This window comes from Genypterus blacodes, unplaced genomic scaffold, assembly GCF_046128005.1.
Source record: "Genypterus blacodes isolate CSIRO-AG114 ecotype Tasmania unplaced genomic scaffold, CSIRO-AGI_Gbla_v1 ptg000021l_1, whole genome shotgun sequence".
NCBI classification, from domain to species: domain Eukaryota; kingdom Metazoa; phylum Chordata; class Actinopteri; order Ophidiiformes; family Ophidiidae; genus Genypterus; species Genypterus blacodes.
The window spans coordinates 3,403,646-3,459,045 of record NW_027466834.1 but is presented as its reverse complement, the minus strand read 5'-3'; the positions used below and the strand labels follow the sequence as shown (position 1 = coordinate 3,459,045).

The following is a 55,400-nucleotide window of genomic DNA, read 5'->3' as shown; positions in this document are numbered from 1 at the left end:
CATGATTTCTACTGTCGACACTGGTGTGCAGATGTGGGCTGAACCAGGTCTTTAAATTGTAAATGTATGTGAATGTACACCACATACAGTACGTGTGTGTGTGTGTCTGTGTGTCAGCTCATTGCAGACACACCCTGTCCCGGCTAAACCCTCAGTATAAAGGCTATGCCCTCACTAAGCACTCTGTTCTCTATATTCCCCTCACCACACACACACACATTTCCCGTGGTGAATAGAGGATGACAACCTATACATAATTACATAGAGGCCCTTGGGGTGAGCTCAGCAGACATGCCAGCCACTTCAGTTGGCAGTACACACCCACACACAACTTGCAGTCCTTCATGGGTTAAGCTTAGGTGTGGCTCCAACAGGAGGACGGACCCCTAAAGCAGAGAGGATTCATTCATCCAAGATGACTTTAAAGCTCAGATAGCACATTTGGTATAGTGCCAGATTTTGGATGAAGTTAACATTGATAAATGATGGGTTATGATCTATAATCACACTGTAATAAAAGTTTGGACATCTCTGCACACATCTGCATAAAATGACGTTATTGTTTAGTCTCAGTCTTGGTGAGATTGTGAACACAGGCTGCACTCGTGTGGATGCTGAAGCTTGGTGTTGTGTGTTCCTATCGGACCCAGCAGGCTGCCCTACATCACAAGCCCTACTTCACACTGATGACATCCTGGGAGGCAGAAAAAAGGCAGCACATAGGACTGGACAATATCATTGCAGGGGAAATTAGGGACAGATTCTACCAACATTAAGATCTCCAGTGCATCTTGTAATGACAGCAGCTCACTAACACTAATTCAGTAGGTGCAGCCTCTTAAGCATGTGTCGGATAAGTGCCATCTTTGCCACCGTTTAGCTAATAGATTAACGCACAGAGCACTGACTTTGTTTGTCTGCTTACTGGTGTTTCTTTGAAGTTGGCAAGCGACTGAAATCTGATTCATGTTTAACTGGCAGTGTTTTTGTTGCAGTTCCTCCATTCACAATTCTCCTGGCTGAGATTCAAATGTTATGTTTATAAGCACACAATACTATTTTTTGCCTGTGGTGCAATTTGTGGAGAAATTGCAACTTCTAAGCATGTACGGACACAATGAATATGATGATGCAAGTTAGAGCATTTGTGAGCTATTAAGCATCGATGTCGCCAGTCATTGCAATGGACCCGTACGAAACCAACCAATCCATGTTAAAGCCTCTAAAAGCTCCTGTACCTGAACCTGGTATGGAGCCGAGATGCATGTAGCGATACGAGAGCGTTTAAGGTCAGACATGCGGCGAGAACAAGGCTCTGCTGTACACAAAAAAGCAAAGATAAAAGTGGCACCAGGTATGAAAAAGATAGATTTATTTAATGACAAATTAAAACAGAAAACGTCAAGGAGTTGAGGGGAAAGCAGCAACATTACTGAAGAGAAAGGGAGAGATGATTGGCTTGACCTCCCTCCCTCCTCATTAACAAAAAAAGAAGACTTACCACACAAACAGGACAGAAAGACAGGAGAGAAAAAACAATCCAACTCAGAAACAAAAACCTTCTCAAGAGCGACTACAAACACTGAAGTTTAGCCACAACGTTTTTACAATTGCCTTTTCATTTTGTTTTTAAAAGTCATTACAAAAAAGATAATCATAACAACAACATTGTAACAGTATAAACTGTCCCTCGTTCCTGGTTGGGTGATCAGTCAATCAGTGGTTGAGGCTGACACTGGCAGACAGAGCGAGAAATGGGAGGCAACATCCAATATGAGGAGGGAGAAAGTGAGCAGGCATCGTGCCAAATGTCCATCTCTCTCTCCGTCTCTCTCTCTCTGTTCCCGTCTCTTGTCATACAAAAAAGGGGGGCAACTTAAAAGAATTTAAAAAAAAAAAAACAAAAAAAAAAACAGATGTGAGGAATTTAGCCCCAAATGCAAAGCTCTAGCTTCACCTCAACTGAAATGCAGTGTCTTCCTGTAAAAACAAACTCTTTCCTCTGTCCAAATGCACCAACTCAACCCACCTGCTGCTAAATGAGGAACAGGTGCTTGTGTGTGTGTGTGTGTATGTGTGTACGTACATGTCCGTACTGTTGCCTTAAAATAAAAAAAAAACAAAAAAACTCCAAGGCTCATTTAGCTACGGGGCGTTCTTACATCCATGTCCACGAGAGAAGAGTCTGTCCTCATGAGCATCAACGTCAGTCCACTATGAAGGAACATCCAACACGCAACTCATTGTACTGTGTGTACTTCAGTCTGGACCATAAAGCAGCTGTAAGGATCCAAGATGAGCCAGTTTGGGCTAAACTGGTGTTTCAGGGTCTTCGTCACGGCTACACGTGTAGACATCCACAGCTTCACTAATGTAAAATTCAAGCTTCTGGACATTCCTGGGTGCCTTTACTTCTGTGTGTGCTACAGTCAGCAATGATCTATGGGTGAAGGAGAAAGCCCGAGCACGGTTACCTACGGATACAGGCTCCGGTCCCGGCCAGCAGCATCTGCGTCCACCAAGGGCAAAGATACATACATACCTACGGTCCAGGACGCCAGACTCTGTGATAGGGAACTTAGGAATTCATTCATTGCTGTCCCAGTCTTCACTAAGCGTAGGTGCAGAATGGATGGGACAGCCATGTCCCATAGCTTTGACAGAACAGCAATAGTCCTGGTGTGATTTCATACAAATTCCCATGGAGGTCTGGTGGGTAATGAGATGGATTACAAACAGAAGGTAGAAAGCTCGATAGCTGGCAGGCTACCCAGCACTGCCTGGGAGTCCATGTTGAAATGTTAATGGAACCTCTCTAGTATACGCAGAGTAAAAGGCTGCTCGGGGGGAAGAGAGCTGAAATGTCTGAGGAAAGGAGTGTGAGTGAGAGAGAAAGGGAGAGAGAGATGACAGCGGGGGAGTAGAGGTGTGGGTGTTGGTGGTGACATCGCCGCTCCGAAGAGAAACAGTGATGAAGAGCCAGAAACACGAGTGTGACGAGCAAGTTTGACTCGACAGCTTTTCAGTTTGTCCACATTTATTACCAAGAGAGGAGAGACTGCACGACTCTCACATGTGTGTGTGTTTATAAGTCTATAGCCACTAAACAGTTATGTCCATGTGTTCATCCATATTCCCATCCATCCGTCCGTCCATTCGTCCATCCGTCCACCCCACCCCTGGGCCTCAAAGCTGCCCAATCAGACATCAGTTCGACATGTCTGTGTCAAGGGGTGAGGCAGAGAGGGGGGTCACGTGGAGTCCACTCACTTGACCCCTAAAAATGCCCCTGAACAACTTTGCAATTTTTTTTAGCCCCCTTCTCCGAAGTTCTTAGCACATGGATATAGTGACGTTGATGCCCAAGTTGCCGTTCTCGGCGAACAGCTGTGCGATGGAAGTGTCAAATACCAGGCAGTCGCTGTTCATGATGGCCGTGGCGATGCCCTCGTGGATGGAGCGCGGCGTGGCCTCCCAGGTCAGCCGGCGCCGGTGCCCGTTGAGCTCCAACCGGTATGCAAAGTTCTCCGCCTGCTTGCGAGTTCCGATAAGCTGCACGATGGCAAAGAACTGCTGGTGGCCGTCGTACTTCTCCTGCTTCTCCAGCACCAGCATGAAGTGGAAGCCGAAGCAGGACTGCATCATTACCCAGTCCACCGCGCCGGGCAGGTTGATGTCTGTGGCCAGGAACACAATGTCCTCCCCCTGGAAAGAGAGAGAGAGAGAGAGAGAGAGAGAGAGAGACAAGCCAATCAAGATGAGTTGGTCACCAAGATTCAAACCTATTTTATTGGATTAAATATTTACATACAACTGAAGCATGTGTGTGTTTGTGTGTGTTCTGGGGGCAAACCTGCAGCGTGGTGATGGACTTGTGCTGGTGCATCAGGTGGGGCATGACGGCGTCCAGCGAGCCCTGCCACTTGCAGGAGGCGCCGGGACACGGGCAGGAGTACGGCCTGAACTCGCACAGCTCCTCGTGCTCCGTCTTGTCGGTGTGGGGCAGAGTGACTTCGCAGCCGGAGGAGGCGTACTTGCAGGGGAAGAGGACCGAGTTGGCCACCTTCTCCATGGCCAGGTTCCTGATGGAACCCAGGGGACCTCTGCAGGTGGGGCAGCAGGTGAGTTTGGGCCGGCAGTTGGAGCACACCTAGGTGGGGATCGGGGCAGAGGGAAGTTAGATCACACTGCAAACCAATTATGTAACGCACATGGAAACTCAAAATGACCTCAGATAATTCTAAAAGGACAATTCTCAATGACTTAGTTCTTTTCTAGGTCGGACCGCATACCAGGTGTCCGGACTGGCACTGCAGGATGGGGGGCAGGACATAGTCGAAGCAGACGGGGCACTCGAACAGGCTGGCCAGGTCGCTGTTGGAGGCCGTGGTGCCCGACAGCGTGGGGACGCGCTGGGAGGGGGGGCACTTGGAGGTTCCTGTGGGCAGCGCGGTGGCGGTCTGGCGACTCATTTCTGTAAAGATAAGATAAGATCAACGTTTATTAGCCCGAGGGAAATGACAATGTGCAACAGTTACAGAACGGCGCAGAATGAAAACCAGAACCAGAAATCACCGAAACTAGAGCAATAAAGAAAGATAAGAAGGGAAAGCAAGTGGTGTGTGTGTGTGTGCCAGAGGGTTTGCAGAGCAGAACTGTAACTGCTGGTCTACAGTGGCCATTTCTTTCTCGCTGGTTTCTGACAATTAAGCCAATGAGGGTGATTCAAACTCTTCTGCCACCTTTTCATGTGCAACACAGGCAGACACTGCATCTTCCATTTGCACTTCATTCGTACAGATGACACACACACACACACACACACACACACACACACACACACACACACACACACACACACACACACACACAGAGGTCATGAGGCGATCAGGTGAGTGAGGCTGCGTCATCATCAGGTTAGACTTTTGTTTGCTTGTGGCTCCATTGACCTGAATTTGGCTCGCGGCAAACTAAATGCTGCACTGTGGGAAAAGGCGACTTCCCTCTACACAACTTCACTCACTCCTCCCGCCTCTAGCCAGTCTCCGCTAATCCAGTGTCTGTCACATATTTGGCCGTCGAACACACAAACACACAAACACTTCAGAATCCCAGAGTGGCGTGTGATAATCAGCAGTGTTGATAGTGACACATCTTCAGTCTGCCGCTGTGACTAAGTGAACACAGTCATCATAGATACAGGTGTTATCAATAAAACACTGATTAGCATACAACAGCCAATGGTTCTTGCTGAACAGGCACTCGGCGTGGTTAGACACATGTCTCAAACCTCTCCAGGCCAGCTATGACTCACTCAGCAGTATCTGTTGGCTCATCGCTCTTATCAGACTTCATTATTTGTGCGATTTGCTGGAGGCTCCGTCACTTTTGCAACCTCATGATGTTTGCATTTCAAACCAATAGAACTTACAGCCGTCACCAGTTTTGTCATCAGTATCCAAACATTTGGGTCGAATTTGGGACATGGAGTAAACTAAAGCGGCGTGCTGGGTCTCTCTGAAGCATCAGACGGAACATTCCGGACACACACCCCTTACATGCAGTACCCATTATTGGCCCGGCAATAAATGACTGCCACAGGGGATTTCATGGCCACATATGTGAGAACACCAACAACCAGATAGTAAAGTGAACTCAGATGAGAGTGTGTGTGTGTGTGTTGTTTCCTTTCCTGCTATGAGGTTTCTATGGTAACAGATTTATGGTTAAGAATAGGATGGCCTGTGGAGCAGTGGAAAGGAGAGGGTAGAGAGAAATAAACACTTGGCACGAGAATAGGCAGATATTAAAGAGGGGAGTCAGCAGGCGGGGGAGGGGGGGAGGTACTGAAGATGACAGACTTATGAGATAAGGGGGAGATCGAAGGAATGAAGGAGAGATGATGCTTTTTAAGAAGAAAATTGTGACCATAGCAACCAAAAACAAATGCAGAAGCCAGAGAAAAGTATAGAAAGTTGACACCAAATGCTGGAATAGAGGAATTCCTGAAGAAGAAAGGAGACAAAAGAGAAGTGCGACATTCAAATGAGCAGCAGAAAGGCAGAGGAAGAAGAGTGAAGGAGGAGGACGTTTCCCAGGTCTTGTCGTTTGTGGGCAGTAAAAGGGTGTGTGTGTGTGTGTGTGTGGGGCGGGAGGAGGCTGTGCGTTGCTCTCCTACCTGGCAGAGTTCATCCTTTTTATAGCCTCCAGACAGGCAGAGCACAGGGACACACAGAGCAGGGACGAGAGGCAGAGCTAAGAGGACGCTGCCGTGTCTCTGGGTGTGGCTGTGCTGAGACGTGAGCAACTCTGCTCTTTAAACAAGACTTCAAATGTGCCACTCGCCGTTTGAGATTTCTTTGACCCCTTTTTGAATTTAATGAGTCCGTCAGTCTGAATCGTGACTTGGAAACATGGCTGTTGGTAGTTGGCAGCGCTGCTAGCAGACAGAGTACTTCCTCTCGTACGTCTGCATGTCTGCGCGCCCATGAGCCAAGTGCTGAGGTAAAGAGAGGAGCTCCTAGGAGACGATGCTGGCGAGCCGTGCCTCCGCCTGCCTCCAAACACATCTGCTGTGATGGAGATAATGCTTTCACAGCTATAAATAGCCTTCTTAGCCGGTTAGCACGCTAGCAGCGGCACTAAGAGCAGTGGAGATGAAATGAGTTCAGGACACTCAGCTGGGCCACAAACAGGGTCACAATCAGCCGGCATGCAAGGCTGAAGGACTCGGGACTGAAGGTACGGTACGACAAGAAAACAGGCGGCTAACTAACGGCCACTACAAATCACGTCCCCATCACAGTTTTCAGTTTTACGGGATGAGGTATGGCTGTTTGTCCTTAATAAAGTGTATTAAACTGTGTGGAATTGGGATAAAATCACTTTGAGGAGAAGTTTAAAGTTTATGTGTGGACAGCAAAGTGAAATCAAGCTCAGCCCAATCCTGGACCTCAGACTAATGACCTGTAAGCACGACCTCACGTGTCCATGTGAAGCCTCATCTGAAGTCAATTGGGCGAGCGAATGATCCCAGATGAAGTCTTGTGCTTGATATTTGCCAGCTGTGTGAGGGTGTTTGGTCTGGGTGTGGCTGATGGGTGCTGCTGTCAAACACACGCTGCCCTGCACTTAGGAAACACATGACAGCTGGAGACTCAAGTCAGTGGAAAGATCCTTTTAGATTCAAATAAGAGCAAAGATGGAGGATGACTAACCCCTGTGCCTCTACTGAGAAATAACTAGGCTAAAGTAATGGTGAACATAAAAAGTGATGCAACTGATGAATGACGGCGCCACTCTCAACTCTTTAGTGTTAAATTAAAGTGTTAGATTAGCGTTAAATTCACAAGGCCTTGAAGTGGTTCAGGGTAAACGCTACATTATCAGTTTATGATCTGAAGGTGGGCAGGAGAGCAACGTTTGCTGCTTCTCACTAATCCACTGCCATGTCAGCCAGCAGACATGATGTCATTAGCGCGATGCCTCTGACTCGCGGGGACGAAACACACTCCTGGGATTTGCATAAGCAAAAATGCCACCGACGTTGCAGGAACCTGCCATTTGCAATACCAGAGCGACGCTAAGGACAAACAGGCTCTGTGCATTTGAAAGGGAGTCGACTGTTACGCACTGTTGGGTGTGATGTGGGGTTTTGACATTATACAATAGCTGGTTGGCAGCATGTAAGGCTCCGACAAGTAGCTGCATGCCTAGCTAAAAAGAGCATGCGGCGGGATAAACATAGCATCACTTGTTCAGCCGGCACATGGGGGCTAAGCGGCGATATCACCGAGATAACAGTCAAGTACAGAAGAGCACTGCCCAGCGTCTTTGGTTGTAAGGTTAGATTAGCAACGGCTTTTAAAGTCCGTACAATTTATGGCTTGTACGGCTTCTGGGGTTTTAGTTTTACAGTGTGACAAGTGAAGAAGAATAGCAGCTCATTTAGGATGATACTTCCCAAGAGAAGCTTTATACATACACCAAATGCTATCAGTTCCCTTTAAATGGTTCACACACACTCAAGAAGGGAAGGAAACAGCACAAGAAACGGTAGGAGGAAAAACAAAAAAAACAAGACGGAAAAGGTGGTAAAGGTGCTGATCTGTGTCGAGGTGGGGGGCCGGTGGAAACAGAGTGAGTCAGTTAACCTGATAAATAGAGGCCAACAGGCACACACTGCTCTGTGTTCAGTAGGCAGGGGGGGTGGATGATGGAGAACACACAATGGGCAACAGGGCACACAGTGGTTGGTGCTCAGGAGGAGGAAACACCAGGACACATTATGCTGCCACCTGTGCGTGTTTTTACACTCAACACCAATGATACACTAGAAATGCATTTGCTGTGATTGCAATTGCTTAAAGGATTGGCCGAATGCTGAAGAGGTGCCTGAAAGATTGTGTGAAGTCCTGAGAAATGTTTGAACAGTTTCTGACCTGAAAGGGCCTGAAGGTGTGAAGGGCCTGACGGAAATATGAATGTACTTTAATAGTGAATGGCTTCAGATGGGAAGCATTTTAAACTCAAAAGCCATTACACATGTGAAAGAGAAGCCCCAAGTGCTGACCAATGTCTGAATGGTTTCTGTAGCTGAAAGTAGGAAGTAGTTTGAGTGACAGCTAAAGCTCAAATCATATGAAGCTGCCGTTAAAATGTTTCCATCAGCTAAAGACAGGACAATCCAAGCAACCCAAACAGACATTAGCATCTGGTTATTTCCACCACAATCACCATCATCATCATCATGGGGCAAAACTGCAGAGGTACATGGAGACCAACTGAAGAAGAGAAATACACACCTTCGTCCATAAGATTTCCAAATAAGGCCTTCTTCTCCTCTTGAAATGTGGGGACCTCTGAAAAACAAAGAACAGATTGGAGGTTAATGAGTTAATAAGCAGGACCAATGGTAATACATGAAAACATACCGGCCAGATGGTTTGGGGCAAACTGCCGTGACGGAACCCAACATGTTTCTTTAGTTTATATCAGCGCCAGTCTTCATTTTCTGATGAAACCTTAATTTTTAACCCTTCATTGTCTCGACAATAAGCATTGAGGTAAGGATCTGAATGAAATTGTACTGATTGGGATATAAGATCCTCCTTCCTGGCAAGATTAATGGTCTGCTTCTGCAACTTGTACAATGGTTAACTCGCTCGAGCCAGTTGGCATATGACACTGCACTGTCTGGTGACGGCCACGACAGCTGTGCCGGCGTGGGATCAAAGCTGATGACGGCAAACTACTGCAGCTGTATGGAGTGAAACTTGGATCAATGCATGTAAGGCACTTAGTGCACAGCTAATGGAACACACATTAGGCCGCACTTGTAAATTCCCACCGATTCCTGCATTGTCAGCATTCCCAGCACAGTTGATTGATATTTCATAGAGCCTCGTCCATGTTAGTCTGGTTTAGAGCTGTGTTAGGATCAGAATATATAATGTCAATCTCAAATGCACCTCAGCGTTTAGCTTTCAGGTCCAAGTAGGATTGACAGTTAGCCACTTAATCCTTTAGAACACGTTTCCCTGAGTTACACACGTCTGCCATTGAGATCACAGCATTGCACTTTTACAGACTCTCCCACCTGATGTTGTTCAATGCTATAGAAATAAACACCTGCAGAGTCCTTTATTTTTATATCATTAACCAAGGATGTTAACAAACCACCCTATAATCAAAAAATGATAAAAACAAATTAGATGAAACATACCAGTGTGTGTGATCTATAGAAGGAGACGAGGAGGACCACAACCTCAAGCATCATCAGTGCCCTCACTCCCATTTATAGTGGTTTCAAAAACTTGCTGAGTGAGTGTGTTTTAATGATTTCACGAGGTACGTATATTTGGAGTCCAGTCAGCCATGAGATTCATGACTCATTGACCTTAACTGGAAGCTTGGGTTTGAATGTCTGACCTTTCTTCTTAAGCAGTATTTCATCCAAAATGTCCCAAAGTCAACGCAATTCTGTGTTAAACCGTTCATTCTACGTTAATGACTCCATTCCATCCATGATTTCATCATTGGAGAAATCAGAGGGACCTACATTTAGGTCATGTGACCTTCTCTTAATGAAAATATTAGCTTAACAACAGCTACATGTAAATATACACAGGTCCCATCATGTGACCGATGTAGTCATGTGAGGAGAAGCTTGTGTAAACTCCACATAATGCTCTTAGAGGAGTAAGCATATCTACAACAAAGGTTGTTCCAATCCAAGAGCTTGTCATCTATATACAAACACTTTTATGAAACTAAAAGATCAGTTTTACACTATTTTGCGACAAACTAATGCCTTTGCATTTTTGATATGATCCACGTAAATAGGGACAAAGTCTAAACGTTGAGCTTCTGGAAGTGAAGATCGGTTTCAGAAGCGTCGTCTAACAGGTACAACTGTGAGTCGTGACAAGAGAAGTCACCCAGAAACAAGTGTAGCTGCTATTCAGGCTTGTGGAGACGGCAGCTGCTACCAAGAACAACGTAACAAGAAGACACAAATATCTTGCTGTCTGTCTGTCATTTAGAGTGATGGCAGACACTAATATTGTACTAAAATTGTGGCTCGCACTGAGTTACAGACTGGAAACAGAATGGTCCCGTATGATAACCTGCTACGGCTTTATTCAGACCTGTAGTGTTCGCCTTGTTCAGATTCAGTGAATAATGTTCACAGACCATCCTTGGCTGGCTTTCAATTCATGTGATCACATTTATCAGCGGCCCAAAACAAACAGCACAAGCTTGTGGTCTGTGACTGGTTGGTTTGGTCCAGACCCGAGTGCGATTACGGTGTTCACAGATACCCAAACCAACAGATCTAAGGGACGAAGGCTCTAGGTTAAGTGCTTCAAATGAGCTACAATAGGTCTGAATACAGCCTCTGAGTTACTGTACTGCATCAACAGTATATTCTCATCGAGTCATTAACTTGTTTGGTTTATCAATGAATTACCTTTGGTAATTATGGAAAATCCACACAAATGACAAATCAGAGTCAAAGGACATCTTGCCTTCCTAAAAGAAACTGTGCACATCACACCCACACACACGAAGGATCTGTACACACAAGACGACATACATAGACGCAAATACTGTAGGAGATGCTGGAAGGAGTGCTAGAAGCTGTGGATAATTGGAAAAGTACACAAAGCATGGAAGAAACACAGGGAGCTCCATGGCAAGATGGAGAGGATAACAGCAAGAAAGGGAGAAGATATAGAGAGAATATCACGAGACGCCTGAGACGGAGGCAGCACATGGACAGACACTGCCAAGGGGCCGGAAGACAAAAACACGCCATTCTTTGCCGACCTCAAGCCCCACGCATGTGCACACACACATTCAGTGGACATACACAGTGCAATGCATTATCTGCAACGCAGACACTGTGGCTTCTTTACACACCCATACACAACTACCTCAACATACTTTCTGTCCCAAGCGTTGACTCTTGCTAGCTGAGCTCGGTGTAGACAGAGGGGTTATTTATCTGCCTGCTGCGTACAGAGCTACAGCCGGTCTCAGCACGGGAATTTACAACACTGTGAAACAGACCGGCTGTAACCACAGGGACAGTTGACCACCCAAATTAAGCTATTGATACAGGATGAATGTGTCCAAATGTGAGTGTGCTTTGGTGTGTGTTGTTGTTATAATGGCCATTCACCTTCAGCCCTGTGCACGCTCCTGGTGGCTACACAGGAGAAGACTCTACACAAGGACTTCCAGGGCGGAGCTTGCACTGCTAGGCTAGCCGGCTTCGCTTTCACTTGGACCAAAGACATAGAGGTAGAGAACTCATCCAGCCCCTAATCGCCATATTCCTCTGGCCTTTTCCATGGAAACCAAACACTGTTGCTGCTGCAGCACTAAACATAACACAAAACAGAGAATAACATAACACTTTCCTCCCGCTGGTCCACCGGTAAGAGAGACGTGCTCGTGAGGGCTCAGAGCAAGCTGCAACGCAAGAATGTGGGGCTGGTTCACACAACAGCAACCAGGGAGCCAGAAACGTAACAGTCCGTGAGACACACACCAGATGAGAAGAATCTCAATGACAACACTCTCCTCTTCTGTTAGGAATGGAGGCAACTGTGAGACTAACCTCCTGAGCCAATGCACATCCAGCAAGTCGTTCTGGGTTTAGAAACGGGCAGCCGGGATGATTTCTCTCACACCCATCTACAGCCTGCAGACAGTCCATGTGGACCACCTGCCCCCCCTCTCCCCCCCTGGCCTCTTCAAATCAGCCACTAGAAAGACCTGAAGAAACTGTGAGGGGAGTTCAGCATGGCTTCCTATTTCTTCCTGGCTGAATAATTATCCTTTTGCAAGTTCCACTTTGGCTTTTCCAGATGTTAGATCTTCAGGGAAGGTAAGTTTAGCACTGCAGCTCTGTAACATCCCGCATAGATCCTCGTCCAAAAAACTTCTGCAGGGTTTGCGGCACAAAATCAGAACTCCACAGCTGAAGAAGGGCTGGTTTGAAGTTTCCAGAAAAATAAAAAAGGATGTTCGGCATCAAACAGTCGCTGGAATCACCCTTAGTAATTGGAAAACAAAGCCGTTGTCGTCTCTCTTGGTTGCCTTGGTGACACAACAGGAACAAAAGACACAGAGGAGCAACGAGGAGGCTGTAGCTCAAGGGAGAGGAGGGGAAGTCCCGGGTGAAGAAAGTTGACACGAGGAGGATCGATGACAGCTGGTCTCTCCCGCTGTGACGTTTTCTCCTGTCCGCTCTTTTATCCCGGCGTTCTCTTTGTCCCCTGGAGTGTGGTCGGTGTCACTGCTGCTGGCTGGGTGTGTGCATGTGTGCGAGAGCGCGTCTGGCATTCAATGTCAGCCCTCACAGAGCATGCTCACTCGCAACCAGCGTTTCCCCTTTCTCTCCCTCTCGACGCTCCCTGGTCGACCACATACTGTAATTTTTTTCTATCCGACTCCAAAACACATTAGTGCTTATAACGCAACCTGAACTCTATCTGTCTGTCTTTCCCTCTGTCTCTTCTCTCTAAACACAGATTCCTCCTTGCTTTGTCTCAACCCAAAGCCTGTATGTTTTGCTTCCTTTCTTCTTTGTGGACGTTCACCCTCTTTCCCTCTCTCTCTCTCCCAGTTGTACTTCTTTCTCTCTGCCCCCTCCCTCCCTCCCTCCCTGCCTCCACCCAGCTATGTGGTAGAGCAAGGATCAGGTTTCATCCTTGTCTGGCTGCAGGCTGTACCACCAGCTGCCCTCCCTGACACTGTACCTCACTTTCTTACTGCTGAGTTTTCTCCCTCCAACATATTTTGACAGCTTTCAAACAGTTTGCCACAGAGTAAAAGGGGAGGGTTGCAAGCGATATCTCAGCCTCAAAAAAACAAACATTGGATTAAACATGCATATGGTGTGAGTTTATAAAATGATCTATCTGCTAAAAAGCCACAATTACAGAACACAAGACAACAGCAATGCTAACTGACTGTCAGTGAGTAGGATTGCACCCCTTGTGGAAAGTGATTTGTTGCTCTGGAAGTATTTTTTGCTCTTGCACAGGCTCCCCCGCCCTTGCACACACTCGTGCTCTCTAAACACAAAAAACACAGACACATTAAACGGCTTGAGACAGGAAAAAGAAGCCAAATAAAGCTACAATATCACTGGATCTGCCAGCGGGAGAAAGTGATCGCTAGCTTAGCGCACACAGACAGACGCAGAGACACTTTGGTCACGTTCACACATAAGATGCACATTGGATGACGGCCGGCTCTAAATGCAATCCAACAAGCAATGGAGATACACCTGCATTCAGTGGTTTAAGCCTTTACTGAAGGAAGTCAGTCCCTCTCCACAGTTCCCTCTTCATCTTCATCATCAAACTGTGCTGACGTATACCTCTACCAAGTCCAGTTTCAAGATTTTAATTCCTCTGTAGCTCATTCAAAACTGACAGCACATTTACCGGTTTGAATCATGATGAGAATGGCACAATGTTTGTGAGCTGATGGGTCAAATACAAGAATAAAAGTCTGAATAATAAACTGTTAAGTGCCAGGAACGATTGACGAATGCACACCACGTATTCACGGACTGACCTCCGTAGAGCCTATTATTATAATCAGAAATTCTACTTATGGTGTACTAACGAATGGGCTGACTAAAAGAGTTGCACTGCAGGTCTTCAGCACTATATCGGCCTGTGGGAAATGTAACACACATGAACATTGATGTGTGCGTTAGACTAATTGACGCTAGATGTGAACCTACTTAATTACAGCTTGCATACAAATTAAGACTTAAAGATGGACTGAAAAACGTAACTCATTTCCTAACCGGGGGACTGCTTATATTAAACAAGCACATCTGTATTGACTATTTCACCTCAGGGTCTTCGGAAAAAAGTTAAACAACAATAATAATAGTTTTACAACCTTCTTTCCTTCTCTCTATCACTCTCTACTTTCCCCCCTCTTTCTGCATAAAAACAATCTCCAAAATGTCCTATAACTGTATGTGCATCGTCTTGTCAATTGTTTGATAAAAATATACAATAAAAAATAAAATAAGCACATTTGTGTCCTAAACCATGACGTTACATCACACACACACATATCACATGATTGAAGCTACTTTTTTGCCTTCCAGCATCTTATTTTTGGACAGATAGGGGAATGACAGACAGCACAGTGAGCAGCTATTTAAGGAGCTGCTTGGTTTTACTGCTGCGGCCAGCTGCACGGCGCTACACAGCGGCTTTACGCTGCATCTGCTCAGATTATCACCAGACAATATAAACATATGTAGGCAAAAACCAAAAAGAAGAGAGCCACACACAAGCACACACAAATATAGGCAGAAAGAAGGGACATGTGCACGCACACACATATATGCACACACACAAAAAGACTGCTAGTGAAAGTAGCCAAAGCCAAAGTATGTTATTAAAGGGGCAGGGCAACAATGAGCCATCTGGACCAAGCAGCAATTCATCAGCAGATACTTTGACCGAGTGGTGTTTCCCACAATCCTGGTCCTCAAGCAAGAAAAGACAGATTCCGTTACAAATCATGATTCTTGAATACCTTAATTAAAAATGTACCACATTTAGCTTTTAAGTGTTCCCCTGCCTCGTTGTGCAGGGACAGATTTGGTTGCTGGACAAGAACAAATGCAGACGCCGAGTCAACAAGAGCAGGATGCAGCAAGCTATATGCATATATGACACAGAAAAGTAATATGGAAATACACGCAACACACAGGCACATCTCAATCATCATCGCTGTGAGCTCTGATTGACCGCTGCAGCTAAACAACATCTAGTAGCATTAGCCAACAAACACAAAAGACCCAGAAATAAGCTTAAAGCTGCATTTCACAGAACTACAACAGAACAAAGCAATTTCATAAAATGCACCTGGCAACATCGACTAATATTTTATGCATCAGGAGTATGCTTACTATTTATATCTTGCATTGTCATGCAGTTTGTTATCGGAACACGTAAGCAGATAAGATCACATGTTACAGAAGGCATTGCGATTTGACTGCTAACCAGTATCCACACTATGATTGGATCTCTGTTACTTACGAGTAACCACATGCTAATGCAAAGCCTACATCACCCGCGTCAATGGAGACCTGGTGCAGGAATGTGAAGAGTGCCAGCCCAAGCATAAAAGCTATGTCACTTTATGAATGGATAATGATTATCCATGGAGCAAAGAGGAAGAATGGGCTTCAGACACACAGCCTGTCTGCTGAGATCCCATATCCAGATAACAAGGATATATGTTGATACAAGGTATTCATGCAAGTCTGGTCATTGGCTATTATTATCCAGATGACTTATACAGATACAGAGAACACCTGATAATGCAAGGGGGCCATAGATCTGAGCATGGGTGACCCTGCTGAAGGTCACTGCACACCATCTCCCTCAACGTGGTGCGTATACTGAAGGGTCAATGATTGGGTTTTGCCAGCTGTGGCATGCCAAACATTACAGTAGGTTATGATATAGGGCGTCAAGGAATGGATATAGCAGTCAGCATGGCCCCAAATTTAATCCATGAATGAAAAAAAAGTGATCATTTCCTTTAGCAGGTTATGTTTCTCTTACTTTGGCAGGCTACTCTTTCCACCACAGGTAAAGAATGATGGAACAGTGCAGCTTAGCAACTTGTTACCATGGTGAAGCTGCACACAGCCGAGACGTCAGGGCAGAGCGACTCCACACACACAAAAAGCCTCATACCTTGTGTCAACACAAACACACAGACGTGCACCAAGCCAACTCACGACTTGGTTCACAAGCGAGTGGGAGAGCGAGCAGGGACTCCCTTTGGTATTACTAACACATCTAGAATTACTTAACCAACCCAAAGCTTAAGAGTGACTTGCAATCTCATTCACACACACCATCAACTCTTCCAGCATCAGGCTGGCAGGAACAACTGTCATTCTTGTGGGGCTGAGCTTTACTCACTGGACATATGCTGCAGTAGAGCAGAAAGGACACAGTCAGCTGACAAGCCAAGCAGTCTCACACGCACAATACATTGGTCAAAGGTGCAGTTCCATCCAACAACTGCTGGGAAAGTGCTCCGTTTTAACATGAATACAAGCAAATTCATCTTCATCTAAAATGGTGTACGAGGGGTCAAATTAGTCGCATATTAGAGCCGTGCAGAACCAAAGAACCACGTTGAATGTGTCCATCTTAAACACATCCCATTATCAACACGCTAAGTCTAAGTACTCCTTGTTTTGGGCACAGAATTCCTGTTAAACAACCATTCTATCAGCTAAAGTCAAAATTTGTATTCGTTCACCACTTATGTGTTAATCACAGTGGGAGTACACACACACACACACCTCTCTATGGCAAAAGGCCACATTCCAGTGTGGGCAAAAGGAGGAGGTATAAACACAGCGACCTTTACTCTGGGTCAATGGGCTGCATCAAATACAGGGTACGACAACATTCACTGCAATGTTGTGTTTACGTCACATGACCTGTACAACCTGTGTGATGTCATTTCTCTAAAGATTTATTTATACATAAATTTTGTATTTTACTTTTCAAATCTAAAAATGCACTATACGGTGAATCACAATATGTTTGACTAACAAAGCTGCCTTGTTGAAGAATTGCTCTCTACATTCCAAGTCAGTCAATCATAATTTGACTTTGGCCCAAGCAGCACTACGCTCATAAACACAAAACAAGAAACTAATCTGAAAAATATGGCATTTTACTAATTGAGCTAAAACATGGTTACTGCTCTTGTATAATTAAAAATAACGACGCAACATATTTTAAGTACAATTTGTTAAATCCAAGTTTGGGTCTTGAGAATGACTTGTCAATGACCTCAAATACAACCTAATATGCAGTTGATCAAAGTGAATTAATACAAATAACGCATACCTGCATTTATCAGGGGATAATGGTAAACAATCACAATTATACATCACACATCAAACATCACAATTATATCCAGAGGCTTGTTGTGCCACTGCTCACTGGACCATCGGCAGACACATGTGGTTACATAATTCTCACTACAGAACAACATGTCAAATGGTAGGTTTTGCCCTGAAATGTACACAGCAGGACGGGCTGCCACGGTAACAAGAACCCTCAGCAGGCAAACATATAGGCAAAAATATAAGCTTATATTAAATCCAACATTTCAGCGTGACACAATGCATAATGCTGAGTGATACTGGATACTTTTGAAAAGTGAAAAAACAAGGGGGAAAATGTCAATCATTTTTTTCACTTTTGGTTATTCAGCCAGGAGAAACCCTGAACATAAATGACAACCCAGAACCAAAGATGGTTATTACTGATGATATTGGGTTTAATGCTGAGCAGAGAAGCTAATGCAGATGTATGGGAACCAAAACAAAGAAAAAAAAAGCTTCTAACCTGCAATAGGGTCACAATATTGCTGTGATCCAACAAGATTGAGGTCCATCAGGCGGAGAACATCCCACCTGTGGACATGGAGCAGCAGCTGGCAGCCTAATTTCTCACAACGAGAAAGATTCAAGACAGAACAGAACCTGACTCAATATTTAACACAGGAGAATTCTTACTTTGTGACCTTTTAGACGATTTGAACTACAATGCTACTGCTCTATTATAGACGGTTGAAAAAGAGCAACACATAAAATGTTATTGTTAATGCATTACATCGTGCAATTTTAGCAAACAATACACAACTGAAGTGGCACCTTGAGAAAAGTGCAAACATACTGTTAAATTGCAAATATAAAAACAGAAGCTTAACAATCATCCAAATATCTAAAAGCTATTCTGGTGTCACATCTGACTGTGTATTATGATATTCAGACTGAGTCTTTCCTATCGTTTACAAAACGTCAGTCATTTTCACATTCAGTGCGTTTACATGCAGCACAGCAAGCTGGTTAAGGCAGAAACATACATGCAGTTGGTCAGTAACTCGATTGCTCTCTTTGCAGAAGGCTCTGACATCATTAGAGCGTGTGAAAAGGCATTTGTCCTCATCACTAAGCATGTGTGAATTGAGGGCGCAGAGGAAGTGAAATGCAACAAAAGGCTGTAATATTGAGAATTATCATTGTCAACAACGCTTCAATGCAATCATCTGAAAGTTTGCTCCGAGGTCAACATTTGGCAGCATTTCCATTTGATTCTGCCTGCGGACGTCAGGCGCATATACGAAGCAAAAACATTCAAGCTCAAAAATGTCTAACCCAATTAAGGGTCTACATGTCCAGGTAATCAGGTTGATCCGGCACCAGTCTAAGTGTGTTAGGCAGGTATCTCATAGTCCCGTAACCTGGTGAGTGGAACCAGGTCTTCCATTGACCTTTCTGAAAGACAGTTACTGGTGAAAGTAATCAGGTTGAAGTGCAGGTAACGTCTATTGGATGTACCGCCATGGAAACCTCCCTGGTGGTACCATTTGCAAATAAACATCTCATAGGTAAGAAAACAATCCCAGTGTTAAAACAAGTATCACTGCTGCACTACAACATTGTTCTGATCTCAAAAAGAGAAAAATATCTACAAATCATTTCAATACTGAGAATGTTAGAAGGTAAAGCTTAAAGTCATTCCAGCGTGTCATACTGCTCTGTGGTGCAACACAACAGAATAAGTATGAAAATCTCAACTGGGCATTAAAGCATGAATGGCTAAAGCTTATGCTAAATGTATAATGGCAGACATGACATTGCAGTACACAAATACATGTTGAATTGGCATTGACAGCCAACAGCAGAATAAGCAAACGCAGATGATCATAACACAGGGAAGCTTCTGACTAAATTAGGATCAACTCCCACCATCAGGGAACATCAGAAACAAAGGCCCGACTGATGTGATCTCAAATAATGGACAACTTCTCTTTTCATAGAGGTAAATTACCACTATCTGAGCATTTATGGCATCTTCATTTCAATTGCATCAACACGTTTACAGGTCTACATCTAACAATCAGAGATGAAATGTGTCTGCTTCTCCATTATGTATTCCTTTATCGGCTCCAATATCTCAGCCAGCAAAAGCCTATGGACTTCAATGATAACAATTAAAGACACCAATCTCTTTCTTCACCCTTATCTCCCATCACCAAAGGCCAAATGTTGAGTTTTCAAACACACAATGGTATAATGCTACAAACGGCTCTAGCTTCTGCCTTGCCTCTCTTGGTTATGAGTTTATCGTGCAACACGCTGGGTAGGAGGCACAACTTTCCACAGTCACACTCTACACACACACATACTTTCAAACTCACATGTCAGACATGCATATACACTCACCCAATTGGCTGCAATTCTTCTCTGGCTAAATTAGGCTGAAATCGTGTTCTCATTATGCATTCACAAGTGCTCTGCGTCCCAGCCCGAACCATATTGTTCCCACTGCACTTTTTGTTGTTCTGTTTTATCTAGTTTGTTTGGCTTGTACAAACAAGAACAAAAGCAGTACTACAATCTTCTGCAACTACATGTTTATAGTCCGGGGTTTGGGGCTGGAACGCACTGACCTCATATTCACCACATTACCATTTGGTATTTACCACCTTCCCATGAGCACCAAAATGCAGAAGTACAGCGGCTCTGTCACAAAGTCTCCACACCGCTAGCATCAGTGTCACACTTTACCGATCATAGTCAGAAATGGAGTCAAGGTGACAGGACTGAGACCACACTGACTAACTCAGTGCAGAGCTGGGGCCTGTGCTACCAAGAGTGATTAAGGGGTTAACCAGACAAGTTCAGGCTCAAGTTTGATTTCTAGATGTCACAAAGCTGCCACACTACTGATGGCACTCTGTCACCACGGTAACTTGTGCTCCACTGCAAGCCTAGTCGGTAGAAGCATATATTGGAGCTTAGTAGGGCAGAAATATGAAGCCTCTTGAGAATGATGCGTAGTTTAAGGTATTTATCACAGATGATGTTCAATTAACGAGATACAGTAATGGAGACTGAAGACAAATCAAATCAGCTTTATTTGAAGTGCATTTGACATGAATGTCTCAGTACACTTTTCAGAAAATAATTAAAAAAAATAGGACAATGCACACACAAGCTCCTCTGACACATATATACTCAAACCACTCTAAAGTTAAATATGGGGCTGGTCTTTGCAGACACTGGCCCTTTTATGGGAGTGTGCACGTCCCTGCATTTAGAACACTGGTGTTAACAAAGTGTGTTGATAACCAGCGTCATGATACCGATTAAACCCAGTTGCGGGGTTTCGATTTTGTCAAGGCAGCTTACACAAACAAGGCCGAGGTCTACTGAGCTTCTGTCGTAGTTCAAGCCCAGGACAGCAGTGAAGAACTGGTGTGTGAACGTGGCAGGCAGGGAACTGTGGTGTGGAAACGGTTTGGGCTTTACTTAAGCCAGAGTGTGTTGTCAGGTTTGTGTTCTCGTAACTAAGCTAGTTGTTGTTTGCATTTCAGGCACTCAGATATTGAGTCAATTTGTAATTCCTTTCCTTTCATTCACCTGTTACAGGCGCAACAACTAATTTCGTATTTAATGTTAAGCAGTTTATCAGGGGAATGAAATTGTAAAACAAGTCAGCTGTTTAATACATTAAATACCTGCTTACATTTGCAGGGCACTCAATTCCATTTAAAGTACTGAGGAACTTGTGTTTTTTCCAATCAACCTGCCCATGGCTCAATCTAGTGCATTTACAGTATTGTTGTTTACTAAAGTGCACTGTCCAAAAATCTGAAGCACTTAGTGTCTTAGTTATTACTGTGACAACTAAAAGCAAATGTTTAAACTGACATGGTCCTGCCATTGAATGAAAGCATTGAACTGCAATATTATAGTGAAAGCAATAATAAAACACATCAATATATAGCTCCATATGACCTACACATATCACCCAGCCACAGAGCCTTCACTGTGGGGTCATAGTGTTATTGCAGAGAGCAGTATGCATATATATACTGCCTACAGGTGTCCAACTTACAATAAGACCACACCACTTTACATATACCTCCTGTGCCCACTGGATGACAACAGTAAACAGTAACGAACCGTTAGTATAGCAGATCAATACCATCACTCATCACCAGTAACATCCAAAAGCTGACATTCACTCGTCCTCCCCTGTGAGGCAGGTCAAACATTTAAACACACTCACACCAGCCACAGTCGCTACTTTGAGTAAACATTACTCATCACTTCCTCTACAGCCCATCACAGCACTACACTAAGGCACTAACGCTGCAACACAAACCAACGTCAGTGCCTGGTGACCCAAAACTAACCCGATTTCAGAGCATAACGGTCCGTCTGCTCCAGCACACAGCGGCGGAGCCAGCTAGCGTTACAGGCATGCAAGGCCTTGTCCTGCCGCGAAGCAGCACCCGGAGCATACGAGCTGACTCGGTAACTTGTTAGCTTGGCGAGTGTGAGAAAAAGCAAGAGAGCTGCTGTCTTGACTGTTTTTTCACTAGTTCAACACTGGCTGGTCACATTCTGGCCCCCAAGACGTGTCAATCGTCAGAACAATACAGATAAGTGTGCAATTTAAACGCGCCAAGACGCCAAACAAGCTAGCGACTCGGATAAACCAGCGCGGCTAATACTAGCGAGCTAGCAGCGAGCATTAGCTAGAAAGCTAATATCTGTTGTTTTCCCCACACACACTGCACTCAAAAAGCCGCTGTGTTTCGGCATCCGTGGCACATCCGCTTACCTCGGACGAAATATCCTTTATCTCAGTGCAGAAACACGGGCGGATATATAATGATTTGACTGACAAATGTAGTTTCTGTGTCGTCTTTCATGGAGCTCGGTGTGCACACATTAGCGCTGCTGGAGCACAGACCCGACGACTGGCGTTAAGTACCACCGGGAGCGCGCACAGTTGTTGGAAGTTTACCGCGGGGGCGCGCTTTGCACGAATCGCAGACACGAGCTCACGACATCGAAGATAGAAGTACCGATCAAGATGGTTCCTCCTGACTTGACTGTTGACACGTATAAGAGGTGAATGGCTGACATCTCTCAACAGACTGATATTCATCTCAAAATTGTATCGTCTTTTTTTTCCCGGAGTTTTTCCTCCCAGATGTAGAGAGAAGACGATTTTTCCATTCCGAATTTATAAATTAAAACCCAGGTCAACGCATTTTGCAAGGAAATGGATTTTGAAGTTAGGACGCTCTTAAAAGATACCAACATTTTACATTAATAAAGCCAGACAGGAGAGGTTGATTGGAGGTCTTCATGTACTGTTTTGAGATATAACTTGGTCATATACATTATCTGTATAACCTACATCCTTTGCAGGTTTTACTATACAAAGTATGTCCCGCCATTCAGTGCACCCCCTTTCATATTATTATGTTATTGTATTTTAATTTGAGATTAATTAACTGCTTTGTCACCTGATCATAATGCAAATCATAGAGCTGTTTTACTTTACATATTCATTTGGTTATTTGGCAGGCGCTTTTATCCAAAGAGACGTACATATGAGATTTGAATACAAGAAGCAAAGATCTAGTCTGGAGAGAACAACAAGAGCCAAGAAGCTAGTAAGGTGATAACAAAAGCCTGTAGGAGCTGTAGGTCGGTCTGATTTTCCTGATGTTCAACAGGGCAAATCTGCATGACTGAGAGGCCGAAGCGATGTGTTCTTTGAAGGTTAGTTGGTTATCAATGGTGACCCTCAAAGTCCTGGCAGACTTTGTACGATTGAGTTGAGAGCAGTGGAACTGAGTGCTGATTGGTGGTTGTATGCAAATATTGGCTGGGAGGACAAGATAGGTTAAGCTGAAGGTCTCGGTCCTTCAACCAGGCTGAAGTATTAGCCTGGGTGTACATTGTTTTACTGTTGTGTTGACAAAGCACTCCCACTATCTCCTACGAAAACAAATATTTCTTGAAACAACCCGATGAAAAACACATGGTAAATATAATGTACATGATATGTGGCAGCATGATGCAACCACGTTAGTGAACAACCATGAAAATGGGTGAGATCGGGATTAAGAGGTCATGTCACTTCTTCCATAGTAATCCAGACACAAGGGAGTATAACCTCCCCCACATGTCAGACTATAGAGTGGGTAGGGTGGCATGGGTGGGGTATTGTGGGAGGGGCTACAGTGCAGAGATTATGAGGACGGACTGGTTATGCAAGTACATTGTCCCAGTTTGACAGCAACAGCAAAATGAGGCATAGATGGCAGCAAGACAGCACAGAGCACAGCCTTGATGTTGACTATTTTGGTAGTAAATGAATATGATCAGAGATGAGATGACGTGATGTACAGGGATAGCATTGTGGCTAATTTTAAACAAAGTGTATAAGAGGCTCAGAACTTATCAATCAATTAATGTACTTAATTAGCCTAGCAGTTGTGTTTTGGACAAGAAGAAATTGGGTCCTAACATACTGTCTGACAGCTTGGTATGCAAACTGCACTGAGGCAGATCGCCAAAAACTCAAAAGGACTGTTAAAACAACAGGAAAAATAATTGGACTTCCCCTGCCCTCTCTGGAGGACATTTTTAAGACTCGTTGTCTTCGGAGGGCCAACACCATCGTGAAAGATGCATCCCACCCTTGTAACTCCCTGTTCTGTCTGTTACCCTCCGGAAGGCGATACAGATCGCTGAACACGTTCACCACCAGACTGAAGAACAGCTTCTTTGTAAGGGCCATAAGTGAACTAAACAAAATCAAACAGTAGACAAATTAGTACCCCAAAAGTCAATTGCAATATTGGGACATATTGGGACATATTGGGACACATTGGGACATATTGGGCATCTTCAGCTATGATGTCATGTGATGTCATATGGGGCAAGGGACATGTGATGTCATTTAGGGTGTGATGTTGTGATGTCCTGGTGTCATATGGGATGTCATAATGTCATGTGGGATGTCCTGATGTCATGTGATGTCATATGTCATATGTGATGTCATGTGATGTCATATTCGATGTCGAGACATGTCATATGAGACACCTTGAGCTATTGGGACATCTTGAGCTGTGGGACTACTCATGTTTTAATGTATGAATGAAACTGTGTGTTGTTTATTTATTGTTATTTATGATTTATTATTTATTTATAGTTGTTTATTTATAGTTTATTGCTGTTATATATTACTGTTCAAAGATTCAGGCACAGCACAAATGCATTTCGTTGTATTATCATATACAATGACAATAAAAAAAGCTATTCTATTCTATTCTATGTTTGTGCTTGTGACTGTGAATTTAAGTAGTTTCGTTGAACTTTTAACAGTTGGCTGCACTTGGTAAGAAGAATACAGTGAGCAAAGAATCAAGGAGTCAGTTAGAGAGTAAAAGCAGGGGGGGGGGGTAAGGGTTTGGGGTATGGGGGAGAGAGAAAGTGGGGAACTCCAAAACCATGAGAATGTTAAGCTGTGCTGGTATGCAGATTTGGAGATTACTGGTCAGGTACAATAACGAACACATTGTTTTCTTTTTCATTATTATTATCTGAACCAAAGGAAGAAGAGGACGTGGTAAAGACAATGAAAGTTGTTTGGAAAGAGAAGAGGGAAGGAAGAGGCTGGGAGAGGGAGATAGTGTAAGGAGGGGAGGAGGGACAGGGAAGAGCATGAGAGAAAAAGAGGAAGGATGTGAGGAGACAGGGTTGGCTACATGGAGGAGGCTAAATAATATGCTTCACAGAAAAAATTATGTTAAAATACATTTCAGACAAAATATAGTAATAAATAAAATCAAAACACATTTTATCATTTAAATTAGGGAATAAAAGAAGAATCAAATCCAAGTGTATTATCAAAATGCAAAGTTTACAGCTTGGCAGAAGTCAAAGAGGAGGGTTTGAGAAGAGGGTGGAGAGTGTAGTGGAAAAACAAGTTTGAATGAAAGAGGGGGTGAGGGAGAGTGAAAGTCTGGGTTGGGGTAGGAAGCAGAATAATTTGCACAGTTGCACTCCCAGCAAATTCCAGGCATAATGTTGCTTGGCAGTCGATTCTTATCCAGAAACCAAGTTCTGAGCCATGGATTTCTCAGGCTTCCTCTGAGGACTTTGAGGCACATTTACTGCTGAGGTTCTTATGCAATCATGTCCAGCAGGGTCCTTGCTGGCCTAGCTAAAATGAAGAGGGAAGGCCATAAGAGGGAAATATTCAATAGTAGGTCAGGCAGCAGGATGAACGAGAAACATACACACACACACAGATCTGGCTCTAGAGCAGCTGTTGTTTTCAGTGCTGGTTCGAATGTTGGGGGATGTAGGCAGCTGTACAATTTCCATAACAACAGAGTGACCAGTTGCTTGTTTTCACCTACACAATGTTTAGGAGACTCACAACATCCTGACCAGTACAAATCACTAGTGCAGTGACAAGGACAAAAGGCCTTGATAACGTCACCATAACAAAAGTGCCTTTTACATTGATATGTGAATAGTTCCAGGTAAAGTAGTTTCTATTTTACCTCATAACATTTGGTCCTAAACAGCCTAAACATGCCTCTGACCATCATCCACTGCACCTCTGTCCCCGCACTGATGGCTGAGAATTTAGCCCCTGTGCATCACATTGTGGTTGTATACTGTATTTCTTTTGTTAAAAATATAGTGTATTATAAAATTGTGCAAAAGATAATTCATAAGCAGCTACAAACTCTGGAGTTGTAAGATAAGTAAGGGTTCTGTTTTGACTGGTCAGTTTCTCATGAACATTAAATATGTTTTTTCAAGTAAAATGCCAGTGTCTTAAACTGTGTGTCAGCCTCAAAAATGGGTCATATGGCTGTTGAATGTGGCTTCCAGCATAATGCCAAGAGACGTAAAATGTTGTAATAACATTGAGTAAGAGAGCAAAGGGTTTGTCTAAAGTCTAAAAAAGGGTTTAGAACCTGTGTGTTACATTATGAAATATCATATCTTTGCTCTCAGCAGCTCACTGTGTGGCACAAGTTACTGACCGCTGAATAACTCTGGAGTTTATTACTGTTATTATGTGATTATGCTATTAAACTCTGCTCTAAGGACATTGACCGAAGAACAACTGTAACACAAATAATATTGTGTGTCTTTACAACCATAACTATAGGTTGTATGGTGCACACAGAACCAAAGGGCAACAAGACAGACAATTGAGGACAGAAGAGACAGAGACAGAAGAGCAGGGAACAGTGGCAAGGAGAAGATTTTAGAATGAGTGGCCTCGTCAAGAGCAGAAAAGCCTCAAGTCTATAATAAGCACCAGTATTTCACCCTTTTTGTGTTGAGCTGTGGTTCTATGAAGCACAGGCCCATCCGGAGGCCACAGGCCTGACACAGAACACCTGACAGGTTGCCAGTTTGATGATAAAATTCAGAAAACCCAAAGAAATGGCAAATTAAATGTCAGAAAACTTATTTTTATGTACCCACTGAAAATAAGATATGGATTGATTGGTAAAATCTGAGGTTAGTATAAAAATATCCAACCCTTGGGTGAGGTTGTTCTCTAGCATAATCCCCTTTCAGGTTGATATGTTCATTCATATTCATATGATCATTGGTGTGACATCACAAAAAAATCTAACACTACTGATGAGACATCATTACCTTCTGATTGTGTTCTTTGTTCTTTTCTGTTAAGGAGGAAGTGGAAGCTGGAGGGAGCAGGTTAGGTGAGGTCAGGGTGGCTGTTTAACTAGTTTTAGCAAGAAAGTTGATTATCTTTGCATGTTGGTCTTTTTTGTCTTGGGTTCAGGTGTGGAGCCTGTGGAGCCCAAATGAATGGAAATGATGTGGGCAGGGGGGAAACTATCACAGCCCTTGCCTACTTCTTTAAGAGGCTCAGAACTTATCAATCAACCCATTTTCAAACCAACAAACAAGTTTAAGCCAGTTCAATTGTTGATAACTGAATGCCCACACATGTAACTTGACAAATATTTTTAATTTCTTCCAATTGTTAGGAGTTGTAGTTTTCAGAAGTGTCAAATGCAAATGCAAACACAAAGTGAAAAAGGTTGTCCTGCATTTCCTGTGTCAAGAGTAAAACAGAGTTTCTCAACATCAGTATCGAGACCTCACATCGATACTGAACTACTTGTGTTTTCGCAATGCTAAGCATGCAAAGGAAAGAAGAGACATCCCTATCTGTCCCAAATTAGCCTGGCTGGCCTGCAGGGAATCCTTCCAGCCATCCTCCAGTCAAATCAGGCCTGCATGTCATTACCAACAATGTAGTGTTTTCCACTGCAGTCGAGGAGTAATGCCTGGACACACACACACACGCCATTGTGATGGCTCCTACTTTACCTAAAACACAAGCCACATGCATTCTTGTGGACAGGCAGATGTCAAGAAACATGCTGCTCATGTAATATTACACCTTATGTGTGTTTGTGCTTGTGCTCTTTGAGGTTTGGGCAATATTGGAAAATACAGCAATATAATAAGTGACACCCCAAATTGTTCTCAACAATTCTACTGACATTACATGGGACATGCCAAAGTATTCCCATCATTCTGCTCAACAGGGATCAACGTGGATCAGCTTCCGTTCTGCCTGAAATATAAACACTTGCATGAAGGTAAACTGAAATGAGTGTGCACATTATGTAACACGGGCAGGCACACACACACACACACACACACACACACACACACACACACACACACACACACACACGTGTGTGATCTCTTGGACTAAGGGATTCCCTTTAAAAGAAACCCAGTATCGTTAACCAGGAACAACAGGTTTCAGTCATGCCGGAATGATTTCCCCATAGACCAATAGGCTTTTTAGGAGTCCACAGGTATATTTGATGGTGCTTTGATGAAAGTTTACCTTTTCAAAAATTACCTTTAAAAAGAAAAGTACATCAGCTACTGAATGTTTCACGTTACATTTGAGACAAGCAACACGAGTGTAAAGCAAACATGAATGCCATTTTTGTGTTGTTGCTGTTGGGTACAAAATAGGGGTGTTACATACACACCTTCAGAGTCTGTATTTGCACCTTTTAACTTAACAAAATACTATTTGTGGTTTATACTGGTGTATAATGCTAAGGCTCTAATTATGTCATTGGGAAAAATAAAAATGGGCTATATAACTGTAGTCAGGGGTGGGAAACTTCTTCGAGTGTCTGGCTGCTGTGTGTGTGTGTATGTGTGTGTGTGAGTGGTGATTGAGCTGGTGACTGATCAGCTTATGATCCAGACCCCTGAGTCCTGAGAAGCCACTAGGTGGGACACTGGTGAGGCAGGAAACAGCGCCCCCTACTTCACTGGTCACAGAGCAGTGGAAATATATATAGTGTTAAACCTTATCCCACCTGGAAGCCACAGGGGTTCATCAAACCACTGCAACACAATACGCCCAGCCCTGCACACCCTGCTTTTTTTTCAGACCTCTTTGAGGCCAAATGAAAGACATTCTCCATGGCCTCCCCAAACGTCTTGAGTTTGGGGAGGGACCTTCTAATATGACAATTCCTGCTGGTTCAGGAGTCCCCTGGGCTATCAGGGCCTAAAAGGTCAAAATAAGCCCGGGCTTGGGTCTGTCAAAACAACATCTGTATGCATTTAGACGCAGAGTGGAATGAAGAATACCAATTAAAACACCCCACTCCCATACTGTCCCCTGGGGATCAGAATGTAAAAATTATTGAACTTTGGGGTGCGGGTTCAAAGTAAAATCTGATACTGCTTTGGGACTCAAAATCAGCCTGAAACTACTGGCCATGACCAAAACATTAGGTTAGCATCCCAAAAGATAGATGGAGAGATTCACTGTGCGGTTGCATCAATTGGATTTGTACAAATATGAATCAATTATCAAAGGTTCTTGGAGCACTTTAAGAATTGTGTTTTAACGCAAAAGGCTTTTTCTCCCCCCTCTGGGGATATACTGTACATACATGTACAAGATCTCGCTGATGCTGTTCATCTGCACCTTGTTGTTTTCTTCAGCAGTGCACAGTGAAAAGACATGTGGCCGTTTTATGTTCACATCGGAAAGTGGATCGGATGGCAGTGCAGTCAGAGTTCAGACAGACGAGCAGATAGTTTAAACAGATAGCTAAGTGCCGTTTGCATGAGATGACACTGAAAGAAGACAATTGTATCTCACTTAAAATGATTCCCATACCCCACCTGACCCACACCAATTTAACACTGATGATCATTTTCACCTCTCTGCTTGCTAGACGCCGCCTGCTTCTGCATTGGAAATCCCTCACTCCTCCCACTATTTCACAATGGCTGATTGACATGATGTTTTTTCTTAAACTCTTAAAAAGAAAATCAAGTACACTGGGGGACACTGATAAGTTCTTTCAGAAATGGCAACCATTTCTAACCTTCTTCACAGTTCTACAGGCTATGCCAGACCATTGACTGAAAACCTGAACACCAAACAGTTTAGATAGGTAGATCCCTAACTGGCAAATTGTTCTGTCACAGCAGCATTACAGGTAACAGTAAAACACGCTAGTAATAAATAAAAACACAACACACAGAGTAGTAAATACAAACACAGTTATAAAAAATATATAAATATAAATGATAAATATATATAAAAATAAATGCAAAATATTAATTAAAGGGCAGAAAGTGAATGTAACCTAAACTAAAACTATGGGGAAGTGTTCTATATTTGCCAGAGGTGAGGTGTTGTAAAGGGACATAGCAACAAGCAGGAAGGATCTCCTGAATCTGTCCCTGTGACAACGAAGCTGGATCAGTCTATTAGAGAAGGAGCTCCACTGTCTGTCCAGTAGGAGACAGAGAGGATGATCAGGGTTATCTGTGATGGATATCAGTTTGTTCAGTGACCTCATCTTCATCACAGTCCCAAAAGTATCTGGTTTACAGCCAATTACAGGGCCTTAGTTTATCGCAGGCGGACCAGGACAGGGTTGTGTGAATGTGGGGTTGTGTGACTGTCGGGGTGGGTCTTTGGGTGGGATATCTTCTGTTTTGGTTCTTCTCCTCTCTCCCTCATGTGTCCCCTTCTCCCTTTTTTTCCGTCTTTCTTTTCTCCACCACAGCCTATGACGCGATCTGTCTTGCTTGCCTTGCTTCCAAAAACTGTAACAACAACAAACTGTAACAACAATAATAATACACAACCTTCTTTCTTTTCTCTGCCTCTCTGTTTTTCCTTTCTCTTTCTGAGGGAGGAAAAACAATCTCCAAAAAAAGATCTCCAAATTTGTCCCATAACTGTCATGTCAAATGCTTTCTTCAATAAACATATACATTAAAAAACAGGAATAAATCCCATCTGTGCTGCTGTGTAAGTGTAAGTAAAGCCTAAGAGCTGGTTCTATCTTGATGGTTATTTGGAAACCTTCACTGATTGTTACCTAAATTTAACATTTAACAAATAACAGATTGTGGTAAAACTGTGGGATGATGCTCAGGGGAACTGAAGCAGTGTTCATTCAACACTTTATTGCACACTGACCCCTTGTGAGTCATTTGCAGAAGTGACTCAAACTACATCAGCAGCGCTATTGAGCATGATGTCAGGAGGAGAAATGCAGCAATTATTTTTGGTAAAGCAACGTCTGAGCACAATGCAATGCAAAATCAGAGGCTTTTAATATTGGTGGGAGTTGTCAATTGTTATTAAAATGGCACACATACCGTACACGCTCCCGGTGTGATGTTCAACCATCCACCTCGCCACTGTGTTGCAGCGCCACCTTTTGGGGGGAAAAATAAATTCATTTTTAAAAGACAATAGAAATGAGTTTAATAGACAATAAAAATGAGTTTAATAGACAATAAAAATTTGTTTTAACGACTACACACCAACACCCCAAAAGAAGTGTGGATGTACAGTTGTGGTAAAAACTTTACATACACTTGCGAAGAACATGTATGTCATGGCAGTCTTTGAGTTTCCAGAAAACCAACAGATTTAGCTAAACTACACAGAAGCCAGAAGCCAGAAGCGTGTGGATGGCTACCAAAAAGCGCCTAATTGAGATGAAACTGGCTATGGGACATGTAACCAAATATTAGCATTGCTATGTATACTTTCGACCCAGCAGATTCTGTCACAGTAGACCCATAATAAATTCCCAAAAGCACCAAACTTTGTGAATGTTTTTTGTGACTAAGAAGTATGGGCTCCAATCACAATCACAGAAAAATTAAGAGTTGTAGAAACTATTGGAGACTCAAGACTGCCATGACGTACATGCTCTTTACAAGTGCATGAAACTTTTGACCACAACTGTAACTACACTGCCTGCACAGACACTTTCTTTATGAGATTTGAAATCTTTCTGCAGTTGTTCTGGAATCAATACTTATCCTCATGGCTTAAAAACAACACTGTTCCATGCATCTAACTTTATGTATACTGAAGTTGAAAATATATATGTTAAATACATGTCTTCATGGGAAATTAACATTTCATTAGGAAACTATATTTTAATAAAAAATGCAATACATTTCCTTTAGAAATATAAATATATCACAAAAAATATAAACTTCCAAAATTAAAAAAAACAAGCCTTCTTTCAGGTACTATTTGGAAATAGATTTAAAACTAAAAGTGTTGGTAGTAAGATATGTAGTTATATATACAGCTATCATATGGTAAATGTTAGTGTACTGGAAACTGGAACTGGATTAAAAAGTAACATCTGCACTGTGTCCAAAACTCAAATTTATTCAGACATTTCCATACTGGTTGGATCCCCATGAAATCAAATTATATCCATTTTGCAAAACATTGGGCCATTGCAGTTCACACCCCAATTAGTGTGATGGACTCTAGAGAGAACAAGAGCAGACAATGTGCAACCGTGCACAAAAACAGAAAGCTCTATATTTATTTGTCACGTACATAAAACCATTTGTGCATTGTAGCCAAACTGTATTTACAAGAAGAAAGATATACACAGAATTATAATACAACGAAAGAAGAAAATCCTTCAGTGACCCTTTGAACAACATATAAAGTACAAACAAAAACATATTTGACACTTTGTACTGTTTTTGTGCAGAGATGTTTACTTACAAGATGTGCTTTCTTTGTACATACCCAGCTTGCATGTGTATGGGGTTAAAACACCACAAGCTTCCTTCGGATTTGATTTATATGCTTTCATTCAAGTGTTTTAAACAATGAACCAAAGCTGAATCCAAACTCTTGTAGTGTTTTGTTTTCATTATGAAGACACACGCACTGCCTGAAGCCCAGACGCTCATAACTCACAGAGCTCAGAACACCATGCAGATGTATGAGCACGAGCATGATCAAACACGGCTGTCACAAACGGATTTCAAGCCTTTCTGAAATCTCTCCTTAAAGTCCAGTCTAATCAAAGATGAGCGTGGGGTGTGATAATGACCAAAAATCACCATTACCTCTTCTTTCTGGCAGTTTTGGTTAATTTCTTGCTGGAAGAAAGAATGAAATTAAGAGAAAATGAGAAAAAATTTAACAATTTCGGCAAAAACAAGATTTGCACTACCCCAAATCTTAAGATTAAATCGGGTTAAGGTCCTGCACTAGTCATGTTAGAAAATCTTTTGCAATGGTTTAAGAACAAATTATAATTAAATTATTAGAGAAAGGAACAACTTTGACAAAGAGATTTGCTACATGGAGGAAATCCTGTTAGAAACTCTATCACAGGTTAGTTATGAACGATAAATTGTCTAAACCAGGAAGACAAATTTTGGTTGTAAACAGTGCTGTACATAATTACTTATAATTTGAAATTCGAAATTTCAAGTGAAATGAGCTTGACTATGGAAGATATTTCTCTCTCAATGTCTCTCTATTTCCTGCTGCTTCTTGTTCATGGAAAGCTGGCTCATATTTTTGTCAGGACATGTGCCACTTATGTGCAGGCCTGAATATAAACTCCTATTCGTTCAAAATCAGCATTCCCTGCTCACATTAGAGCACTAAAGGCCACCGACACTGCTCATTGATGAAGGTCAATAAACTAGTGAAACAATGCATTTATGCAGAATTGGTTCAATGTCTAAATTAAAACACGCAAAACCAGAAAAGTCAAAACCCCAAATCTGAAAGAGAAAAAGATCACAGCTCATCTCTTCAGAGAAAAATCTTTAAGCCCATTTGAAGAAGGAATCTATCGCAGGCTCAGCAGGAAACACCGTCTCTGCTTGGTCCAAAACATTCCCTTCTCACGCAAGACTAACATTCACTGAAACTCTTTTCTGTTTTTAGTTTGATGCTTACAAAGCTTAAAAAATATATACGTATGTAACATTTTGGATCTGTGGACATCCGTGCTGTTCAGCTTCAGCAAGTCGAGGGCAGAGGAGGCGGAAGAAAGGAGAAAAAAAGTGATATTGACCCAACAAATTCTCTATGCCAACAGCAGCATGTTTAGTCTTTATAAGAAACAAACTGTCCACGTCCACCTTTGGGCAAAGCCTCTATGCTGACAGGCTGGAAGAGACAGTGAAATAAATTAACTTAACATGTGAACACCCTTGTGTCTGTGTGTGCCTGATATTTATCCCAGCAGCAGTCCAGACAGAGCGTTCAGGTCTCTCATGTACGGATTGTCACAGAGGATGCGGTCGATTCGCTGCTTCTGGTCAGGAAAGATGTCGTACAGCTTTCTCTTCAGCTCCGACGTCTCCCCGGGTGAACGCTGGGGTGGAGGAGAGGGCGAGGGCGAAGGGGAGCGGCGGGGTGGGTGCCATTCTGGGGGTCCCGAGTGGGGCCAGTGTGCTGGAGGGTGGGGCAGCAGGGAAGAGGGAGGCCAGGGCGTGGAGGCAGGAGTGCGCTGAGCAGGGTGAAGCGCCTGGATGCAACCTGGCTGCTGTTGTTGAGAAGCAGGACGGAGCTTGGGGGGTCTCATTGGAGGAGGAGTGATCGGGAATCTCCTGACATGAGCAAAAGGAAAGAAGTGAACAGAGAAGTCAGACTGTGGAGGGTAAATAAAGTAACACAGAGCTGATAACAAATAAACAACCTCAGAAGACTTTTAAGTGTATTTGTGTTGTGTTTTTGTAGTTTGCATGCACACAACATACTTGTCTTTATGGAGGAAGACATCAAGATGACAACCATGTTGCCCCAGAGGGTCATCAGGGATCATGAAGTGGTCCTCAACAAAGGTAAACTGAAGCAACCTGTCAGTGATATTACAGAGATAAGACATACAACCAATTCACTTATTAAAATAAAACCTATTAGCCAAACTCCTTGTGTAAGAATGTGGTGTACAGCGAGTAAGACTTAAGACTTCAATTCTGAGCGTTTAGAGCTGCGTGACTGCCACTAGAGGGGAACATATCCTCACAGCACACACCTCCAGATGTGGTACCAAATTCTAAGTAGTCAGGCCCAGTTGTTTGTCAGACATTGTATTTGATATTAGGCTGTACAAATACACATCAACTGAAAGTACTGTATTATTTAACTTCAGTGTGTTCATAAGAATTGATTTGATTCGTGTTTGGATTTCATACCCAAGTGACGAGCTCATGTGAGATTATAAAACACCAAATACATAATTGTAGCAGGGGGACAGAACATGTTACAAGCAGAGGACAGGCCGTGTATCTTACCACGAGTCATCCAGCTATTAGGTGTCAGGATTGATTTTACATCAATCAAGTTGAGTCAATACATGTATAAGAGAATGACTCAGGTAGCACTATGTACACAACACATAATCACCTCTCTTGAATGATCTTGCACCAGGTGTCTGACGTGTTCACAAAATCCCTCAGGTTGTCATTGGTGACGATGACGCCATCTGTTTTTTCTGCTAGGTGGAGCAGGAACCTGTCAGAGAGAAAGGAGATGCAGACACATTCAGGATTTTCCATGTGTTGAAAGGTCACAAGCAGGTTCCCAGTTTAGAAGCCACAGTGTGCGGAGGGGATTCCACTCGTCCAGGAACGTCTCTCCCGCTAAGTCAGGATGAGTTGGCATTATATTGGAAATAAACATGTACATTTTCAACATTTACTACCTTGGACAAGGTGATCATATTGAATCTGTGGGGATTATTATTGTTGTCATTGACTCAACATAAACTGTACATGACGTTCATAGATCTGGCTTTTTGAAACTGTATGTCATGTAGCCAAAATAACAAAGCAGTATATTTATTGCAGTTCTGCTTAACCACAAGACATCCTTTTAAGACTATAACGGCTTACTCATTTCTGTTATTAAAGGAGGCAGTTGGTATCGAGTGAGACCTTTGAGTAGGAGGAGATAAGGTCATAATGGAAATGGAAAGAGGCCAGAGTGATTACGTCCCTGCCTCTGGAGACACTCATCTAAGAACAAATCTTTCCCACTCTGTCGACAAAGAACATATTCAACATGGGTGGGTAACCAATCTCCTATATGTTTTGTTAAATAAGGTGTGTGTGTGTGTGTGTGTGTGTACCTGTCATCGTGTGCAGATATCCTTTGGCCACAGACCTCTCTGGAGGGAGTGAAGGAGAGCAGCCTTAAGTCTTCCAACTGGTTCAGAAAATGTTGCTCTACAAAAATAAATACATACATACAACATAAAAAATACAATACAAATTAAATAAATATTCAGTCATACATTTAAATTCAGACAGTTACAGACACAAAAGCAACTGTGCATTCATCAAATATTCATGTGTACCTGTAGTGAGACGGTCTCTCTTTTGGCGCCACTGAGGGACAAACACTGTGATCTCCCTGTGGCCCCGCCTCCAAAACGTCTCCACGGCCAAAGCGATGCCTCGACAGGAGAAGAAACGATGAAGTCCATGACTGGGAGGAAGATGAGAGGAAAGTAGAGACATCAGGATCATCACATCACTTTGATAATCTCTAATCTAAACATAATATATTATGATGTATAAAACCAATACTAGCCTCCTTTTACTTCTACGCTTTGGAGAAAAGAATTACATTAGTAGAGAATATTTTAATAGAGAGGCAAGCAAATGACTGATTTGTGATGTTTTGTGATATGTGGCGTCATATAGTAAAGGTATTAAGTGGGGTTTCAAAACAGAACAGTGAGGGGGAGAGAGTGAGTGCGACATTTATGGTCTCCTGGCAACAACAGCCATAACAACTTGTTCAGATTGGTGATACTGATAACACAACAGCAGGTTGAGGGTGCAGATATGCAGATATAGTGCACCTTAGACCATAGCTAAACCAGATGGTGACGTGCTCGTCACAAACACACGTCACGCAGCAGGAGTGCAACAGAACAGAAAACCACAAAGTAACACAAACAACAAACACCAGCAGACATGAGAATCTCCCAGACAGCACCGACCTCACCAAGCAGGAAGCTGGTCTGTTGCTGTGAATTGGTCACAGGCTTGAACCTGAAGCACTGAAGCACCGTCAGCCTCCATCAACAAGGCAGATTTATTCGCAGGTCTAATTTTTAGTGCGTTTTTGCCAATACATTTGAATTTCTTTAAACTTGCCGTGAAACCTGCACCGATTGCCTTATTTGATGGTCTCTGCATGTACTACACATTGTCTCATCACTAAGCACTAAAGATCTGAGCAGCCTCTCTAACATGCATACATTCATGACTAACACTTCTTTTTAAAAACTAATTTCATCTCCAGGCTAGAAACCTGTTGAATGAAACAAAATGAAAGTGTCAAATGCACAGTGCTGCTAAATAACTCTACAATTGCGCTCCAAGTAGGTAATAACATACAATGTATTCTTTTAATTACTATGCAAAAGCTCAGCTGCAGGAGATCTAACATTGGTTCATTTTGTTGTCTGCATAAGAGATTAACCAGGCTTTTCAATTAACGTTGCCAGCAAAGTCCCCCGCTATGCAGAGGGAGGTTATTTTGAAATGTTATCAAAGAAATAAACCACTGTGCTACATGTTGCATCCTAAATGCTGCTTGTGTTCTCTTCTTCCTTCCTGCTCATGTGAGTCTCTGTGTGTCATGTCTGTGCTGTGACTTCCCCCGACCACTGAGGTACTATCAGCAATCTGACCTCACACCAGCTGTGGTGAAGTGCCACTGTGTCACTTCCCTTGAACAGTGACGAAGTTCTGTGGCCAAGAACATTTTTGCTGGGATCCCTGACCCATATTCAAGGCCGAGCCATAGACACACAACACAACACAACACCAACAATAATAGCAATAGTCACAATAAGCAAACAGTGTATTTGTGTTTTAAAAACCTGTAACAAGTTATAATGAAAGGTAAAATGACATTACAGAAATGGAAGTATTAGTCAGAAGTTATTAGCTCATACAACCATAACAACAACAGAGAGATGGAAGGAAAAGGCCAAGGGTCTTTAAGAATACAGAGAAATGTGAGATTCTGTCAGAAACACACACACACATGCACAAGTAATGCAAACTTAAGGGAAGTTCCACTGTCTGTTGAAACAGAAAGAGATGAATGACACCACAGCAGGAAGACATTATGCAGTCAGAAAAATTACCGTGGTAACCTGAACTTAACCCAATAAGAGGAACTTTACTGGGCCAGAATCCTGGTAATGTACCCTGATCCGGTAACCTTCACTAAAAACATCATCTTTAAACAATTGTCGTCTCTACTGAAGAGCATTTGAGCGCATTTCTTTCATTTCTTTCGCACTTGTTGCTAGAATATTAGTAGGATTTGCAACAGCCACAAATAAAAAGGAATAGCCACACAAACTGTACGGCTGATCTAAAACCAGAGATGATCTAATGTTGCTCTGGGAAGGAGGAAGAAGGACAGGGAGGAGGGAGAATGATACAGAACATGAAAGGTCAAGAGACGGTCCGTTAGTATGAAGAGTGTGAAAAAACATCAACAGAGAGTAGGACAACAAAACATGCTGGCTCAGTTCTGAGAATAGTAATGGGTAAGTCTGTGTGTGTGTGTTTGAGTGTGCAATAGTCATGAGAAGGGACACAACTCAACTAAACATGAATCACCATAGGTGTGATTTGTATGTCTGCAGCACATTTATGCTGCTTGTAGTGATATGAGAGACTGGATCTGAATCAGCGTATCCTGCTGCTACTTAATCTTCACACACATAAGCACATCGAGATGGCGCAGATCCTGCTTGATAACAGAGTATGTGTGCATGTGTTTGTAAGCAGACTTACGCCATGGCCACGTTGCTGCCATCGATGATGATGTGCCTGAGCTCTGGCTGTCCTGGCTCATTGGGAAGCGTCAGCGTGTATGGAGACCTCAGCGACTGATGGAAACGGGCCAAACCCGTTACTGGGGGCAGAGGGGGCTCATTTGGCTGAGGAACCCTGGCTCCGCCCACATGAAATCCTGTGTGGCCAATTGTCTGGTAGGAAGAGCCTGAGGGACGACTGACTGACTGAGTCGACTGGAAAGTAGGAAGATAGAACACAGATGAATTTGTAACACAACAGCAACACACAAGACATTAACACAAAAATCTCAAAGCAATGACTGAAATCCCTGTTTAACAAAGCAAACCCTTAGAATACAAGACTTACATTGGACGTTGTGGTGGCCGTGAGCCACTGAGGTGCACTGCGGAGTGCTGTCACACTCTCAACTTTGATTGGTCCTCCCAAAGTTTGAGCTCCGCCCCTTGAGAGGTAGTCCCTTTGTGAAACCCCGCCCCCTCCTCGTGCCAAGTAGTCTATTCTCGATCCGGACTGGGATTCAAGCTGCGGCACTGTCATCATTCGAGATGACCTGCTACCTGTAGATTTTGTATCTGTGACAATGATATCATCATCGTCATCATCAATGGTGATGACCTCGCAGTTTCCTGCACCTCCCTGAGCACTGGAACTCCTTTTGATGGTGATGGCCTGTAATGAGATTTGATATTTCTTTTATTCTCTGAGCAAAACAGAAATACAATACAGTATGTATAACAGGCACACAACAATCCCGGGGAGACGAAAATATTCTTATCTACCAAGGGGGGCCCTGCAGAAAAGGTTTGGGAACCACTGACTTAAACAAAACAAGCTCCTTTTTATCCATTTCACAGAAGAAATACAGGGATGAAATAAAAATGACAGTGAAAAAAGAAAAATGTAATTAATATTATAGAGCAAATACAAATTACTGTCTCTTACTAAATGAGATGCAAGATGTATGCTTGCCAAAAAGTAAAGTAAGCAGGTATTCAGGGCACATTTTACTTTTTCTAGTTCAAAAAAAGAATCCTTCTCTGTCAGCCAAAGAGAAACTGAAGGGGAGTTTGGTGATCTCTGGGTCAGCAGGATTCTGTGCTGTGCCACAGCAAGACAAAAGCCAGAACATCCACCTGGTCACCACTATTAAGTGAAATAGCCGAGTCAGCAAATGCCGCAAAATGTGCCAAAGGCCACAGCTTGAGGTTTACCTCAAGGGCATTAAGAGAAAGTTTGAAAAGAACATCCAAGAATTGGATTTACACCTATACTGCAACATCTTTATGAGATACATGGCAGGGCCACGTGATAACCTGAGACAAGCACAGAGAGGAGGTCATAATATGTGATATTATAACAAGTCGTGGGATATAACGCAATTTACAAGACAGAATGAGATCAGAGTAAAAGAGAGATGATGAATTGTGATAAGATGGCTTACGAGGTAACATGAGACGACGAGAGATGTTCATGAGATGGACTTTACCTGTTGAGTGCTGGTCTCACTGCTGCTACACTGTCTCCGGTGCCCTAGGCGGTTATTACTGCCTCCATGATGGTTTGGCTTGATGTTCTCTTTGGATCTGCCAGGGTCCAGCAACGGTCTGCTCAGCTCGCACTCCTTTTCTCTACTTCGATTCACCGTAGAGGAAGAGGACAACGAAGTGCCAGAGGAGGAGGGCGTTTCAGGGGCGTGTACAGAGTTCCGTTTGACTCCCTTTTCCCTTCCTCTGGTCCCCTCTTCACAATGCTTAGTTTCTTCAACAATCTTCTCCAAAACAAGGAAGGTATCTTCTGTCTGTCCTGTCTCCTTGACAACACGCTCCACCAGTTCCTGCTGGTAACCCATGGTTCTGAAGAAAACCAATGTTTATCATTTTTTCATCACTACCAAAGCTTTTATAGTGTTAATGAATCACATGACACTTGTCTATCAGAAACCATGTAAATCCTTGCAGAAATAGAAAGCAAAAAACAACTTGCTACGTTCAATCTGACATTTTCAGACTTTTCAGAAACAAGATGTAGCTAATCATGTACAAATACTTCCTGCAGTAATACAGAATATACAAAATATTCTGTCTGTCACCTGAAGAAATTCACCAAGCAGCGTAGGTTGGTTTCCGGGCTGACTGCCTCCCCATCATCTGAAATGCCCTCACTCGAGTCCAGCAGGATTGGACCGACTGTGTTTGCTTTTGAAGAAGAGGAGATGGATGACGAAGACGAGGGGGTTTTGGATCTGCTACTACTCCCCCGACCTTCTCTGTCCCTCTGTCGTTCCCTCTCTCTTGCTCTCTCTGGTGACTCCTCTCTCCGCTCCAACGAGTACTGTCTCTTTGTGTCCCGAGTCTCACTCTCGGATGAGCGGCGTTTGTGTGATGACCGATTGCCATTCAGGAGGACGACCTCAGGCCCTAATCCTATGCCACCTCCCGCTCTGCCATCTCCACCACCAAAGGACGACGGCCCGGTCCCCCTCTCCTCGAAGCTGGTGTCCAGGATGCGGTTGGACAGCTCTGTGACAGGGGTGCTACTCTTCGAGCGGTCTTGGTCAATCTCCACCATGCTGGAATGCAATGTTTGGGTATGCTGAGCCTGTGTAGGGAGACACAACGGCATTCATTTGGATGAAGACAGTGTAGGTCCTGCCTGATTCAGACTTAACCAGGGATCATATGCTTGCCACCCTACAGCATGTCATTTGTGGTGTGGCTGACCTGTGGCTCGACACCTACGTTGCCAAGAAGTTTAATGCAGCAACATTTTGTGTCCTATGGGCATCTTTTATTTTGAAGTCTCACAGACCATTGTCACATCTGGTAAATAAATGCCACCTACTCACAGCATATAAAGTTTGCCGAATTTGCTGCAGTTATCAAGAGGCACAGCAGGGGATACAGAGCTTCTGTACAGAAACACTGTGGCTATGCTGTGCTGTAATAAATCACAAAAAAGGTCTATACCAACCAGGGGAGATCCATTTGCACTAGTGGGGCTTTGTGCAAGTCCCAGTAACTCCTCCTTCAGGGCACTGGGCAGCAGCAGCAGCTCCATAGTGTACTTATCATCCCTCTCCTCCACAAAGGACTTGAATGCTCGTTTCACTGCTGGCTCCCTGTCACTGGGTAGACTGTGTTTGTCCTGGATACAAAACAAACGCACACAGACAGACACAGAAATGTAGGTGTGCTGTACTGTATGTACGTATATAGTACAAACTTCAAATACAATGCAGCTGCAGTCATACAGTTGTAGTCCTATTACAAATTTACAGGGAAGACAAATGGCTTAATAGTGCGCCAAAAAATTAATGTTTTTGTGAATTGACTGATGACAAGCAGCCCGACCTGGAAGAGTGCCACAAACTGCTGAACTCTGCTCTGGGCCATGACTACAGGTTCCGCCCGGCCCAACAGCCGCAAGTGGCCTGGCTGAGGCACCAGAACTTCTGCGCTCGTGTCCCGTATAAGTCGGTCCAGGAAAAGGCCCCGGGCACCAGCGAAGATACAGTGCATGTCCACTGGGTAACGCTCCTCCTTCTGGAGCTCTGGGTCGACCAGGCCCCTGACATATTCCTGCAGGACGGGGAGGAGACACTGTAACAGGCTGTCAGGCCAGAGCATCAGTTTTACTAAGAAGCATCGATACTGATAGAGAGTTTTGCACATCTTGGAAAAGGAGAATTCTTGGTCATGAGTGCACAAAAAACATTAAAAAAGTGAAAAAGTCTGAAAAGTTACAAAAAGCAGAAACTACACTATAAATGGGTTTAAGTTGGCTTATTTCACAATGAATTATATGTTCTAACCTCTAATCAAGTAGTACAAACATAGAAATAGAGACACATTGAACTCACACTGAAGCACTAAATAACACTTCAGCCTACTCTCACTACGGCCTAGTCTAGATTTACGAGACCCTGGAACTGACTGGGCTTAAACACAAGAATTTGCAGCTTTTTTGCAACTATTTGAAGACACAATCAATGGTCACTGGTCACCGTCTTACATAAGCTTCCAGATGACCTGATATGGTTAACAGGTGATATATTTGAATCTTTACTGTAAGACCTTTGCCTCCTGTGTCATCAAAGTCACGAGCTGAACCAGTGGACAGTGAGATTACCCCCACCTACAGAGCTTGGAACAGCTGGGTACAGGGGACGCAATTAACACACATAGGAGGAAACTCAAAGAATGCAGAAGTGTGAAAATGCTCTTACAGCAGGATATCAATAAAATAAATTCAAACAGCTACAGTGCAATTTCAGGTCACATACAGTAAGTGTTAAAGTGATGAATATTTTTGCTATTTGTGCCGCATTTCTTTTTCTAGTTTTGCCCTTAAATATGACTCTTTTTAAAACCTTGGTCCTGTGTTATACTTTGCCTTTGATAAATAAAGTACTTTGACGGCTCCCTCTGAACAGTGGAATATGGGGGGGTTGGGGTATCGAAAGGGGAATAACGTGTTGGGCAGGGGGCAGCGGTGTTGATTAATACATTAACGTTAACACCCTCATCCATTTCCACAAACACACACACACACACACACACACACACACACACACACACACACAAGACCATAAGAATGATAATAGTAGTAGTAATAATAAGAGTAAAAGGCAAATGCCAGGATTATCCCATCAAGCAGTTGCATGTGTTTAATACTGAGAATCAACACCAGTGCCTGAAAGGTTATCCCAGCATTATGACATGGGTCATGGGCAAGGGGAAAAACCTACTGTGGCAGAAGATATATTGTCGAAAAGGAAGGATTGTCGAACATCCATTCCATTTACACTTGTAGTTTATGTTTGATTTGCAAGAAGATTGGGGTGACAGGGTGAAACTAGGGTAAAGCACCTAAAGGCACTGTTGCTCTAGTTTCAATAAGGTTTTTTTAATCTAAATTCATGTGTTGCTGAATGAGTAGGACCATGTTACAGACAAAATATCCATTACCACTCATTACATGCCTGTCAACATGAAACGAATGACTGGATTGCAACACAGGAGTTAGTGTACATGGCAACATTTGCTGTCCAACGTCATGAGTCAGCAACGTGTCATTCACTGAAAACACGTTTCATATAGTTCTACTTTCGTGATACGTTCTAAGAAAACATCGTGAAAACATGAGTGGTTTTGCATTCAAATATAAAACCCAATTTATTTGAATAAGATCTAAGACAATTATCTCCGAGTTTCATCCAATGAGTTGAGTGTAGAAGCAACAAAGTGTCGCATATTAACCCCCCTGATACACCTGCGCAAAAAAAACATGAGCCAAACAACCACTGAATGATTCAAAATGGTGGCTGTTTATTCGGAGTTTTGATGAAATAGTGCCGTATTTACAGTGTGTGTCTGTCTGTCTGTGTCTGTGTCTGTGTGTGTGTGTGTGTGTGTGTGTGTGTCTGAAGTCTGAGTCCGAGTCCGAGTCAGTGTGTCTGTGTGAACAGGAGCCTGGTCTCACCTTCGCCTTGGAGACGTCGTCTGTGTCCCCCCGGAGCTGCAGCCATATCTGCCGCGATGTTTTGCTGCCGTACGCCTGCCCCGTGTGGTCCAGAAGCCCGATAATGGTGAACGTAACCCGGAAAACCTGCTCCACTCGCGCCTTGGCACACTTCAACTCCTCTTGTTTATCCTCCAACACTGCGAACTCGTCCACAGTGGCGGCGTTCTGCTGCTGCCTGGCGGCGGACGCAGAGGGCTTGCTGCTCGGCTGCTCGGCCAACGTTAGCTCGGTGACTCGTCTCATTCCGAGGAGAGGCCGCGTTGTTGACATTCGGCTTCTCGGTTGAATTATCGCTTCTGGTGACGACGGTTCAATATTCAAACCATTCCGTTTGAATGAAAGCTTTCCCCGCTGTCATGGTCTTTTCTAGCTTGGACTTTTACGCCGTTTACAACGTTATCGGAGTGTGTAATGGCATGAACACGGAGATACCGAGCTAGGCTATTAACTCGGAAGCCCCGAATGACGTACGCGGAAAGTCCCGGTAACAGCGTCATCAAACCCCGACACATCGGTGTTGTCCTATAGCGTGTCCGCGGCGATTATCTGTCTAAATAAACAAATCAAAACAGCACATTGACCTAGATTGACTGCTACGACACCAAACAGGTCGGGGGATTAATTCAAGGAAAAAGTCCCTAAACCCCATAAAGTTATATGTCAGTTAAGTGTCTCCAAAAATTAATCCGCCATCCGATGATCTACTTATTTATTACTGTTGTTCATTAAAGCAGAGAGATGAGCGAGAACATGCTGCTATCATGATGGAGCTACCGCCTCTGTGCTGATCGACTACTTCATTTTTTATCTAATCTAAGATCATTTCTTGGTATGAATCGTTTACATGTTTTCTAACAGTGTTATTTATGTATGCGGCAGATCAAAGGTAACGCACCCTCACCATGTCTGTCCACATGCAGAGAATGCACATCACACTATTATACTTGTAGTTATACTGTAGTTGCAGAGTTTGAATAGTCAGCTTGGAGCATGTAGGAAGCTACTGTAGTGAAGTGTTTATCCTCTAGTAAAATGTGGCTTTGTTAACTAACATCAGCCCTATTTAACAGGCGGCACCAATTCAATTCAACTTTCAACTTGGCACTCAATGCAATGACAGTACTTATGCACAACTCCTGCAAGGAGGTAGGAGAGAGACAGTCACAGGCAGAGCCACATGCTGAGACATAGTGAAAGAGATGTAAAGAGAAAACAAAGTGAGAGGGAGGAGACAAAATGGATGATATTCAATCAACAAGATACAGTAATTACATTGAAGACAACTTGTATTTTGGAAGTCAAGTCAAATCAAATCCAGCTTTATTTAAAGTGCATTTGACATGAATGTCTTAATTCACGTAGTCTCACTCACACACTCACACACACACACACACACACACACACACACACACACACACACACACACACACACACACACACACACACACACCCACACTGCTCTTTGCTGCTGTTACAGCTCTTCCTCCATGATGCTCCATGATGCCAGGAATGAATCCTGCTAATGCTGCTGTTTGAAGGAGCAATGTTAGGGAGAGTGACAGATAGCTGACTCTGGCTCACACCCCTGTGTGTCAGTCAGGACACAAGAAATGAAGAGATAAGAGCTCCTCCCAAGTGTATGAAGTTAGTTGAGTTTGTCTTTTCTTTTCCTGACACACTAGGGAGGAGCAGGAATGTTAGGGGTTTTTGAGCAATAGGAGAGCAGCTTCTGGTAGACAGGATTCAGCCGTTACACACATGTCAGCCCAGAAAGTCACAGCTCTGAGGGCCCTGATGTTCACATCCTGGAGAGAGAGGATCGATGGTTTGAGAGAGCAGTCAAAGAGGCCATCTATGTCAAATTGGAAGAATGTTCTCTGTCCAGGGGAGGACGGTGGCGCCGTTTGTCTGATCTATACAACAGCACTTTCACATCTGTCCACCTGCCTTTCTCCAGACAACTACCGACATCCAGATGAGACACGGTGATGATGGGGACGGGGTTGAATTTGGTTCTCAATCACGTCTTCAGTTTCACAGTTGGCAGATGTGTCCCAGTGATGGGCAGGTCTGCCAGGTGAAGCTCAGGTCCAATTCCCACATCTAACTGAGGAAGCCTTTGGGATGAATAGAGAAACAGCTTCACCATTGATTTAAGTCAATTCTGTCTGGATGGACCTTCAGGTAAATGCTTTGTTTTTATTTTAGCAAGTTTTATTTTCCATGGTTTAAAGAAGAAAACTACTTTTTTTGCATTTTTAAATCATCTGTTTAGATAATTAGAATGACTTGTTCATCGATTGTTATTTTTTTGATATTGTATTAAAACCAAATATTTTTGCTATTTGGGTCCAAATGATGCAAAAATAAAAGTAGTGCGTTTATATTGACATCATTCATGATGTCATCATTCCATTCACTTTATTTAACAGTATTCTTAAGTTGATTTATTACAATAATCCCCTGCACGTTTTTCAACACTTTATTCATCAGCATTCATTTAGTTAAGTTTAGAGTGTGTTTTAAATGTAAGTATTCGCCGAGCTGCTGCTTGTACATGTTGTTTTATGTTGTTTTATATGTTGTTTCTTGTTGTCTCTTCTATATGTTATACGTTCGCACCAAGAACCACAGCAAATTCCTCTTAAGTTTAAACTTAATTGGCAAATAAAGCAATTCTGATTCTGATTCTGATTCTGATGTAACTCACAAGCGACAGTGACTCGTGTCTGCCTCATGGCTCAGAGCTCGCACATGTGATCTACTTAACAGCCACAAGATGGCGGTATAAGCTGCAGAATAGCCCCGACAGTGCCGCTTCTCCCTCTTGTCTCCCTGATGACAGACAGTAATATCGACTCAGCGATGTTTCAAATCAATATTTTTCATTATTTGAAGTCCAGACGCACACAGCAAAGGAATATCGTCTTTATTAAAGTTCATTGTGTGGTATCATGTGGAGGAAGGAGGAGTGAGACTCAGAGAGGCGACAGTAGTATCCACACTGCTACTGTCATGCACTTCCTGCCTTTGCTCTAATTGTGTCTGTTTCATACTGTTTGTGATGAGTTTGACCATCTCAGGTGATCTTATGTTATTGAAGATTTATGTACACAGCCGGTGAGACAACATGCAAAATACACCCTGTAACAGTTCAAACAAGAAATGTATTTAAGTTGACTTATCTGCACATCATGCCGGACACCTTCTCTGGTCATAACAGCAAGATTTTTCTGTTTGTGATTCATCCATCATAATTCTGAAATACAGATTAAAAAATACACAGGAAATGTGACTTGATGAATACACAGGAAATGTGTTACATTTTTGTAAACAGTTTTGTTACTTGTCATTTAGAAATATATTATTTTCTATTTGTTTCTTTTTGATGAACATTTTAAATTTTGGCAAAAAATCTTAATGCTTTTAAAAAAGTCATAATTCAGGAAAAGGCCTCCAGTAGATTTGTGTTAACTAGGTGCAGTGTGCTACACTACTGCTATTATCTTTGTGTGTGCGTGTGTGTGTGTGTGTGTGTGTGTGTGTGTGTGTGTGTGTGTGTGTGTGTACATGTGCGCGCATACAGCTGTGACTGGCACTTGTGAGTTGAAAGGGAGGCTGACCTGTGACACATGCTCCTCTAGTTCCACATGGCTGGACACAAAATGAATGTTTGTGTGTGTGTGAGAGAGAGAGAGAACATCTGTGAGGATAGAGAGTTTAATTGGCCTAATTGAATTTAAGCAAATGCCTGTTATTCAGAATTTAGTTGGAGATTTTTTTATTATTTTCACAGTAAAAATGTCTCTTAAATTCAGCTTACACTTAAATGAAAAACCTTATATCTCCAGGATTTCTTTTAATGATGCATTAACATGTCACCCATCCATCCATTTGTACAGAAATTCATAAGTCATACATACATAGATACAGTATCCGTTTATCAAACCAACCACTGCTTATATACAGTAGGTCTGGGTCGTGGACACAGCATGATAAGCAAAGTAGCCCAGATGTCCCTATCAGTAGCCATATCAGTAGGACACTATCTTATCCTGGGGATCCCATTGTGTTCACAAGACAGAGCCTGGGCTTCAGAAACTGTAAACACATGTACTGGACTATGTTCACACATAAAAAATGTACAACTCACACAAGCATCGTTCACTATATGTACTTTTACTCGGGTAAATTTTACTGGCAATACTTTCTCACTTTACTAAACGTATGATGTAACTGAATATTTTCTATGGGACACTTTGTCGCCTAACAGCTCTGTGTGTTTGACAGTGGAGCTCAAATTCAGTCATCACCAGTCAACATGACAGAGAGACAAACGAAAAACAAGCAAGTCAAATATAAGTTTCAATAGTCACTCTCTCATTAACACGGATAATAAATCCAAAAACACTGCGAGGGGGGAGGAGGGGTGCTGGTTGTGTTTGGCTCATGGAGAGAGAGAGAACTGAAGGTAACACTCACAAACAAACACACACTTACACACAAGTACTCAACCAAACTCGCCCACTTAACAAATGTATTTATGTACAGCTCAGCTAAAGCCTCCCACCCCCTCCAAACACACTGACTCCTCCGTCCTCCATCCCTCTCTCTCTCTCTCTATCATCCCTCTTTCTTGCAGGTCATGAGGATAGCAAAGAGATAAATATCGCTGGCAATAAAAGGCTGCATCATGAATAATAAAACAGCCGTAATCTCCACCAATGATTCATACATCTACAGGGTCTGATGGCAGCACACACACACACACACACACACAAACACACTGAGGCACAGAGTCACACTTTGAGTGCTGTTAAATTGAGATGAATGTTGATGCAGAATGCGGGACCTGCGTCGGACACACATCCAAACAGTCGCTTACGTGTGCTAAAGAGGAACACGAAGATTAATGTGGTAAATATGTAGATACTGTATGAAACGCACACAGATGGGGTGGAACACGCAGAGACAGACAGAAAAGCAGTGAGGCTGATGGAGAAGCAGTTATCCAGCTAAAAAGAGGAACAACTTCTGGTTCAGAAAAAAACATTTTATTCTTATTTCATTCTCCACCTGATTAACGTTAAGCTTTCTTCTGTGCGTATTGGTGAGGGATTCCTTGGTTCATATCACGACGGGGCAACAATGTGTGTGTATGTTCCTGCCCAGATGTCGGAAAGCGATCAAACCATGGACTCACCTGGATCATTTCATTACAAATCACATTTCTTGCCCCTGCTCATTATTCTGTTTCATATTGGATTCTGGGGCCTGAACCTCTGGAGACTTGGGGTTACAGTTTGCTGTCTTGTATAATTTCATGTGAACAGGTATAACACACACTTCTGTCACTGCTGAGTGTAACTAAAGTGATGTTAGCGGAGTTAGACCAACACACACACACACACACACACACACACACACACACACACACACACGCGCATGCATGCACACACACGACTCGAAAATAATATCGGGAAAATATTGAAACAAAAATATCTGAGCAAACTGATGGAAACTGTTTATTCTTATGATTATTGAGCTGCTTTATCTCCCTTATAAACACCCACAAGACCTTATTTTAATATATCTCCTCTCTATTTTGATATAAAGTAACTAATATATTGACATTTTTGTCTGAACTGTAAGACAAAAACACATATCAAGAATTATTAGGATACCATCATTTGCTGCATGTACACAAACATGTTGCTCATGATCCTGGATTCTGTTTCCTGTTTTATTTTGTTCTCCCCTCTGTTCTCATTTCTGTTTACTTCCTGTCCTGGTGTTTCCTGTCTTTGTGTTGGCACCTGTTGTTGTTGTCCTTGTGTTGTTCTTCTGCGTTTTATGTCGACTTGTCTTAGTTCCAGTTGTGTTATTTGTTTCCCTGCTCGTTCCACATTTGTCTTTGTGTGTGTGTGTGTGTGTGTGTGTGTTGTCAGATGTTTGGTTTTCTGGTTCCCGTCAGGTGTTAGTTCCTGTTTTCCCTGCATTCGTTTGTATCACCTGTTTAGTGCTTTTCTGTAGTTTTGCTCTGCGTCTTAGTGTTTGAAGTGGCTTTAGTTGCCCCCTCTTATCCCCTGAGACATGTGTCCTCCAGTATTGGTCTTTACACCTTTGACCTGGTAGCCTGTATGTTGAGTTTCCATGTGTTGTCTGTGACCCTGTGAGTCTTTGTTATTTGTGCATCTTGAGTCCTCCTGAGCTCCATGTGTAACCAACGTCAATACAACTATTATCAACATCACCAACAATAATTATTTGTCTAGCAACTTTTATAAAACAAATGCAGCGCAAAGTGCTTTTACATTCAAGACAAAAGTCAGGAAAAGTTTACAAATACTTTAGAATGAAAGTAAGCATGAAAGCACAAATCTTATAATAGTATCTAATCTTTTCTAAGAATGACCTGTTCTGATGTAAGATGCTAATTAATTACCCCTCTGTCTGTGGATCAGACAGCTGCTGTAAACACTCTCCCAGTCATAACTTAGAAAAGGTCACAGACCCTTTCAAGCATAAAAATACACCACATCAATTATAATAAAGCTGAGGACTCGTCTTAGTCAGGAAGAAAGCAGCGTTGGGTGAAGGACTAAACAACTTAAAAGAATAGAGAGTATGTACGTATGCACTCTGGGCCAGATGTACTGAGGCTTTTGCGCTGGTTTAGTAGCCCTTGATGTCACACACACATTCACAAATATCGAGGCAACGTCTTCTGATGTCATTCCATCTATTGAAATGTCCTCTGAAGGTCCTTTGGTGTCTCCTGTTGCATAGATGTTATGAGTTACAGACACCCAGATTTGTGTTTTTAGCAGCTGAAGTTCAATTGCGTCTCTGAAAAATGTTTTGATATTTTGTTCATCGACTAGTGTTTATATTTCTATTTTCTTCAATGATTTCTTTATAATTTCATGCTTTCTTTTATTCTAAAGTCAACTATTCCTGACTGGTCTTAGGGGTTAAAGCAGATGAGTAGTAGATGCGGATTTGGACCGTTTGGCTTATTCAGCTGGAAACCAAGCTAGTTAAGTATAAAACTACTTGCTGGATGATCATATTTTGAAGCAGTATTTTCTGATAAGCACTTATAGTGGCTGGTATTATGATAATAAAGGGATGACAGTACATGAATAAGTCCCTCTCCATTTTGAAATTATCTCTTCGTCCTTTGTACATTTTTAACAAGAAAGAAGGAGAAGGATTCTGAAGTATCGTTTCAAAGCCACATATTCCTCATCCTTTTTTAATCCTCAGTAAACACTTATAATTTCCTCTGGCTGCCACAGAGGGAGACAGAATACAGGAAGTCAAACAGACAAGTGTCTTCTCTCTCTTCTGTGTCCCTCCTTGTCTTACCACATCTTTGTTTTCTGAAGTCTTCCTCTCCTCCTGCTGTGTTCTCTCCAGCCCAGGAGGCAGGAGGCTCATTTACTCACTTCTTCCTTCTCCTCCTCATCTTTCCCCCTTTGTTTATGCTTATGCAGTCTTCCTCCTCTTCCTCTTTCTGTGTCCTTCACTATTCCCTCTCTTTCCTCTCATCCCCCTGCCACCCTCCTTTTTCTCACTCCTTATCTTGTCTCCTTTCTTCTTTTCTATTCATCCTGTCCTCGTCTTTTCTCTCCTCCTCCTCCTCCTCCTCTTCCTCCTCCTCCTCCTCCTTCCTGCTCCTTACCGCCCACTGGGTGCTCCATTGCAGACATGCCTGTTCCGTGCTACAGCCCATTTAGGGTAGGGCTGCTGTAACCACCAGGTAATTGGAAGTGGAGCCAGGACCAGCACAGAGCACATGTGCTGGTGATGGGTTGATGTGTGTGTGTATGTGTGTGTGTGTGGATGTGCGTGTGATAGGGTACTGGGCCATGTGTGGTGGATAGGACTGGGGTGTTAGTTACTGTTTGTCCGTCGGTTCTTCATGCGGAACAAAAGGAAAGGAAGAGAGAGAAAAACAGCAAAGGAGTAAAAGAGAAAGAGATAGAGGATGACAGAAAGAGACAAAAGAAATGAGTCACAGTTACATGTGTTTGTGTGTGTGTGTGTGTTTGAGCACGTCAAGGCTACTGTACTGTGTCAACCTTCTGCTTTTTTACACTAACTGCAGTGTAGAGGAGTAGGAAGTTAAATGGAAAGGTGGAGAAAATATGAATAACACTCAGCTGCCACACATATGAGTTTGGGGAGAAACACATGTACACATACACACACACACACGCACACACACACAAACACACTTACTGCAAGCTTCCTGCAATTTCTAAACATTTAAATCCCATTGAGATGTGTGTGCGTGTGTGTGATGACAGAAAAAAAATGTATTACATTATTTTTCAATTAAAATGTCACAATAAACCACACAGCCAATGACATTTATAAATGTTTGAGGGGAACTGTTGATACGCTAACTACAACATGAACATTTCTGTACTTTTGACTTTTATACCCTCTTTATCATCTTTAGATCTTAAATGTTTTTTGTAACCTTAGTCGTTTTCTCATGACATCACACTTTGCAGATCGAGATGAAGACCTTTATATGCAGATTTCTTTCACATGTGACTGTGCCGCCTTGTTGATTTGTCTCTATGTGTCTAACAGGTGGAGCTCCGTCTGGTCCTTCACCTGCCATATCATGATTCCATAACACACTGGTCCCATTTAAGATGATGTGACGTTAATGGAAAACATTTTACGATGACGAATGACTTATATAGGTTGTGTGTGTTGCATTATTGGATGATGCAGTGGCTCTGTCTCTGTGTCATAGTGCTTTTGGTAGAATTGATGGAAAGTGTTTTTTTAACTGGAATACAAAGTGTTAGAGCCAAACGTCTGGTGAATTAAAGACTACAGAGAAAACACTTTAAGAATCACTCACATAAACTAGATTTAAAATGTTTTATGGCTCAGAGATTGAAGTGTCCTTGTGTCTCACAGGCTACGGCATGAAAACAGAGCTACAGTGTCTTTCTATTTTTACTTCTTGTCTTCGTGGCTCTGTGGAGACTTTTATGCAGAAAACCAACCACAACTACCATCAAAAACCAGGTCTGAACCGTCACCTCTTTATATCTGTCAGACCATTTCACCATTTCCTTGCCCGAACATTCCCATCCTACTCCTCCACCTGTGGTCCTTCAGGAGAATCGTCAGGTCCATCACAGCGGCTCAGCTGTCTGATGAGGTCTCGGCTACTAAGCCCCCTCACTTTACCTCACTTCACCTCAATGAGGCTACACACACACACACACACACACACACACACACACACACACACACACACACACTCTCTTCTCTAAGCGCCTCACTCTCCGACTAACATTCCTTTCTTACTAACTGACTGGGAGGACCCACCAGTCTTTCAGAACTGAAGAAGCCTTTGAAATGAGAAGTGACACGTCTTCAGGCCTTTACGAGAAAGTCCGGCTGCTTCAGATTTACTTTCCTTGGATTTGAATGAAAAGCAGTAACAATACTGTAGTGATTGAATCAGTGGAAAACACACGATTCCAAAAGCTCTTCCACCAACAGTCTCATTTAATGGACACTTGGACATTACAAACTATCAATGGTGAATAAAACAGTCAATTCAAATGCATTTACTGTGCCAGTTGTGTAAATTATAATGTTATTGTGTGATCCAACGGATTACAGTGATGCAGGAAAATGGACCTAATGGACCTTAAAATCTGTTGTGTATTGAAATTTAAAAATATACAACATATGCCAGTTGGTGCATATTACACCTGGATTGGAAGCCAAATATGAAATTGGCCTGTTGTAGAAACATGTGATGCATGATTATAATTCAGATTCCACAGAGAAGAACATTAAGCATGCAAAGAGGCATAAACACATAAATTCACTGATAACTCCTGCAGACAGTTGAGACATCATGTCCCTCCTCTCCTCCCCACTTAGTCGCTCCCTGTTTCTTCTTCTAGTCTGCACCTCTCCTCCGCCCTCGTCCTGCACTCCTCCTCCCTCATTTCATCTTTAATGCTTCCATCCTTCTCTCCCTCTTCTGCACAGTAGGGGAGAGCTGCATTTGAGGCTCATTAAGTGAAGACCTACAGAGCGTTGCAGTGTGTGTGTGTGTGTGTGTGTGTGTGGGTGCGAGTGTCTGGCTGCCTGTTTTTCCTTGCACATTAAGAATTTATGACAGATAATTCCAATATAATATATTTGCCTGCTTTAGGACTTACAAACTGAAACAAAGTAAAATGAATTAATGCTTAATTAATTAAAGCTGCTGACATTTAAAGTCATTCATCACTAAATAGAGGCAAAATTACTTCTGAACAAATATGTATGCAAGTGATTCAACTCAAGAATAACCATTTAGCTTGTCTCTCCCAGTTTGACCTGTTCTCCAGCCTAAGGCGAGTGAGCAGCACCCAGGAACAAGTATCACAACCGACTGCCTGGGTCAAGGGTCATGGCAGGAGAAAGACACTAAAGGCTCAGTTATGCTGCTCCAATTATATGTATATTAGTGGGATAAATATATGGTTTCCTGTATGAGCTCATTCATTCATGTTTTTTTTGTTCTTTTTAAAACAATTTTTGTCATAAATGTTCACACATAACGTTGAACGTCTGTTTACATCGTCTTCCTGGGTATTCATAGCTTAGCATGTTAGCTTGTTGTGTTGCCTTGGGCCAGTGATTCAAATGGGCAGTGCTAGCTTGTGCTAATGCTAACGCCTAAATGAAAATAAAATTCATTTAAATTACCAGCGTTATGGTAATTTACTGAAGGAATCTTCATCGTAATTGTGCAACCGTTTAGAGAGTGCTTGCTCTTATTTCACTCTGAAAGCTGCAACAAATGGGATGCAAAATTCTCAAGCGCCTAAATATTTCTTCTCTTAAACGTTAGAGTTGTCGTGTTCAAAATACTTCATCAGGGCAGCAAGAAGGACTTCAAGTTGAGTGAGATCTCACTTAAGCTGTTCAATAAGCAAAAGAGGTTAAAGTTGTGATACAGAGCAAAACTCAGCTGAGGTCTCATGGTCTCAGCTGAGGTCTCAATGAGTTTCAGTGGTCCACAGACTGCAACCCAGACCTATATACACCTCCACTCAATGAGCCCAGAACTCAGGATCTTCATACAATTGGAACTGTTCAAATGTGGGTGTGTTTGTTCCTTTGTGTCGGTTGGAGGTCGGTGGTCCTTGGCACATCCCTCTCTATGCATCCTGTGCATTGTAGATGACATGATAGTCTTCCCCATATTGAT

At 42.9% G+C, this 55,400-nt stretch overlaps 2 protein-coding genes across 5 annotated transcripts; both read right to left on the bottom strand.

Annotated features, from left to right (window-relative positions):
• Positions 1–1,355: 1,355 nt before the first annotated feature.
• Positions 1,356–22,383, bottom strand: siah1 (siah E3 ubiquitin protein ligase 1). Of its 4 annotated transcripts, none has more exons than XM_076142197.1 (6): positions 22,230–22,383; positions 17,937–18,039; positions 8,805–8,861; positions 4,293–4,474; positions 3,854–4,150; positions 1,356–3,705 (listed from the first exon to the last, which is right to left on the bottom strand). In XM_076142197.1, the coding sequence occupies exons 2-6, from the start codon at positions 17,983–17,985 to the stop codon at positions 3,334–3,336; spliced, it is 957 nt and encodes a 318-aa protein (XP_075998312.1). In that variant the 5' UTR covers positions 17,986–18,039; positions 22,230–22,383; the 3' UTR covers positions 1,356–3,333. The 4 variants fall into 4 exon arrangements, with proteins under 4 accessions (XP_075998312.1, XP_075998313.1, XP_075998315.1 ...); XM_076142198.1 differs by having other exon boundaries at positions 17,937–18,032; XM_076142200.1 differs by lacking the exon at positions 17,937–18,039.
• Positions 22,384–32,156: 9,773 nt separating this feature from the next.
• On the bottom strand, positions 32,157–44,654 carry n4bp1 (nedd4 binding protein 1). The gene is made up of 12 exons (XM_076142127.1): positions 44,108–44,654; positions 41,977–42,204; positions 41,597–41,770; positions 40,716–41,224; positions 40,113–40,479; positions 38,972–39,295; positions 38,603–38,838; positions 36,133–36,263; positions 35,905–36,001; positions 35,181–35,288; positions 34,532–34,630; positions 32,157–34,381 (listed from the first exon to the last, which is right to left on the bottom strand). Exons 1-12 carry the CDS (start codon positions 44,417–44,419, stop codon positions 34,006–34,008), a joined length of 2,961 nt encoding a protein of 986 aa, XP_075998242.1. The 5' UTR covers positions 44,420–44,654; the 3' UTR covers positions 32,157–34,005.
• Between the last annotated feature and the right edge of the window lie 10,746 nt (positions 44,655–55,400).

Excerpts from the sequence above, each read along its gene's own strand:
- siah1 (XM_076142197.1), bottom strand. The coding sequence starts at position 17,985 with ATGGACCTCAATCTTGTTGGATCACAGCAATATTGTGACCCTATTGCA. Across the intron at positions 8,862-17,936 it reads ATATTGTGACCCTATTGCAG|AGGTCCCCACATTTCAAGAG; the intron begins GTTAGAAGCTTT and ends TTTGTTTTTCAG. Across the intron at positions 3,706-3,853 it reads AGTCCATCACCACGCTGCAG|GGGGAGGACATTGTGTTCCT; the intron begins GTTTGCCCCCAG and ends CTCTCTTTCCAG.
- n4bp1 (XM_076142127.1), bottom strand. The coding sequence starts at position 44,419 with ATGTCAACAACGCGGCCTCTCCTCGGAATGAGACGAGTCACCGAGCTA. Across the intron at positions 40,480-40,715 it reads TGCTTGGTGAATTTCTTCAG|AACCATGGGTTACCAGCAGG; the intron begins GTGACAGACAGA and ends GGTTTTCTTCAG. Across the intron at positions 39,296-40,112 it reads GTGAGACCAGCACTCAACAG|GCCATCACCATCAAAAGGAG; the intron begins GTAAAGTCCATC and ends ATCTCATTACAG.